At 41.3% G+C, this 72,089-nt stretch overlaps 3 protein-coding genes across 5 annotated transcripts in view; all 3 read right to left on the reverse strand.

Annotated features, from left to right (window-relative positions):
- Positions 1-423: 423 nt before the first annotated feature.
- nek2 (NIMA-related kinase 2) lies at positions 424-7,730 on the reverse strand. 3 transcript variants are annotated; one of them, XM_080882579.1, is made up of 10 exons: positions 7,407-7,730; positions 6,531-6,716; positions 4,028-4,245; positions 3,695-3,935; positions 3,456-3,538; positions 3,229-3,355; positions 2,234-2,468; positions 1,467-1,521; positions 1,266-1,342; positions 424-1,007 (listed from the first exon to the last, which is right to left on the reverse strand). In XM_080882579.1, exons 2-10 carry the CDS (start codon positions 6,678-6,680, stop codon positions 799-801), a joined length of 1,395 nt encoding a protein of 464 aa, XP_080738705.1. In that variant the 5' UTR covers positions 6,681-6,716; positions 7,407-7,730; the 3' UTR covers positions 424-798. The 3 variants fall into 3 exon arrangements, with proteins under 3 accessions (XP_080738705.1, XP_080738707.1, XP_080738706.1); XM_080882581.1 differs by lacking the exons at positions 6,531-6,716; positions 7,407-7,730 and adding an exon at positions 5,677-6,227 and having other exon boundaries at positions 426-1,007; XM_080882580.1 differs by lacking the exon at positions 6,531-6,716 and having other exon boundaries at positions 428-1,007.
- Positions 7,731-16,442: 8,712 nt separating this feature from the next.
- Positions 16,443-23,107, reverse strand: LOC308397085 (serine/threonine-protein kinase Nek2-like; the record flags this gene model as incomplete). Its single annotated transcript, XM_080882800.1, has 5 exons — positions 16,443-19,459; positions 19,560-19,642; positions 19,805-19,876; positions 22,544-22,948; positions 23,009-23,107. 5 exons carry the CDS (start codon positions 23,105-23,107, stop codon positions 19,222-19,224), a joined length of 897 nt encoding a protein of 298 aa, XP_080738926.1. The 3' UTR covers positions 16,443-19,221.
- A 14,245-nt stretch (positions 23,108-37,352) lies between these two features.
- The window catches only part of LOC308396542 (acyl-CoA:lysophosphatidylglycerol acyltransferase 1-like), a 75,823-nt gene continuing 41,086 nt past the window's right edge, over positions 37,353-72,089 (reverse strand). The window contains exons 6-8 of the mRNA XM_080881927.1: positions 67,921-68,047; positions 47,378-47,484; positions 37,353-42,246 (exon numbers count right to left, since the gene is read on the reverse strand). Of these exons, the coding sequence (XP_080738053.1) occupies positions 42,095-42,246; positions 47,378-47,484; positions 67,921-68,047 (386 nt within the window). The 3' untranslated portion in view covers positions 37,353-42,094. The remainder of the gene's footprint in view (positions 42,247-47,377; positions 47,485-67,920; positions 68,048-72,089) is intronic.

The raw sequence follows: 72,089 nt of genomic DNA on the forward strand, positions 1-72,089 counted from the left end.
CAAGTATACACATATTAGAGCAGGGGTGGGGAACTCCAGGCCTCAAGAGCTGGTGTCCTGCAGGTTTCTCACCCTGGGTCATCACACCTGAATCAAATGATTAATTCATTACCAGGCCTCTGGGGAACTTCGAGACATGTTAAGGAAGTAATTTGGCCACTTAAATCAGCTGTGTTGGATTAAGGACATATCTAACACCTACAGGACACCGGCCCTCGAGGCCTAGAGTTCAACACCTGTGATCTAGACCCTCTACACCACTTACTGTACAGGCAGCAGAACATCTTCTCTAACTGAAGGATTCAGCTCCACTGCCACCAGAACACCTCTCAGACCACATCCTCTTTCCTTCTATAATACAGCATATCTGTTTGGCAGATACTAAAATTATTACATCATTTCAACTGCTATATAAAAAAAAAACAAAAAAACCCCAAATGGTATAGAACAAGTATTTATCATCACATCATGCCTACTTTAATGTAGTAATGAATATAATCACTTTGTTTATTGACATCACAGGATCATGTCATTCCACATAGTCTCCCTTCTTCTAGAGATGTCTCTAAAGAAGGTCTACAGCCATAAATACAGCAAAAAACTATACACAGTACATTGATAATCGCATTAGCTGCCCAAGATAACACACTCACTCATCAGGCTACATAAAAATAAGACAGTAACACACACACACACACACACACACATTCACTGCACTTCCACAGCTACACATGAACATTTTCATCCAGTTGTTATGACTCCAGGCCTTCAGAAGCTTTCATGGTCACACCTGTGCGATCAGCGCAGGCCGAGGATTTGCCTGCTCTTGAGCTGGCACATCTTCTCCATTTCACTCAGAGCTTGGCTCCGCTGGGCCGCTGCCTGCAGCCTCTTCAGCAGCACCAGCTCCTGGGACGGCGCGCTCTGCAGAGCATCGGGCCGCTGGTTCTCTTTGCTCTCGCCAGCAAAGTGGACCTTCTTCTTACCCGGAGAGAGGTTCTCCGCATCTAGACCAAAACAGTCACGTAAACTTGTTAACAAATCACAATCTCAACAGCTGTGATTCTGAGGTGTGTCGTGTGAGCTTTTAGAACTGCAACTTTTTAAAAATAATTTCTTTATTGTTGTATAAAAAAAAAATAAAATACATTTGATCCAAAGTCATTCACATTGTCGACACATGCGTTAAAACACACGTTAAAAGTAAACTGCTCAGCTCTGGTCTTGGTTCAGTAAGTTCAGAAGTCTTTGCTGGATTCCCATACCTATGTCTTTGTCATAGATCGGTGTCGTGTCCCTGTGGTGCTGTAGGCGGCTGTAATTCTTCAGCAAACTCTCCGCTCTGAAGCGGTTGATTCAAAATAAAGGGAAAAAAATTAAAATCAGCTGGAAAGACTGCCAAAGAATGGTTAGAATGAAAAAAAATGAATTGCTTAAATCATTTCTATCTTAAAAGTTTTTTTTACCGCACGAGCTTCTCATTTGCAAGTCGTTCACGAACACACAGCTCCTGCTCTCTTCCTGTAATTAAAAGACAAAAATGGACAGTTTCAGTTTGGGAATTTATCCCTCACTTTTCAAGAAAGTACACCCTCTTTCAAGTCTAAACACCAGGACATCCCTCAGAGGGTCTTAAAAATCAGGTAATATTTAAAAGGTTTCATTATGTCTGCACATGTAAAATCTTAGAATGAAAAGAGGAGGCATTTTATTTTATCATAGCTGTGTGTGACTAACAATCTCTTATTTCCACATATTTCTGGACAGACACACACACACACACACACACACACACACACACACACACACACACACACACACACACACACAGAGCTAGGAGCTGTAGGTGTAGAAGTAGGTCATCGTTTGGTTGCGACACCCCAAGCAACATGAACAAACCTGTTCCATCCACACAGGTTTCTTCAACTACACTTCCACCCTCTTAGCAAGATGTACCTAGTACTTTCTATGGTATTACTCAACTTTACTTATTGCTGCCAATGTGAAAACAAGTCCATAAACATGAGATAATACTGATGAGTCCTCTTTGCAGAAGAGGGTGTTCCTGTTAGAAGTAGCCTCTTCAAACTGATGTAAATCAAATATTTCTCTACTAAAAATACAATACACAGTTTTTCTAATTTCTCCCAAAATCTAGGCCAGACTACAGCAACACTGACAGACATATGCTTGAGGTATGTGCGGCTCAAAGCAGGGCTTAAAAAGGTCTTACTCTCCAGCTGCTCCTCACGTTCTTTCAGTGCTTGTTCTCGGTCCCGCAGCGCCTGCTCCTTCAGTCTGATCTCCGTGGCCGAGGCGTGCGCCGTCTCTGCCGGTTTGTGGAGAGGAACATCAGAATCAGCTGATCTCCTTTGGAGTCGCGACTGTGCCTTCCTCTGCTCCTCAGCAACCGCCTCGCTCAGCAGGCTGCTCTGGAGAATAGATTCTACAGAAGGTCTCAAATAGTCCTGCCAAGAGAAGGGGCCCATAAATGAAACATAAATAGCCTTTTTTGTTCCTGCCAATGTGGTGCTAGTGTCGCTGCCACTGCCAGTGGTTTCATTTTGAGAACTAGTTCCCATTTCCACAAGTTTGAGGTCCAGTTATTATGTAATGCTGCTAGCAGAGGCTAGGGTAATATCTGTTGGCACTTTAAGGGTGGAAATGCCCCGAACCCATTCCAGATCAGACGCCAGCATCACGTCGGTGCAAAACCTTAGACCGCATAAAAGATGGATGTAGCCACCATGACATCCCAATCCACATGTCAAGTGTCCTTGGACAAGATACTGAACAACAAATTGGCCCAGTTCAGGATCTACCGAAGAGTGAGCAAGCGTGAGAAAGTTAGAAAAAGCACCTAAAGGCACCGTATGAATGTGTGTGAGAATGGGTGAATGTGGGTGGTGGTAAAAAGTGCTTAGAGTGCTCATTTAACTAGAATTTACAAAATTAACTTCACGTTTTATTCAGTGACCTAAAACTAGCACTTGAGTCCATAAAGTCATGGGAAAGTAGTTACTGAGGGCCAGTTTGCCATGGAAGGCACTAAAACTAGAGCAGTTGCCCCCTGCAGGCTGTTAGAAAGAATGCAAGGTTTGAAGTATTTCTGCACAGACTTCCCCTCTTCCAGATGTGGACACGTGGTCCATCTTTTATACCATCTAAAACAATCAGATAGCTCAGGCACCATATCATGTAAATTTTAAAAATAAATTCAATTCCAACCTTTAAGTTGAGCATTTTGCCGAGCAGAGTGTTCAGCTCCTCAGAGTACCGGTACGGGATCCTTCTGAATTTGCCCTCTCTGATCTTTTCTGCCAGCTCTTTTTGGTTGTAAGCAGTAAAAGGAGGCCTGGAGAGGAAAAAGAAAAATGCAGGAAAAACTGCAAGATCTGCTGCCTAACAGTTTGCAGTGGGGAAATCAGCTAAAGTGGAACAGCTGGAAAACTTACGATAAGGCACAGAGTTCGTAGAGCAGACATCCCAGAGACCAAATATCAGACTTCTCGTTGTATGACATCCGGTTTATTTGTTCCTGACAGAAAAAAAAAAGATTATATTTGTCCCCATTTTTTTTTAATCATGAAGTAAAACAAAGATTAACAAACAAGAATAAAATCAAAAGTTCAGGCAAGGAAAGTTGTAAGCTCAGATTAAACACTTCAAACTCCAGCAGCATGAAGCCACTCACTGGAGACATGTAGTACGGCGTCCCGACAAACGTCTTTGCAAAGCTGGTGTCATGGTTCAGGATCCTCGCCAGGCCAAAGTCGCCCAGTTTGACATTCTGCTTGATGTCGAGGAAGATGTTGGCTGGTTTCAGGTCCCGATGAAGGACTGTGGCCCTGCCGTCACTCCGCCTGTGACACTCCTTCAGGGCCAACGTGAGCTGGGCCATGACTCGCAGGATGAACTGCTCCTCCAAATAGCGCCTGTCAAGGTAAAAAAAACACATGCATACACCGATGAAGGGAAAGGATTCACCAGCATGCAACAGTCAGTATCATTTAGCATTCAACCCCACCTCTCCTTGATGCAGCGGCTGATGAGACTGGACAGGTCGCCGCCTTCGCAGTACTCCATGACAATGTACAGAGTGGTGTTTGTCCGGTCTATGATGCGGTCGTAGTACCTCACTATATTTGGGTGTTTGAGCTCCCTCAGCAGGTTCACCTCTGACACCAGCATCTGCTTCTCACCCTCTGCCATGGTGCCATAATCCAGCTCCTTCCACACCAGGATCTACGATACAAACCAGCTTTGAATTAACCAGAATTACAGAGATAAAAGTCAAAGAACCGTGGTTATCTGAATCAGAGATCAGAGAATGTCTTTCCATAAAGGCCAGTGTCGTAAGAAGACAAGTGGAAGCTATGGAAAAGTAAAGCTAACTCGGGCAACTTGTCTTTATTCTAGAACACGGGTGGGGGAACGCTAGGCCTCAAGGGCTGGTGTCCTGCAGGTTTTAGATGTGTCCTTGATCCAACACAGCTGATTCAAATGGCTAAATGACCTCATCAACATGTCTCCAAGTTCTCCAGAGGCCTGGTAATGAACTAATCATTTGATTCAGGTGTGTTGATCCAGGGTGATATCTAAAACCTGCAGAACACCAGCCCTTGAGGCTTGAGTTCCCAACTCCTGCCCTAGAAGAATAGAATAGAATTCAACTTTATTGTCATTGCACATGCACAGGGCAACGAAATGCAGTTTGCATCCATCCAGAAGTGCTTTAGTGATATAGATATATTACAATATATATTAGCAATAATATAGATGTGAGTATATTACAGAAATGGGTCTATTATGGTATGTTATAATGTACACGGTATGAAGTATGTTGTGAATATTGTATAACTATAAGTATGTACAGGCTGTAGTGAGTACAAGCTATGTACAGGCTATGAACAGGATATAAATATGAAAAACTATACAGAATATGAAATAAATAACTTTACAGAAATCTGAGATATACAGCTATACAGAAATGGGAACTATGCAAGTTGTAAACAGTTGTAGGATTAAAGATTATCGAATGTACAGAATGATTATTTACACAGAGCTATACAGTAGTGCAGTTAAGATAAGTGAGGGTGTAGATAGTTTCTAGAGAGGCTATATAAAGTGCTAGTGGTTGTGAGTGGTGGTTCAGTCCATGTTATTATTGTGTGTTTGAGGGTACAGTTGTCCATTGTGGGTAGGGATGGGTATCGTTTAGGTTTTATCCGATACCGGTGCCAAATCGGTACTTTTGAAACGGTGCCGGTGCTTAAACGGTGCTCGAACCGGTGCTTAAAGAATGGAGAACACAAACTTTGTCCAAAAACCTCTCATGTTCAGCTGTTTGTTTGTTTTTTGTAAAAAGATAGCAATGTTAGCCTTTTCTGCAGCTATGGGGCATATATGGTATCACTCTTGGCTGGAAGCAGTGCTTAAACAATGGAAAAAAAACACAAACTTTGTCCAAAAACCTCTCATGTTCAGCTGTTTCCCACTTTTTCTTTGGTCATTTTAGCCTTTTTGTCCAGGGTGAAGGGAGTATCTGCCATCAAACAAGAGGACAGCCGCATGTAGCTATGATGATGTTTGCTAGTTCACCTTACATGCATTAATGTAATAACGTGGTTAGCCTACTCAACGTAAATTACACTCGAACAACATTAAGCGACTCACGCAGAGAAGAACGGCTGCTGCTGCCATCATCATCCTCATCATTTCTGCTACACTGGCAGGGCTAGGGGCCAGGACTCTCCTCTTCGTGTTTTTGGGGGATGTTGCTCCGGGTCCGATAACTGGCAACCCACCCAACGTGCACAGTGTGAGGTCTTGCAGTAAGCTATCAAAATGCGGCGCATTTCTCGGCTTTTAAAAAAAACGCTATGCGTCGCCAGGTGTTTCATCGGATTCGAGGTGTTACCTCCTTTGACAGTATCACAGTATCAGCTTAAAGCACTTGTTGCTGCTGAGTTTGCATATTTTGCTGTGAAGTACAGCCAGACTTTTGACCGCTTCGCCTTGGGCATTTTTAATCTGTAGCTCTGCTCTAACTGAACGTACGTACCTGGCCCCGCCTACTATCCTGGGAAACGTAAAATGATTGGCTAGAAGTGTATCACAGCTCAGGAAAAAAAAGCACCGAAATAAAGCACCGAAATGTGCGCTGCTTTTCGGTCTGGTTACTACCGTTTATGTCAGAACCGGTGCCATCATGGCACCGGACACCGGTACCCATCCCTAATTGTGGGTGTGTGTATGTTCAGTCCATGAGTTTAATGTGGGTCAGATGTCAGGAGGCAGAGAAGGATAAACTGCATACAATGTCTTAATGTACAATCAAATGTATTATGTTATGAATTGAGTTATGAAATGCTCCTTAAAATAGGGACGGCATTTAAACACGTCACTGTTGCCAATGGCTATAAAACCAGAAAAACAGGCTTTACTGTCAGACACAAACGTAAATAATAACTGATTACAGCACAGCAGGAAGAGTATTAGGTAAATACAGGAATTTACACAATACAGACCTTAAAAAGGGCCTCTGGGGGGGTGACTATATAGCAAGGCCAATCACAATCAAGGATTTCGGCACCAGTATACTCTTGTGGGATATTGATCTGGGCCCTGTGCTCACTGTCTGAGAAGCCTTGGAGAACTTGTGCTGTCTGTAACATCATTCAGCATGACCAGTGTGGTGCTGGGTGAGTAAGGGTCTGTGGAGGTATATCCATGAAGGGACTGCCATTAGGTATTGGGATGAAATCCTGGGTTCCTCCTGCCATTCAAACTACTGGGTACATTTTGGCAAAATCTACACATTATTTTTTACTTTGAGTTTCAGGGTCTTTAAATTAAGCCCTCCAAAGGTAAATCATTTAATAATTTTCACTTTTGTCAAGGGATCTGGCATCATTTTATTGCTAATGCATTACCCAGTCTATATGAGTGTAAATATCCAACATGTTTATCTCCCCATTGAGAGCTGATGTATTTTCAAAGTAACCCTTGACCCAAAGAAAGGAATTTCCTTCATTGGAATAATTAAGTTACCAACAACAACAAACGTTTAAAAAAAAAAAAAAAAGATGAAGTCAGTAAAATAAAATAGTAAAACATAAATATCTAATATCAATATAAAAATTAACATAAAATATTAAGTCATTAATAACTGACCTTTTTAATCTAACGCTGCTCATTTTTAAGGTCCACATTATAAGCTAACAGCTTACATTTTCAAAATTTCTGTAACGCTACAGGCAGGTAGCTACTTGTTAGCGGTTTGAAATAAAGTTTATTGAGGTGGGGGGAGGAAAAAAAACATGACTGCGACAATATTGCCTCGCGGACTCACGGACAGCAGGTGAGTTTAACCCACAGGTATGCGGGAAGTGTGTTTTACTCACCTTTCTGTCAGCTTTTCTCTTTATTTTCTGGCACCTTCCATATGAACCGGAGCCTATAGTGTGCAGCACCTCGTAGTCCTCCACCCGGGACGGCATGCTGATTTGTAACCGATTCTAACGTTCAAAACTTACCGGACTGGCGTCACCGTCAGCTAACGGCAACGTAAATATAAACCGGAAGTAGTGTCCTTCAACACAGGCTCTCAGTTTAATCCTAAACCGCCTTTTATGTCTATGTATATGTTTAAATGGTCATTTCCTTATATTTCTTTCCTCTATCGTGTACTCGTGTGTTAACTACCAAAACAGGAAGTGATTACTCTCTGTTTAAATTGGTGCCGAAATCCTTGATTGTGATTGGCCTTGCTCGCGCAGCTGATTGGCAGCCGATTGGTCAGCGCAGAGACGCAACTTGTGAGGTTGCTAAGCGCCGGAGTACCGCGAGAGTTGAGCGGGTAGACGACGCACAGGAGTTGTGTTCCACGAGGTGGCGCCAGAATCGCATGGTCCGGGTGAGCGCAACTGCGGGTTTGGGAGCCGGCATCTGCGCAGCGTGAAGGTAAACGGGGTCAGGAAATTCATTTATTCAGGAAAATTGAATTTTACGATGGTTGTATTTTTTTTTTTATACAAAAGACGGAACTGGGATTTGCCATTGATTTTGAAATGTATTTCTCTCTGAAGTGGAAGGAGATAGTATGCACAGTTTTTTTTTGTGTATATTGAAAAGAAGAATGCGGTTTTAGTAACGTGTGGCCCGACATATGAATGACACCTCAGCAGCACTGCCGGTTTTGAGCTCCCAATAAGATTACATTTCTCTTTCACAACCCAGCTTTATTAGAATTCATATATATAATACAATTGTAATTATAGGGAGAAAGATAAAACCCTTTTATACTGTTTTGCAGAGATATAGGGGGATCTAAAAATTGTCTTTTTTTAAAAAAGACACATAATAACAAAATGTAGTATTTCTTTAACTTTTTCTGCAGAATATTTATTGAAAATCATTGGAGAATTAATATATTTACTGGCAGTTTTTAGTGTTTATGTAATTCTGTTAGGTTAGTATGACATTGATTCTTTTATTTTCTACATGTAAGGTATGCACAATTTAAAATATGTAAAGACAAAAAATTTTTACTTGCTTGACAAAAGCTTCTGTTTACCTCTTGGGCTTGTCTTTTGTACTGGGGGACTGGGATTTATGGTTTTACAAGGAACAGCAGGAGTAGCTCTCTAGAATATTAATCATGCAAAGAAGGGAACAGCTCGATAAGATATCCATAACAAAGGATCGAGTAACATTTTTTTTAAGGCTATGTGGAATCATTGGAAAACCTAAATGAGGTCTGAAGCAGTCTGAACGATCAAATTAAAAACATGCATCTGTGTAAATGTTTGCCATCTCTGAAGTTGGGGGAGAATCATCTTCGGGGACACAAAAAGGTCACCGACTGTTAGTGCCCGAGACTGCATATGTTAAAAGCTGGTAGTCGTCTTATTGTCACTGGTCATTTGATTTGACCAGCAGGACCTCCTGAAGAGTCGCCATCTGAGAGCGGCAACACGAGCGACCTCTCACTCTGCTCTCACTTGCATATGTCCTACAGACAGTCTGCTCTGACCGACTGGCACTGACGGAGAAGAGGGAGGGAAAAGAAAAAAAAAAGGTGGTAGTGGCAACTCAAATTGCCATCCACATGTTTTTGTTTGTTTGTTTTTTACACAAACAAATAATAATAATAATAATAATAATAATAATAATAATTGTGGTACTGCACGAGGAAGGAATTATATCATATATATATATATATATATATATATATATATATATATATATATATATATATATATATATATATATATATATATATATATATATATATATGTAAGGAAGGTCCTCATATCACATGTGTGAGGACAGGGAGACAGTGGTCAGGGTAAGAGTGACAGATGGGTTCAAGGTGGGGGTGGGATTACATCAGGGATCGGCTCTGAGCCCCTTCTTCTTGTTTGCTGTGGTGACAGACAGGTTGGCAGATGAGGTCGGGTAGCAGTGTCCGTGGACAATGATGTTTGCAGATGACATTGTGATCTATAGTAAAAGTAGGGAGCAGGTGGAGAAGATCCTGGAGAGGTGGAGGTATGCTTTGGAGAGAAGAGGAATAACGTAGTAGGTAGAAGTAGAAGCAAGACAGAATACATGTCTGTGAATGAGCGGGAGACAGGTGGAAAGGTGAAGCTACAAGAAGTAGAAACAGAAGAAGGTGGATGGTTTAAATATCTGGGCTTAGGTATGCAAAACCCAGGAGAGTCCTATTCTCGGTATAAAGAGCATTGTCTTTAATTAAAGCAGGAAAAAATAAGAGCGAATCATTAGCAGACAAAGACCAAATTTTGGACGTTTTTTCAAGCTGACGGAATCATAACTGGACAATGTTTTTTACTTCAGCATTAAAGCTGAGTGTCAAAAATCACTCCAAGGTTTCGAGAGAACTGCTTGACATCTTTGGTCACTGAGCTATCCTTTCTGTGGACAAGATTTGAATTTTAGAAACTTATGAGATACTCAGCATTTGATATCACTTATAGGCATTTTTTATTATTTGTTTTTTGGGAAATGTGTTTGTGGCGTGATGTGTTTTTTGTATTTATTTATTTATTTATTTATTTTTAGATATTTTAGTCTAATTCACTTTGTCAAACAGGTTGTATTTATGTGATTTCTTGATTCAACAGGTCTGCCAGTAATCAGGACTGGGTGTAGCGAGTGAAACTGAATTCAGGTTTCCAAAGAAAAAGTAGTTAATCACAGTTAATGATTTAACAAGAGGGGCAAAGACTTTTTCACATAGGGCCAAGTAGGTTTAGATAGCTTTATTTCCCCTTAATCGATGAGGGAAAAAAAGCATGTTTTATTTACTCAGGTTATCTTTATCTAATATTAAAATTTGTTTGATGATTTCAGTGTGACCAACATAAAAAAAGGAAGAAGAAAAAAAGGAAAACAAAGTGGGCTAAGGATGGAGCCTTGAGGAATGCAACAATTAAAATTGGCAACAGAGACGCCACAGAAAAGGTTTTGTTCAATGAGTAGGAGCCTACGAACTTTTTTTTTTTTTTTAGAGCAGATCCCTTAATCCCAATTCATGATTTACTAAGAAATTGATTCAAAAACTGCATAATTTAATTCATTCCTCAGATTTCTTACCGATGTGATCTTGTTATCAGCCTATATTCTCATTTTCATAATTTTGACATCCACTTTAGTGATGGGTCGTTCGCGAACGAAATGGCTCTTAGAGCCGGGTCTTTGACGTGAACGACGCGCTCTCTCTCTCTCGCACTTTTTTCCGCTTCACTCCGCATGCGAGCCAGCAGAGTGAAGCTGACCCCCCACCCACTTGAAACGTAAAGGCAAATAGGCAGAGCGGTTAGGGCTACGTTTGTGCAGATTTGTGCAGGTAAAATTAGCGTTTGTGCTGCTACGGTTTCCGAGATATTAAACTTTATTTTATAGGTCATTCAAAGGTCACCATCCCCCCAGACTGCTCCAAAACGGGCCAAAATGGTCTACTTTTTTAGTGCTACGTTTGTGCTGGTTTGTGCAGGTAAAATTAGCGTTTGTGCTGCTTCTGTTTTAAAGATATTAATGAAAATGTAAAGGTCAACCAGCCCCCCCACATTACCCAAATCCAACAAAAGTGGTATCAAACGTTTGTGCTACGTTTGTGCTGGTTTGTGCTGCAAAGATTTTCGTTTGTGCTGCTATCATTTTAAAGATATTAATAACAATTTCTAGAGGTCATCAGAGGTCAACCAGCCCCCCCACATTAATTAAATCAAACAAAATGGGTGTCAATCAACTGTGCTACGTTTGTGCTGGTTTGTGCTGCTAAAATTTTCGTTTGTGCTGCTTCTGTTTTAAAGATATTAATGAAAATGTAAAGGTCAAAAGGTCAACCAGCCCCCCCACATTACCCAAATCCAACAAAAGTGGTATCAAACGTTTGTGCTACGTTTGTGCTGGTTTGTGCTGCAGAAATTTTTGTTTGTGCCGTTATTATTTTAAAGATATTAACAAAAATTTCTAGAGGTCAACCAGCCCCCCCATATTAATGGAATCAAACAAAATGGATGTCAAACGTTTGTGCTGGTTTGTGCTGCAAAAATGTTTGTTTGTGCTGCTAACATTTTAAAATGTTTAATAAAATAACGTCTTGATGCGTGCTTAATCATCCAGGTAAGTAAATCCCAAAAGGTTGATTCTGTTCATCTGGACATTTTCAGTTGGAGAAACGTTTCGTCACTCATCCAAGTGACTTCTTCAGTCTCAGCTGACTGCAGGTTTCCCCAACCTTATAAACAGTACATTTGCATAGTGAAGGAAACTAGCGCCACTGAATGAACAATGTGCCGGGGGGTTAATTCCATGATTGTTAGTATGCAAATTCTTATGACCATTGATCAATGACAACTAATCAAAGCCTATTGATCAATGGCAGTGAGTACCATTCACAGAAAGTGGGGAATGGCTACAATCACAGCATTGTAGGATGGCGAAAGATGTACCCTTGGGCCCCCCTTCTCGATCCAGAGATGGTCAGCATCCTGACAGCCCGATGGACGAAGCTGTCTCTCAGTCTGCTGGTTCTGCCCCAGAGGCTCTTCAGTATCCTTCCTGATGGCAGCAAACTGAAGACGCTGTTGAAGGGATGAGTGGAGTCACCTGTAATGGAGACGACCTTCCAGATGAGGCAGGTGCAGTAGATCTCCTGGGGAGGGAGGCAAGAGAGGTCCCCACAATGCTCTCGGCTGCTCTCACTACCCGTTGTCATTTTTTCCTGCAGAACCCAATGCAGGAGTCATACCACACAGTGATGCAGCTGGTGAGGATACTCTCAACTGTGCCTCTGTAAAAGGTGCTCATAATGGGGGTTGAATCTCTTGTGCTTCTCAGTTTGCAGAGGAAGTAGAGTCACTGTTGGTCTTCTCCACATTCAGGGACAGGTTGTTGTTGCTGTACCACTCTGGCAGATGGTTAACTTCACCCCTGTAGTAGATCTCGTCGTGGGTCAGCAGAGTGAAGAGAAGGGAGCTCAACACACATCCTTGGGGAGCCCCCGTATTCCGTGTTCTTGGGCTGGAGGTGTTGCTGTTGACCCGTACTGTCTGCTGTCTTCCTGTCAAGAAATCTAGCAGCCCGTTATACAGCAAGGTGCTGATCCCCAGCAGATCCAGTTTGTGAATGAGTTGCTGGGGAATGATGGTGTTGAATGCTGAACTGAAGTCTATGAACAGCACTCTGACATATGAGTCTCTAGTGTTCAGATGTGTGAGGGCTGAGTGAGGGGCAGTTGAAATTCCATCATCGGTTGAGCGTTTTGACCGGTATGCGAACTGAAATGGATCCAGGTTGGGGGAAAGCAATAATTTGATTTGATGCATGACTAACCGTTCAAAGCACTTAACTTAATAATGATGGAGGTGAGTTTGACAGGACGGTAGTCCTTAAAGCAGGAGATAGATGACTTCTTGGGTTCAGTAATGATGGTGGAGGGATCTCCACACACTGTCTGGGGATTGTGTCACCACGGTCTGTAGAGTGGGCTTGTAGTCTGTGATGGTTTGTATTCCTTGCCACTGCCTCCAAGTATCTCTGCTGTCGCTGAAGCTTTGCTGTAGCTGATGCCACGTGACAGGTTTGCCCTTGCTGTTCTTAGACTCACCTAATTCCCGGCTCTGAAGGCTTGCATTTTTCAACTTTAGGAGCATTTAAACCTGACCTGTGAGCCATGGTTTCTGATTGGCCCAGACAGTGATAGTCCTGGTCTCTGTGACATCATCGATGCATTTTGGGATGTAGGCAGTGACAGTTTCTGTATATTCCTGAAAGTCTGTGGTGTTGTCGTGTGTGGCGGCCTGTGGTGGAAAAGCAGTGCCTCTGAGGACCCTTCTGGCCACACCTGTACCTGCTTACGAACTGGTTTGGTGACCTGCAGTCAGCTGAGACTGAAGAAGTCACTTGGATGAGTGACGAAACGTTTCTCCAACTGAAAATGTCCAGATGAACAGAATCAACCTTTTGGGATTTACTTACCTGGATGATTAAGCACGCATCAAGACGTTATTTTATTAAACATTTTAAAATGTTAGCAGCACAAACAAACATTTTTGCAGCACAAACCAGCACAAACGTTTGACATCCATTTTGTTTGATTCCATTAATATGGGGGGGCTGGTTGACCTCTAGAAATTTTTGTTAATATCTTTAAAATAATAACGGCACAAACAAAAATTTCTGCAGCACAAACCAGCACAAACGTAGCACAAACGTTTGATACCACTTTTGTTGGATTTGGGTAATGTGGGGGGGCTGGTTGACCTTTTGACCTTTACATTTTCATTAATATCTTTAAAACAGAAGCAGCACAAACGAAAATTTTAGCAGCACAAACCAGCACAAACGTAGCACAGTTGATTGACACCCATTTTGTTTGATTTAATTAATGTGGGGGGGCTGGTTGACCTCTGATGACCTCTAGAAATTGTTATTAATATCTTTAAAATGATAGCAGCACAAACGAAAATCTTTGCAGCACAAACCAGCACAAACGTAGCACAAACGTTTGATACCACTTTTGTTGGATTTGGGTAATGTGGGGGGGCTGGTTGACCTTTACATTTTCATTAATATCTTTAAAACAGAAGCAGCACAAACGCTAATTTTACCTGCACAAACCAGCACAAACGTAGCACTAAAAAAGTAGACCATTTTGGCCCGTTTTGGAGCAGTCTGGGGGGATGGTGACCTTTGAATGACCTATAAAATAAAGTTTAATATCTCGGAAACCGTAGCAGCACAAACGCTAATTTTACCTGCACAAATCAGCACAAACGTAGCACTAAAAAAGTAGACCATTTTGGCCTGTTTTGGAGCAGTCTGGGGGGATGGTGACCTTTGAATGACCTATAAAATAAAGTTTAATATCTCGGAAACCGTAGCAGCAAAAACGCTAATTTTACCTGCACAAATCTGCACAAACGTAGCACTAAAAAAGTAGACCATTTTGGCCTGTTTTGGAGCAGTCTGGGGGGATGGTGACCTTTGAATGACCTATAAAATAAAGTTTAATATCTCGGAAACCGTAGCAGCAAAAACGCTAATTTTACCTGCACAAATCTGCACAAACGTAGCACTAAAAAAGTAGACCATTTTGGTTTGTTTTGGAGCAGTCTGGGGGGATGGTGATGTCATCAGCAAAAAATATAACTTTTAATATCTCAGATACTGTAGCAGCACAAACGCTAATTTTACCTGCACAAATCAGCACAAACGTAGCACTAAAAAAGTAGACCATTTTGGCCCGTTTTGGAGCAGTCTGGGGGGATGGTGACCTTTGAATGACCTATAAAATAAAGTTTAATATCTCGGAAACCGTAGCAGCACAAACGCTAATTTTACCTGCACAAATCTGCACAAACGTAGCACTAACCGCTCCGCCTATTTGCCTTTACGTTTCAAGTGGGTGGGGGGTCAGCTTCACTCTGCTATGCGAGCCTTGTGCTTTACGCTGGGCAGAGGGGGGAGGGGCGGTAGTTACACTGAGTAGCACAGGAACAGAGCCGGAGGGAGAGAGAGAGAAAGAGAGCCAGGGACAACAACGTCACATTAGAAAGGTATAGTAATCATCCACAACTATTTTCGGTTGCAGATGATAAAGGATTCAGAAAGTTTATTCATGCAGGCCCATATGACAGAGAATATGCATCTTCTTTTTGTTTTCATATTTTAATTGATATTTAATTGTGTTGTGGTTTGCAGTGTTTTGTGTTGTTTCACTTTAAATTTGTAAAAGGAAAAAGCTGAAGATTTAAATAGTTAAAAGTTGAAATGTGAATAGTTGATTTTTGTATTATATGATTTATTTATTACATTTTATGTGGAGTGAATAAATAAAAGTATATTTACGGTGGCCCCTAGAGACAAAGCACATACAAACTTCAAATCACGTACAAACTCTGAAGCACGTACAAACCCTGAAGCACGTACAAACTCCAAAACACGTACAAACTCCAAAACACGTAAAAACACGTACAAACTCCGAAGCAAGTAAAAAGTCAGAAGCACATAAAAAGTCAGAAGCATATAGAAACTCAAAACACGTACAAAAGACAACAGAAGTGCTCCAGGATGCTGGGCGCAGTGTTGAGCTTTTGTTACCTAGTGGCTACACAAGCCAGCAAGTACCAACGACCGGATTTGGTGTGTGGTAGTAACAGGTAAATGAACTTTTTTTTTTTTTAATTATTTGAATATATATGAATGCTTGTGTATAAATACACAAACAACACACATATGCTTTCAATTGTGTAATTTAAGTGATCTAGTAGCTCTGCTTTGGAAGTTCAGTTCATGCTAGAAATGTGTTTTGGAGTTTGTACGTGTTTTGTCTCTAGGGGCCACCGCATATATTTATATATAAACATATATAAATAAAACCACTTTTTTTTTACGTTAGTAATTCCTTTTGTGCATAATTTTATATTATTGTTAATAATAAATTAATTAAAGCAACAAAACAACCTGAAGAGCCGGTTCAGAGCCAAAAGAGCCGGCTCTTTTTAGCGAGCCGAACCGAAAGAGCCCGATCTCTAAAAAGAGCCGGAAATCCCATCACTAATCCACTTCACTCAGAACATGGCTTGAATAAGATCTTCCTGTATTTTTATTTCAACTTTATTCATCACAAATAAATAAAAGTAACTGTCATAAATGTATTAAACAGAATTATATAGACTAAGATATGTAAGTGTGTTATAGAAACCAAAATTGTTTCAACACTGTAATAAAGTCAAATATATTTTTAAAAATAGAATAATGACAAAACAAGAATACCAAATATAGCTTAATAAGTAACAGTAAAAAAATAAAATGTGGAACATAATACAGTAAGTGGATATGTTTTTGAACATATTTTAATTTAAAAAGCTAAAGCAATAAAATATAATTATATTAAAGGCTCGGAGGTTCAGTATACAGAAACTGTACAATGTGGTGCTAAAACACATTATTAAAAGGGTTTAAACTACATAAAAGGGAGGAAAAACATGAAAGAGACTGTGCAAGAAGCTTTTCTAAATCTAACAAAAGTAAAAAGTCAATTCAAATGAAATAAATGATAAATAATTTCAGAAAGACAAGACGCATGAATTATAGAGGTTTGGTTTTCTCTTGGTCCCTTTAATTTCCCTGCGTTCGATAAAAGCTGATTTCGGAGTTTAGCAGTGATGCGTGATCTTATAGAAATTGGTTGTTATACCATCTGGTCCCGGTGAGCGATCAGATGCCATGCTCTTAATAGCAAAATCAAATTCTTCTATAGTTAGGTCTTTATCACAAATTTCTCTAAATTTATCATCAATTACTGGAATCCAATTACTGATTTTGTCAAAGAAGGAGGTGACATTTTGTTCTGAGTATGAAGACTTATAAAGGTTACTGTAAAAAGTAAATACTTCATTTGAAATGCGTTTAGGGTCTGTACATTCCTCTCCGTTGATTATTAGGTTACATATTGAATTATATTCTTGTCTACGTTTTTCTAGATTGCAAAAATAGGCAGTGTTCTTTTCACCCTCTTTTATCCACTTGGCTTTGGGTCGCAAATAAGCAGCCTTGGCTCTATAAAGGTATATTTCGTCCAATTTAGATTGTAAATTATTAATTTTTCCTTTTTCTTCCTCAGTCCAATTCAATTTGCCATAAAGATTCATAAGTTCTTTTACTACATTTGATTCCTCTTCTTTCCTTTGTCTGTTTAACTTTTTACCAAATGCAATTGAGGTTTTTCTGATTCTAAATTTAAGATATTCCCATTTGAGTATCGGTGTATTGATGGCTTCATCATTCTGGATATCTAAAATTAATTTTTTAATAGAATTACAATACTCCTCATTTCTCAGCATCTGACAATTAAATTTCCAATAATCCTTAAATGTGTTGTTTTGGTCTTTGCTTTGTAGACTTAGAATAATGGCGCAATGGTCACTTAAGGGACTGTTAGAGATGACTGTTTCCTTAACATATTGTAAAATTGAGTTGGATACCAACCAATAATCAATATGTGACCTGCTTTGACCATTAGGTTTGTGCCAGGTGAATTGTTTTACATCTTCGTTTAACAATCTCCATACATCTATTAATTTAGTATCATTAGCGAATTTTTCAAATATTGGGTTTTTATGTTCTCTTGAAAATTTTGAAGGCCATCTATCCAACCATTCATCAGGAGTCACATTGAAATCACCTCCAACTACTATATAATCAGTAGGGAATTTGGTATAAAGTTCCTTTATAAGTGTAGAAATTTGATGCAGAAGGTTCTTATTCTCTTGATCATTGTTGTATCCATAAACATTAACCAAAATAATCAGAGTATTATCAGTATTTAACACACAGGCAACCCAATATCCATCTTTGTCTGCCATGTTGCACAAAAACCTACCAGGACATCTGTTGAAACAAATAGCAACCCCAGCCGACCTGTTTGTACCATGACTAAAAAAAAAAATTTATCTCCCCATTGTTGTGACCAAAATTTCACATCAGATTTCTCAGAATGAGTTTCCTGGAGGAAAAAACAATTTGCCTGTTGCCCCTTGCAGAACAGAAAAACAGCTTTGCGCTTAATTGAGTCTTTAAGTCCCCTTGTGTTAAAGGGAAAAAAAAAAGAAATATTAGTTTTTAATTGGAACACATGAACAGCTTTAAAGAGGAAGTTTAGGAGATGGAGTAGGAAAATCTTGAGGTAAAAGTCCCATCATCCGAAATGTTCCACTGTATATTCCTTTCGTAGTCAGATGTCAGCCCATACCTGGAGTCTCTACCCTGATGCATTTGCCTTCTATGAAACCAAAAGGGCCCCTGAAGCCTGCAGCCTTGCCTTCCTTCCGAGCCTGGTCGATTTTTGGCCACAATGCTTGTCTGGATCTCCAGTCCTCTGGGGTCAGGTCTTCAGCAAAGCGGATGCCTTCTTCTTTGCACACGGGAGAAGCCTTTGTTCGCCTCCAGATGTCATCTCTCACAGCACGTCTCACAAACAGAATAATGATTTGTCGATGCTTATTCTCCACCGCTCTTCCCACTCTGTGGACAACATCAACTGCTTCTTCCATCTTCATCTTTGGGTCCGGAGTAATCCTTCCTAGAAGTTCCACCACTTCTTCTCTGATATTTTCATTTGTTTTCTCCTTTTTCCCTTTGATACGGAGACACCATCTTCTTTTGTATCTTTCCTGGCTCAATACACGATCTTTAATATCGTCATTATCTTTTTTTGATTGATTCAATCTCTTATTCCAGGTGTTTTATTTTCTTTTTGCATTCTTGCAGCTCCTCTATATTAAACTGCACCGATTTAGCAATGGAAGCCAGCATGGCGCTATGTTGTTGAATTTGTTTGCTAACTTCGTCCATGCGGTCATCAACACGTTTTCCAAGACTCTCAATAGCTTTCAGTATAGTGTCAGTGGATGTGTTGGAGTCATTATCATTAGCTGTACCTTTTGCTTTTTTCTCCATATGTGGTTTCTCAGGAGTATTATCAGGGGTTGTTAACAGTCTGTCCCTCTTGTTGCTGCTGGAATTAGCTGTTTCCATCGGAGCTGGGTAGTCATGCTCGCTGTTTCTCTGGGTTGTAAAAGGGAGGTTTTTCACTGCCGGAGGTTTCGTGTTGTTGTTTTTCTTCATGTTCGGGCTGAAACGTCGTCAATATAGCTCAAAGGAGTGGATTTTATAACTTCAAGATTAAAACATCGGGACTTTAGTGAGGAGTTCAGACGGATGCGACTGCTCAGTCCGCCATGTTGCCCGGGCTCCCCAACAGGAAGTGATTGCTCTCTGAGCAAAATGCTCAACCTTTAAGTTGAGCATTTTGCCGAGCAGAGTGTTCAGCTCCTCAGAGTACCGGTACGGGATCCTTCTGAATTTGCCCTCTCTGATCTTTTCTGCCAGCTCTTTTTGGTTGTAAGCAGTAAAAGGAGGCCTGGAGAGGAAAAAGAAAAATGCAGGAAAAACTGCAAGATCTGCTGCCTAACAGTTTGCAGTGGGGAAATCAGCTAAAGTGGAACAGCTGGAAAACTTACGATAAGGCACAGAGTTCGTAGAGCAGACATCCCAGAGACCAAATATCGGACTTCTCGTTGTATGACATCCGGTTTATTTGTTCCTGACAGAAAAAAAAAAAGAGATTATTATATTTGTCCCCATTCTTTTTTTATCATGAAGTAAAACAAAGATTAACAAACAAGAATAAAATCAAAAGTTCAGGCAAGGAAAGTTGTAAGCTCAGATTAAACGCTTCAAACTCCAGCAGCATGAAGCCACTCACTGGAGACATGTAGTACGGCGTCCCGACAAACGTCTTTGCAAAGCTGGTGTCATGGTTCAGGATCCTCGCCAGTCACTCCGCCTGTGTGTCCAGTGTAGAACTGGATCAGCAGCTCCTGTGGAAGACAGTACTTCCCCAGTTGTCTCAGGAAGTACATCCTCTGCTGGGTCTTTTTGAGGATGGAGTTGATGTTGGTCTCCCACTTCAGGTCCTGGGAGATGGTTGTACCCAGGAACTTGAAGGTCTTCACAGTTGACACAGGGCTGTCTGATATGGTGAGGGGGAGCAGAGTTGAGGGATGTCTCCTGAAGTCCACTGTCATCTCTATAGTCTTAAGAGTGTTCAGCTCCAGATTGTGCTGACTGCACCAGAGTACCAGCCGCTCAACTTCCTGCCGGTATGCAGACTCATCACCATCTTGAATGAGGCCAATGACAGTGGTGTCATTTGCAAACTTTAGGAGTTTGACAGCCGAGTTCTTGGAGGTGCAGTCGTTAGTGTAGAGGGAGAACAGTAGTGGTGAGAGGACACATCCTTGAGGGGCACCAATACTGAGGGACCGGGTTTCAGAGGTGATCTCCCCCAGCCTCACTTGTTGCTTTCTGTCTGTCAGGAAGCTGGTGATCCACTGACAGGTAGCTGGTGACACGCTGAGCTGGGAGAGTTTGGAGGAAAGAAGTTCAGGCACAATGGTGTTAAAAGCCGAACTAAAGTCCACAAACAGGACCCTGGCATAAGTTCCCGGGCGGTCAAGGTGTTGCAGGATGTAATGCAGCCCCATGTTCACTGCATCATCAACTGACCTGTTTGCCCGGTAGGCAAACTGCAGAGGGTCCAGCTGGTGGCCTGTAATGTCTTTCAGATGGGCTAACACCAGTCGTTCGAAGGATTTCATGACCACAGACGTCAAGGCGACAGGTCTGTAGTCATTCAGTCCTGCGATGGTGGGTTTCTTGGGAACAGGGATGATGGTGGAGCGTTTGAAGCAGGAGGGAACTTCACACAGCTCCAGGGATCTGTTGAAGATGCGAGTAAAGATGGGAGTCAGCTGTTCAGCACAGGTTTTGAGGCAGGAGGGTGAGACGCCATCTGGTCCGGGGGCTTTCCTGGGCTTCTGTTTCTGGAATAGTCGGCTCACATCCTGAGTGTGTATTCTTAGTTTCAGAGAGGAGGAAAGGGGGGTGAGAGGTGTGGTGGAGGTCATTGAGTCTGGATTGGAGAGGGTGGTGGTGGTCGTTGAGTCTGGATTGGGGAGGGTGGGGGTGGTCGTTGAGTCTTGATTGGGGAGGGGCAGGGTGAAGGGGGGAGAGGTGGAAGGTGTGTTGGGGGTCAATGTCTGAAGCAATGTCCCTGGGGAGGGGAGGGTGGGGCGTGGGAGTCTGTCCGTCTCAAACCTGCAATAGAAAGTGTTTAACTCGTTGGCCAGGTCTTTGTTTGCTTCAATAGTGGGTGGGGGGCGTCTGTAGCTGGTGATTTCCTGCAGGCCCCTCCACACTGACGCAGGGTAATAATCTGGTCAGCCAGCTCGCACAGTGCGTTGTTCACGTTGGCCTGTGGAGGGATGTAAACTCCGACCAGCATGAAGGAAGAAAACTCCCGCGGTGAATAAAAAGGTTTACAGTTGATGAAAAAACTTTCCAAGTGTGGGCTGCAGTGTTTCTGTAACACTGTGACATCAGTACACCAACCTTCATTAATGTAGAAGCAGACTCCACCACCCTTTGTTTTCCCTGAGAGCTCTGTTTCGCGGTCCGCCCGGTGAAGTTGGAAGCCCGGCAGATTTAAGACAGCGTCTGGGACTCGCTCACTGAGCCAGGTTTCAGTGAAGCAGAGGGCAGCAGAGCGTGCAAAGTCCTTGTTAGTCCGGTTTAAGAGCAGTAATTCGTCGACTTTGTTTGGAAGAGAGCGGAGATTCGCGAGGTGAATGGAGGGGAGTGCCGTGCGGAATCCTCGCCAACGTAGTTTCACCAGCGCACCGGCGCGACTCCCCCGTCTACGTCTTCTCCAGGAGCCACAGAGAGCTGCTGCGCCTCCAACTAAAATCTCCAAAAAACTTTCCGGGTTTGTGAAAAATGGATAAGAACTATAGTGAGACGACTGCCTGATGTTAAGCAGTTGATCTCTGGAGAAAGTGATGTGGTCTGAGTGACCAAAAGCGCAGAAAATAAACAAAAACTGTCACAGTCTGGCGAGGGCAGACTGTATGAATTGACAAAGGACCCAAAATGCAGACTCCAAGGAACAGGGAACAAAACTTGAATGTTAACAAAAAGCGAGCCGTTTAATATGGCTGGAAAAAAAGGTACAAACAAAGGGCAAGGCAAACTGAAGCAAAATTAACACAAACCTAAACTGGGAAATCTAAACAAACAATAAGAAAAACCTAGACAAGAAACTTGGAAGCATGGCATAGGAAACATGGCGTGGACAACAGACGACCTGACAATCACATACTGAAAACAGAGGACTTAAATACACAGGAGGTGATTAGGGGAAGTGGAGACACATGAGGAAACAGCTGGCACACATGAACATAATGACGTCACAGTGGGAGAGTAAAACTGAACATGATGAACACAGAACACCAGACCTCTTCACAATAAAACAGGAAACATAATGAGACATAGACATGACAACCCGAACTTGACAACGTAAGACACAGACATGAAACGCATGAAGAGCAGGGGAGATTTAACATGGTTGGAAACACGAGGGGAAAATAATAACTAGAAACACTTAGGCATAATAATACAAACTTGATAACATAAGACACGCAGCATGAAACACGAAGGGTGAGGGGAAGCTTAAATACAGGGGAAGAAAACACAAGGAGTCTAATAACCAAATGAACTTAGATAACCTAATGAACAAAATAAACTCAAACTTAAAACGCTGGGTCAAAAGACCCAGGACCATGACAAAAACAAGAAAAGTGATGCAGCGGCTGATGAGACTGGACAGGTCGCTGCCTTCGCGGTACTCCATGACAATGTACAGAGTGGTGTTTGTCCAGTCTATGATGCGGTCGTAGTACCTCACTATGTTTGGGTGCTTGAGCTCCCTCAGCAGGTTCACCTCTGACACCAGCATCTGCTTCTCACTCTCTGCCATGGTGCCATAATCCAGCTCCTTCCACACCAGGATCTACGATACAAACCGGCTTTCTGGTTTCTGGTTGGGTCGTGAGATGATGGTCTTGGAGACAGTGACGTCATCGGTGCACTTGTTGATGTAGCTGGACACTGATGACGTGTACTCCTCCAAGTCAGTGAAGTCGCCATAAGGTGCAGCCTCCCTAAACATGTTCCAGTCAGTGCTCTCGAAACAGTCCTGAAGAGCAGAGATTGCTCCTGCTGGCCAGGTTTTCACCTGCTTCAGAACCGGTTTTGATCGCCTGACGAGTTGTCTGTATGCTGGAATTAGCATAACAGAGATGTGGTCTGAGTAGCCGAGGTGGGGGCGGGGCTCTGCCCGATATGCGCCGGGGATGTTTGTGTAAACAAGATCCAGCGTGTTTTCCCCTCTCGTTGCAAAGTCCACATACTGATGGAATCTAGGAAGCACTGACTTGAGATTTGCATGGTTGAAATCTCCAGCAACAATAAACAGTCCATCCAGGTGTGTATTTTGCAGTTCACAGATCTTTGTATACAGTTCCCATAGCGCTTCCTTAGCATTAGCGCTAGGTGGAATGTACACTCCGATAATGAAAACAGTGGTGAATTCCCGTGGTAAATAAAAGGGTCTGCATCTAACAGTCACAAACTCCACCAGCGATGAGCAATAACTAGAAACTAGCGCAGAGTTCTTGCACCATTTCGCGTTGATGTAAACACACAAGCCGCCACCGCGAGTCTTACCGCACAGAGCTGCATTTCTGTCGGCGCAAAACGAGGCCAGCCCGTTTAGCTGAATAGCGGCGTCCGGTACTCTGTCGCTGAGCCATGTCTCCGTGAAAACAAAGACACAGCAGTCTCTAACCTCACGCTGTGTAGCCTGCTGGAGTCGGATGTAATCCAGTTTATTATCCAGGGAGCAGACGTTGGATAAGATGATGGACGGTAGAGCCGGCCGGCTAGGGTTTGTTTTTAGCCTAGTCAAACCGGCTTTGAATTAACCAGAATTACAGAGATAAAAGTCAAAGAATCGTGGTTATCTGAATCAGAGATCAGAGAATGTCCTTCCCTAAAGACCTAAAGGATCTGGCATCATTTTATTGCTAATGCATTACCCAGTCTATATGAGTGTAGATATCCAACATGTTTATCTCTTCATTGAGAGCTGATGTATTTTCAAAGTAACCCTTGACCCAAAGAAAGGAATTTCCTTCATTGGAATAGGTGAAGTCAGTAAAATAAAATAGTAAAACATAAATATCTAATATCAATATAAAAATTAACATAAAATATTAAGTCATTAATAACTGACCTTTTTAATCTAACGCTGCTCATTTTTAAGGTCCACATTATAAGCTAACAGCTTACATTTTCAAAATTTCTGTAACGCTACAGGCAGGTAGCTACTTGTTAGCGGTTTGAAATAAAGTTTATTGAGGTGGGGGGAGGAAAAAAAAACATGACTGCGACAATATTGCCTCGCGGACTCACGGACAGCAGGTGAGTTTAACCCACAGGTATGCGGGAAGTGTGTTTTACTCACCTTTCCGTCAGCTTTTTTCTTTATTTTGTGGCATCTTCCAAAAGAACCGGAGCCTATCCGGTTGTTCAGTGATGACGCGACGAATCCTACTTCCGGGTCTAAAGTAGTCTGCGTTTAATATGGCTTTTGTGTTGTTAACATGTTTAATGTTATGTATTTTCTTCTATTTGATCTCAAAAAGCTCCTAAAACAGTCAGTGATCCCTGTTGACCTTTTATTACCACTAATCATTTATTTAAGCTCAGTTTTTAAAACCTTACGATGTAACTACAGCCCAGCCCATGCAGCAGTATATGAATGACTAACCTCGTATTGTGGATGGATTATCTCAGTTGTTCTCCTGGCTGAAGTTTGGTCCTTTTACAGCATCCTGCCATGCGATTACATTTGTTCCTGACCACCGAGAACACTCACGTTAACTTTTATCGAGTGGAAAAAAAGTTAGCTTGTTTATATTATGCTAACATAGCTGTGTGTCGCTAGCGGTCACGTAGCACATCATTATATACCAGCTAGCCCAACTTCAGTAACCCTACAAACGTCACTGCTGTTTAGTTTTCTGTCTTCATTTATGCTGGAAGTGATAGCAGAGCTGTACGTTTTAATTTGTTTCCAAAACCCCGCAGTCAGGACATGCTATATTGTATTTAGATAGAAGCTAGCGAGCTAACTCCCTGCTAACTTCTAACTCCGTTAAATGTCATAAATTCCGTTTTCATGGATGCCTGGATGTTAAACTCAATTGTTACACCTGGTAGAGCAGAATGCTGATCATTTTATTAAAGATGAAAGACTTTAGACAGTTTTTCAACTCTCAGTAATGCCATAGGGATCGTTTGATATATGGACCTGCAGCGGAGTTTAGACCCAGACACGGCTAGTGACGTCAGACTGAACAACCGGATAGCTTGAAGAACCGCGTAGTCCTCCACCCGGGATGGCATGTTGATTTGTACCCGATTCTACTGGCGTCCGAAATCCTTGATTGTGATTAGGGCTGGGTGATATGACCCAAAATTCATATCTCGATATTTTTTAGCTGGATGGCGATATAAGATATATATCTCGATATATTTTTTTAAAGCCATAAAGTAAGAACAAAAAGAGAGTTCTTAGTCAAAGCTGTGTCCCAGATGTCACACAGGCACTTTTATTAACATAGAGCAGATGTACATAATATTTACTCAAAAATAAATTATGAGCATTTATTAAATAATAATGCTCCATAAATAAAAGAAAACAATGTTGTTTTTGTGCATAACAAAAAGCTCACAATTGTGCAGTCAAAATGTAAACTAAAAGACGCTGAGCACAATAACAAAGACAGATTTCACAGCTGCTCTGTTCCCAACTTGTACTGCGTGACTGACAGCCTGGAGTTTGAAATCCGCTTCGCAACCACGTCTCTTAACAGGTGCCATTTATGGTCCTTATACACAGTAGGGTAATATTACGTTGAAGCACAGTACGTATCACTCCGCGAGGCTCAGCCGTAATGCTCTGACAATCCATCAAGCGGTGCAGCTCCGTAGCTTACTAAAGTCGTACTAAAACATTTTCTGACAGATTGCTGAGCGCCGTGTTCCACATAAAATCGGTTCGCGGCCATCAAGCACAACCAGAATTCATACATAAGGCGCGCTGTCAACTTTTGAGAAAATGAAAGGATTTTAGTCCGTGCAGCACCTCTGGGCTGCATGGCGTTAGCGTGGTTAGCGTGGTTAGCTAGCTAACACGTTGACGCCGTCCAGCCCCACGCACGGGGCGATGCGCAGTAACTCGTTAACGGAGATTTGCCGTGTCCATCTTGTCGCTTCCTGCAGGTGAAGCGATGGGGGAGGAGGGGGAGTTGTGTTCAGTGAAGGAGGGGCGAGGCTGAGTAACGTTGCGTAAAGACAAAAGTGGACGAAAGAGAGGCAAACTTGCGGCTATATAGTTATAATGTAACATAGACTATATCGATATAAAAGATATTGTCACATCTTATATCTCGTATAAAAATATATCGATATTTTTTAAAAACTCGATATATTGCCCAGCTCTAATTGTGATTGGCCTTGCTCGCTAGTGATGGGTCGTTTGCGAACGAAATGGCTCTTAGAGCCGGGTCTTTGACGTGAACGACGCGCTCTCTCCCGCAATTTTTTCCGCTTCACTCCGCATGCGAGCCTTGTGCTTTACGCTGGGCAGAGGGGGGAGGGGCGGTAGTTACACTGAGTAGCACAGGAACAGAGCCGGAGGGAGAGAGAGAGAAAGAGAGCCAGGGACAACAACGTCACATTAGAAAGGTATAGTAATCATCCACAACTATTTTCGGTTGCAGATGATAAAGGATTCAGAAAGTTTATTCATGCAGGCCCATATGACAGAGAATATGCATCTTCTTTTTGTTTTCATATTTTAATTGATATTTAATTGTGTTGTGGTTTGCAGTGTTTTGTGTTGTTTCACTTTAAATTTGTAAAAGGAAAAAGCTGAAGATTTAAATAGTTAAAAGTTGAAATGTGAATAGTTGATTTTTGTATTATATGATTTATTTATTACATTTTATGTGGAGTGAATAAATAAAAGTATATTTACGGTGGCCCCTAGAGACAAAGCACATACAAACTTCAAATAACGTACAAACTCTGAAGCACGTACAAACCCTGAAGCACGTACAAACTCCAAAACACGTACAAACTCCAAAACACGTACAAACTCCAAAACACGTACAAACTCCAAAACACGTACAAACACGTACAAACTCCGAAGCAAGTAAAAAGTCAGAAGCACATAAAAAGTCAGAAGCATATAGAAACTCAAAACACGTACAAAAGACAACAGAAGTGCTCCAGGATGCTGGGCGCAGTGTTGAGCTTTTGTTACCTAGTGGCTACACAAGCCAGCAAGTACCAACGACCGGATTTGGTGTGTGGTAGTAACAGGTAAATGAACTTTTTTTTTTTTTAATTATTTGAATATATATGAATGCTTGTGTATAAATACACAAACAACACACATATGCTTTCAATTGTGTAATTTAAGTGATCTAGTAGCTCTGCTTTGGAAGTTCAGTTCATGCTAGAAATGTGTTTTGGAGTTTGTACGTGTTTTGTCTCTAGGGGCCACCGCATATATTTATATATAAACATATATAAATAAAACCACTTTTTTTTTACGTTAGTAATTCCTTTTGTGCATAATTTTATATTATTGTTAATAATAAATTAATTAAAGCAACAAAACAACCTGAAGAGCCGGTTCAGAGCCAAAAGAGCCGGCTCTTTTTAGCGAGCCGAACCGAAAGAGCCCGATCTCTAAAAAGAGCCGGAAATCCCATCACTAATCCACTTCACTCAGAACATGGCTTGAATAAGATCTTCCTGTATTTTTATTTCAACTTTATTCATCACAAATAAATAAAAGTAACTGTCATAAATGTATTAAACAGAATTATATAGACTAAGATATGTAAGTGTGTTATAGAAACCAAAATTGTTTCAACACTGTAATAAAATCAAATATATTTTTAAAAATAGAATAATGACAAAACAAGAATACCAAATATAGCTTAATAAGTAACAGTAAAAAAATAAAATGTGGAATATAATACAGTAAGTGGATATGTTTTTGAACATATTTTAATTTAAAAAGCTAAAGCAATAAAATATAATTATATTAAAGGCTCGGAGGTTCAGTATACAGAAACTGTACAATGTGGTGCTAAAACACATTATTAAAAGGGTTTAAACTACATAAAAGGGAGGAAAAACATGAAAGAGACTGTGCAAGAAGCTTTTCTAAATCTAACAAAAGTAAAAAGTCAATTCAAATGAAATAAATGATAAATAATTTCAGAAAGACAAGACGCATGAATTATAGAGGTTTGGTTTTCTCTTGGTCCCTTTCATTTCCCTGCGTTCGATAAAAGCTGATTTCGGAGTTTAGCAGTGATGCGTGATCTCAACCCGAGATAAACGCAGTCTCTGGGATCTCCGTCAGTAAACGGTCCTCTCAGCGGGGCAGCCACAGTCACAGCTCAGATTATCCTTTCAGCCCCTTCTCCGCTGCCAGCGCCACACACTGACACCACTCACACCACCGAGAGAGTGAGCGCCCGGGCCGGTCTGTCAGTCTGCCTCTGCAAAGGTCACTCCTACAAAGCGCTGGAGGAGTTTGGATATCAGCCAGAAACAGTTGCGGTGGGAGGAGGGTGCGAGCGGAAAACTGACAGCTAAAAACAACAGAGACAGTCGGGTGCCCGAGGCCGCTCTGACGTCAGCTGGCCCTGTTAAAGGCCAGGAGATGGGAGGGAGTGACAGGGAGGACAGAAGAGATCCATCCCATACTATCCTCCTCCCTTCTGCCGGGGTGTTGGTGGGCTGTAATGGGGGTTACTGAAAGCTTATGGGTCTTCTGTCACCTCTGATTCCCTTTTATTGGGTGCAGCTCCAGTCAAAGCCTTTTCCAAACACATAAACGTGGCACACATTTTATAGCACTATCGCTCATTCAGGTGGGTTATTTTTCTTTGGCGGACAGTGTAAAGGACAAAGGAGGCAAACACATGCTTGCAATGCATGCAGCTGCCAAGAATGAGTGCTGCCGCCACCGTGTCGGCGTTTTGAGACCGGATGTAATGGACCGAAGGGTGGATATTACTGTGAAATCTTGATCCTGGATAATCTTCCCGACTCTTAGAATGACCACAATCTACAAAATAACTTCATTTTTTATCCAGTAAGGCTTAAAACTTGAGACTGAGCCTATAAGGTCGGGAGGAAGTGTTTGCGGAGATCACAGAGCGAGGGCGCCGAGAGCAGCTTTCCCCATAGGCTTCTATTTAAACAGAAGTATTTTTGCAACTACAGAAGTCGCCCCCTGCTGGCTGCTAAAACTATTGCCGCTTTAACCATCAAGGTTTTCATGAGTTTGAGTTCAGGACTGCAGGCTGGCCATTCCAGCCTCTCCACTCCCAAATTCTGAAGGTAGTCTCTGCAGACAAGATTTGGATTTGTTTTTGTGGGGCTATGCAGTAATTTTACTTGCCTAACTAATCTGAGATGAAATTAGTGTGTACTTGTTTACCTAAATATTAAGCTAAAATGGGTGCCATTTATGAATTCAATCAAGGATGTGAACTTACCTGAAGAGGACGGCGACAATTAAATGTACAAAAGAAGGAGAAAAAACAGTCTATAAACAGAGTCGTTTTTTAAATGAAAGCAGTTTTTGTGATTAGTGACTGTCACAGCACCAGTTCAGATAGTTTAGCTTGGATTGTTTTCAGCTTGCAAGTCTGTCTGGAAAATCATGAAGATGGACACAGCAGCATCTAATAAAGGTGCTTTAGAATAATTTGGCAGGATATTTCCAGCATTACAGCACTACTACCGTCCAAGCTGCAGACACAAAACATTACAGCTGTTAAATTTAGGTTAAAACAGAAGCTGAACTTGAGCATGACTATGATCTGACTCATGAAGAAATCCTAAATAAGTAGAGATCATCTAGCTGTAATACCAGTGAGTGTTCGTCTGCACCCAGCTGTGTGGGTAACACACTTATTTGGTTAATCCGCTGAAACCAAGATATGTCGACATATTGCACTTTCTTGTCACCTATTGCATTCTAGTAATACATTACTATTAATGTATCAGCATATAAGCATTACATTGACTGGCCATTGTGATAGTTACATCTTGGTGGCTCATTCCTCAAAATTGTGTGTGCATACTGACATGAAAGCATCGTTTTGTGGGGTTCTTCATGATGGACACTTGTGTTTTTCCCCACATCCTGAAGGGGTTCTGTTGGACTAAGATCTGGTGACTATAGAGGCCATCCGAGCGCCGTGACATTCAGGAAACTTGCACGAGCTTTGCAGCATGGTGCATTAACCTACTGACAGTAGCAGCTAGAAGATGTGGACACTATATTTACACCTTTGAAGTGTGGAATAGAAATAATCTGCAATCAAAGCATATTTTGACTGATTGTTACAAAATGAAGAGTATATGTTTTGTGTTCCTTTTTTTTTAATAACAGAAAAATCAGCACTACCTCCTATCAAAGAAAAATACATAAAAATACTGCCTGATAGTATTTTGTCATTTAGCTTTTACTTTTCATTTGCAGTCGTTTATTATGTGACTTGGTTCCTGATTTTGTTTATTTATTAGGATCCCCATTATCAGAAACACAAAGCACAGGGTTCAAGTTAAAAACACCACGTAATAGTTCAAAACAACATTAAAGCACCAAAAATGCTAAAAGCAGAACAAAAACAAAAGGTACAAAAACAGTAGTGTGTCAGTCACATCTAAATGAAATCTCACAGGTACTACCTTCTTGAATTGACCTGTTTATAAATTAGTTTTTATCAGTTAATCCACTCAGTGTCAGCCAGTTCTTTCTTTTTGTCACAGTGAAATGTTTCAGATCATCAAACGATATCAAATATTAGGCAAAGATAACCCAGTAGTAATGATTTCATTTATTAAAGGGACCATTATGTGAAAAAGTAATTGCTCTGCCTTGTTAAACAAATTAAGCATACAGTGGCTTGCAAAAGTATTCGGCCCCCCTGAACTTTTCCACATTGTGTCACATTACAGCCACAAACATGAATCAATTTTATTGGAATTCCACGTGAATACAAAGTGGTGTACACGTGAGAAATGGAACGAAAATCATACATGATTCCAAACATTTTTTACAAATAAATAACTGAAAAGTGGGGTGTGCGTAATTATTCAGCGCCCTTTGGTCTGAGTGCAGTCAGTTGCCCATAGACATTGCCTGATGAGTGCTAATGACTAAATAGAGTGCACCTGTGTGTAATCTAATGTCAGTACAAATACAGCTGCTCTGTGACGGCCTCAGAGGTTGTCTAAGAGAATATTGGAAGCAACAACACCATGAAGTCCAAAGAACACACCAGACAGGTCAGGGATAAAGTTATTGAGAAATTTAAAGCAGGCTTAGGCTACAAAAAGATTTCCCAAGCATTGAACATCCCACGGAGCACTGTTCAAGCAATCATTCAGAAATGGAAGGAGTATGGCACAAGTATAAACCTACCAAGACAAGGCCGTCCACCTAAACTCACAGGCCGAACAAGGAGAGCGCTGATCAGAAATGCAGCCAAGAGGCCCATGGTGACTCTGGACGAGCTGCAGAGATCTACAGCTCAGATGGGGGAATTTGACCATAGGACAACTATTAGTCGCGCACTGCACAAAGTTGGCCTTTATGGAAGAGTGGCAAGAAGAAAGCAGTTAACAGAAAACCATAAGAAGTCCCGTTTGCAGTTTGCCACAAGCCATGCGGGGGACCCAGCAAACATGTGGAAGAAGGTGCTCTGGTCAGATGAGACCAAAATGGAACTTTTTGGCCAAAATGCAAAACGCTATGTGTGGCGGGAAACTAACACTGCACATCACTCTGAACACACCATCCCCACTGTCAAATATGGTGGTGGCAGCATCATGCTCTGGGGGTGCTTCTCTTCAGCAGGGACAGGGAAGCTGGTCAGAGTTGATGGGAAGATGGATTGAGCCAAATACAGGGCAATCTTGGAAGAAAACCTCTTGGAGTCTGCAAAAGACTTGAGTACGGTGTACATTTTAGGACATCGTCAGGTGTCAAGAAAAAAGTTGTCAGGTATCAGACAAAAAATTGTCAGGTCTCAGTTCTCAAAAAAAAAGTTGTCAGGTATCAGACAAAAAATTGTCAGGTCTCAGTTCTCAAGAAAAAAGTTGTCAGGTATCAGACAAAAAATTGTCAGGTCTCAGTTCTCAAGAAAAAAGTTGTCAGGTATCAGACAAAAAATTGTCAGGTCTCAGTTCTCAAAAAAAAAAAGCTGTCAGGTATCAGAAAAAAAATTGTCAGGTCTCAGTTCTCAAGAAAAAAGTTGTCAGATATCAGACAAAAAATTGTCAGGTCTCAGTTCTCAAGAAAAAAGTTGTCAGGTATCAGACAAAAAAATGTCAGGTCTCAGTTCTCAAGAAAAAAGTTGTCAGGTATCAGACAAAAAAATGTCAGGTCTCAGTTCTCAAAAAAAAATTGTCAGGTATCAGACAAAAAATTGTCAGGTCTCAGTTCTCAAGAAAAAAATTGTCAGGTATCAGAACACAAGGTACCATACAGAGAGAAAATCTTCCTGCAGGTGGCGGTGTTGTCATGTCCCACCCAATGACTGTATAAAAGATGGACGACACGACAGCTCCCCAAAAATGAAGCCAAAACGTCTCTATCGCCCCCTGGTGTCTGGCTGCAGTATATACGTCATAAACCCCGCCTCCTCCACGTTAGCGGATGGGACTGGGGTCAGACTAAAATAAAGTTATTCTCCTCAGATAATTTTTTTCCAAAGATTCTTTCTTTTGTTATCAATAGTTCTCATCACACTGATTGATGTTCAAGGGGTCTCCTCTCCCATAAGTTTGATTCTAATTCCTACCGCGGTGATGTTAAATTGGGGTGAAACGTCATCATAACAGCTTTGACTGGCAGCTGCAGTTACGGAGAAACTTGCGTATCTCTGTTCGGGAATAGCAAATAGAACGTAGGCTCTGAGAGGAGGGCCAGCGTTTACGCTATGAAAACACGACCGAGTGTTTTAACCTGACAGCCTGAGGTGTTCTTCAGTAAACTGGACTACCCGACAGAAGGACCCGAGGCCCTGCTGCACTTTTTCGGTAAGTTAAACGTGTTTGTCAGCTAATCCGTAACTACCGTCCTTAGCTCGGTCCTGAGACCTAGCTAGCTAAGATGAGGACTCGGCTGTCAGGGTTCGTTTAGCTAATCTGTGCAGGTGAATGAATTTACACCGACTAAAGAAATCAAGAGAAACGCTCCGGGCTACTCAGTCACTAATTACTGTTACTGTACTTTTATTACAAGTATTATACTGTAAAATCAACAGGCTGCATCCTGCTTCAGCTCCTGTGCAGAGCTGATTATTAAATATGTGCAAACAGCAGCATGTTTTCAGTCTCTTGCCACATCTGTAAAGACAATAACTTTAAAAAAAAAAAAAAAGAAGCTTGTACCTTGTAGCTCTTCATTAATCAGGAACTATGGATTAAAGTACTGTAGTGTACTGTAATACTGAAAAAAATGTAAGAGAACAACTTCAGATCCTGAGTGTGTGAGGACAGAAGAATCAGCTTTATTTCAATTTTGAGGGATAAAATTTATATTTGAGTTGGATGGTTCTGTTCTCTTTGTGATTACAGGAGCTGCCCTCAGATTCAGACCTCAGCACCACCCCGTGACAGCAGACAGATCATCTCACATGTTAACTGCAAAATGAACTGATGAAAACAATACAAAGGTTAAAGTACCACATGTGCTGTAGTGAAAGCTGCAGCTGTTTTATTGATAAAGTTAAAGACAAAAAAACAAAAGGATTAATCACCCATGTAACTGTGTCACTATATATCAGCATTAACAGGACCTCAGTTTTTATCTCAGACCTGCACAGCTTCCGTTTTAAACACTTGATGTACTCAGCTGTATAAAGAGCACGTTTGAGTTTCTCTAGCACAATTAAATAAAACCTGATGAAGGTCAAAGGTCACAGTTTTCTGCAGATAGTGTGTTATTTACCATAAAGTGATTCAGAGTTATTCATACCAGAGTAACCAGAGAGGATCATATCTTTTTAAATATATAACTTTCTACAGGACTGAATATAATATCTTTATGTAAAAGTCCGGAGCCTCTGGGGAGTATCCGAGTATTTATAACATTACACAAACCAAAGGTCTCCATCACAGTGTTCATGAAATGCTGGGTTTATCCATCTTCTGGGGCGGGCCTACGGAGGAGTGCTGAAGATTTCCCTGTGAGGGAGCTGCTGGTGAAGATCACGAGTCCTGCTTGATCAATGCGATGAGCTTCAGTGTTCCTGGTGTTTCTTAAATGATGCCTCTTTCAGTGGGTCAACAGAACTTCTGGCACAGGACAGCTGTGATGAAAGAAAGGGAAGAAGTTTCTCCAAACCTCTGGACCCAGGAAACCCAGCTTGGTCCTGATGGTCTCCCTCACTAGTTTCTCTCCAGGGTGAAGAGATTTAAACAGTTTTAGATCCATTACACTCACAGTCTTAAATGTTAAAATCTCAAAGGACAGCATTATATTTTTGATATTAACAGTAACTCTGGGCTTCTGTGGAGTGTGTAGCCGATCTCATCGCTGTCTAAAAATGGATTAAAAAAAAAAAACATAAGAAGTGCTGAATCCTTCAACAACACAGACTATTAGAGTAGCAGCTGTCTGTGTGAAGCACTTGCTGCAGGGTTGCGCCATGAATGTATTCAGCTGCCAACAAAAAGCAGGACTCAGTGCGGGCAACTGCCATGAGTCTGACGATGTTGGGGTGAGACAGTCTCCTAATAAAACAGAAACATCTCCGAATAAAAAACAAACAAAAAAAATCACGTTTCAACACTGTCGCTAGCTAGAATGAATTAGCCATACAAAAATAGTACTGATTTGATTTCGTACAAAACTAGCTTTCCTTCTGATATGTAACTTTCACAACATAACCGCAACTTAATATAATACAACTGTGGCAAAAATATGAACAAAAGTTAAACTTACCTTGTGTCGTTAGGAGCCTGCACCGCGGTAAAACTCCAGTGAGGTCAATGACCTTACGCTCTCCCACTGTCACACGTTGATGACGTATTTGGAAATCAATTCGGGTGGGACATGACAACACCGCCACCTGCAGGAAGATTTTCTCTCTGTATGGTACCTTGTGTTCTGATACCTGACAATTTTTTTCTTGAGAACTGAGACCTGACAATTTTTTGTCTGATACCTGACAACTTTTTTCTTTGAGAACTGAGACCTGACAATTTTTTGTCTGATACCTGACAACTTTTTTCTTGAGACCTGACAATGTCCTAAAATGTACACCGTACTTGAGACTGGGGCGGAGGCTCACCTTCCAGCAGGACAACGACCCTAAACATAAAGTCAGGGCAACGATGGAATGGTTTAAAACAAAACATATCCATGTGTTAGAATGGCCCAGTCAAAGTCCAGATCTAAATACAATCGAGAATCTGTGGGGAGATCTGAAAACTGCTGTTCACAAACGCTGTCCATCTAATCTGACTGAGCTGGAGCTGTTTTGCAAAGAAGAATGGGCAAGGATTTCAGTCTGTATTTGTGCAAAGCTGGTAGAGACATACCCTAAAAGACTGGCAGCCATAATTGCAGCAAAAGGTGGTTCTACAAAGTATTGACTCAGGGGGCTGAATAATTACGCACACCACAGGAACAGTGGTGAAGCTTCCCAGGAGTATCAGCCCGACCAAAGTTACTCCAAGAGTAAAGACCTGCAGGTCTCACTAGACTCAGTTAAGGTCAGAGGTCACACAGCTCCAGGTAGGTTGGCATAACTTTTAGACCTTAATAAATGAAGCTATTTAAAAATTGCATTTTGTCCATCATTACAGACAAATGAAAATAATAATAAATGAAATGGGTAATTGCTTTTTCACAGTACTGTTTCAGTACAACGGTGTGCATGAATAGCAGAAGACTAAGTGACTTATGTATGTATGTATATATATGTATATATTGTACTATTCTTAGTTAGCGTATTGTCTGTCTTGTCTTAATGTTGGTTTAAAATGGAGCACTGTAACAAAAAATAATTTCCCCCAGGGATCAATAAAGTATTCTGATTCTGATTTCTCTACACTTAATCATCCACAGGTAGCCAGGATAATCACTTCTGCATCACCTACACCTGGCTGCTTTATTCTGCAAGTTTATTACTTTTAATTATTATTATTTTAAGATGCTATGACCAAACAACAACAATCACACCAGCAGTGCGAGGTTTTATTTTTCTAATTAATTTCATTTTTCTGACTGCTGATGAGTTCCAGCAGGATCTGTTGACAAGTATTTGCACATGAGATATGAGCACAGAGGGTTCAACCAGCATGACAGGGAGGAAAAGAGAGGGTGAGGACTCTGATGCCCATGGCTGTTGCAATGACATTCAAGCCTTCTCTCCACAGCTGGATGTTTTAGTGCTTGCTGACTCAAGGGACACCGCCATCACCCGAGCATTCACGAGGGAGCAGCCATCAAGGCGTGACATTGAGGACCTTGGGGAGCAGTGCCCGTGAAATAGCTCATTGCAGGTGTCCGAGGAGGAATGCCGGTGCTTCTGCAGAGGACAGTAAAGTTCCTCTAGAGACTAATGTTTCTGTGTAATGCGGCAGACCTTGGGAAGAGTTCTGCTGAGGAGCAGGAGAGTGATGATGCTCCTCCCTCCATCTGATCACCACAGTGAGCAACAGCCACCGTCGCTCCTCACTCTTAGCCCTTTGGTATGTTGGTGAAGCTCGGTGCATGCGTAATCCCATTTTCCAGCTCACTTCCTGCCTTTTTCCCATTGGCGTGTGGCATCCCGGAGCTGTGACCCGTCAAATTTCACTCCAGCTGCTGCAGAAATGTCACGCTGGCCTTAGTTTCTGTTTAGTCTGCAAAGCCAATAATTTTAGGGCAAATTGGCAAAACAGGAAAGGTGGCATTTGGATTTCTGTCAGTGCATCTGATTTGGGAATATAACAGTGTTTGTTGATCAAGTGGTTTAAAGTACCAAGTGCACTGCCTGGCCACCACTGGGATTTAACTAAGCAAATAGGTAGCAGGTTTCCACTGGATAATCAGTGCAGCTGGCAACAAGTTATTTAACCCTAGCCGATGCGGTCAGAAGTTGCTGAGTCATTCCTGCTATTCAGTGCCATTTCAAGGTGGCATTATTGTGTCAAATAATTCAACTTTCTATTATTTTGTTTGTTAAACTGTTAGAAAAATATACAAGTCCACATTCTCCATACAGAACACAGGTCAAAGGTTCCCCCTTGTACAATTTTATTTTTAGCCACTTTTGCTCATGTGATGAACAACAGGCTCATGAGGACAAGACTTTTAGCAACCACATGTTCAAAATGACAAATGACAGGTTACACTGTAAATGACACATCAGCGAACCACTAAAACATGATGAAAAGAAGTTGATGAAAGCGTGACGATTACCCTGATCTTGCGTTATCTTCCTGGTTTAAATAAAAGATTTGCATTGCAGGCATTTTATTTTTCAGTATGAAATGGGGCTGCATTTATAGATCATTTTTCTTACCTCAGTTTGCATCGACACTTTGGTCAATTCAGAATCACCAGTTAACCTAACATGCAAACGGACTATGGTAGGAAGCTTGAGAAGACCCATACAGGCACAGGGAGCATATGCAAACACTCCATAGAAAGGTGACAGAGCCAAATAACCAATTATAAAAACCTCAAACAGGCAAGGCTTCTGGGGCATGAAGGTCAGACTGAGAGAGCAAACATAAACTTAGACACCCTGTTAGAGTTGGACCAGCCTTATAGATGATGATAAACACGCACTGATGGGGAAACGCAGTATGCTTCAGAACTGCGTGATGTTACGTCTTGACGTGTCGGGTCTCATGATATTTTTATACCAATGTTAATCTGTGATTGATGCATCTGTGGCCCTCTCACCAACGTAAGATCATCTCCGTCTGCTGCCGAGAGGCCTCGTAGTGTCTGAAATCAGAGCTCTGTAACAGAACCCAGTTACTTTCAACAGCCAGACATCGATGCCACGGTTAAACAAAGGGTACAATACTGAGCAAATACAGGCCTTCGGTTACCCCAGGACCTCTGATAGTTTGTTACCTCACTGAAAACAAGACGGGAACATTTGCTGGCAGAAGAGAGGAACCCTTCCTAGACGACCAGAATTAAAAATCAGCAGGAACTGACGATTTTCACAGCACGATTTAGGAGATTAATTCTGCACATTCATCTCCACTCGGATCTTTTTTTAGACTCCTTTGGGTACATTAGTTTGTCATTTCCAGTGCATGTGTGAATGACAAACTTCCAACTGAAAAGAAAATGGCTCGATCTGCGTTTCTAACATTCAGTTAAAACATGCACCCCACCCCAAGTTTTGAATTTAGATAAATTTTTTGAATTTATCTAATTTTAGCCGTTGGTAGCTTTACTTTTTTTTCTCCTTTAAATCGATCTATTGATCTACTAGGATTTTCCTACATAACCATCTTTAAGGTTTATAGAGAATGGTTTGAGCCCAATTGCTTTAAGCTGATAGGAAGAAAACAGAAAACAAATAACCCCTCCTTACAACCAAGGTATGCAGAAGAGCATCTCTGAAGGCACAGTGTTTGAAATAGGGCTATGCGATATGACCAAAGTCTCATATCCCGATATAAGAATTCTATCGTCTTGATAACGATATAAATCACAAAAATGTAAGATTTTCTGTAAATTCTGTGAATCTCGGGCAGCTCGACTTGCGGGAAGTGTTTCCAGCTGCACGTCATGTAGCTTGAGTCGAGTGTTTTAACCGATGTATGAAACTATATATTTCTAGACATAAGTTGTAACGGCCGTTTTTATTTTTTAGCACCTGGCGGCTTTTTTACTTCTCATCCGTAAATAATCTGCTCTTTCACGTAATTCAGTTTATTTTGAAAAGTCTCAACAGGATCTTGAGCTTTATTGTGAAAAGTTTGTGGAAAATAACCAAGCGGACACGCGATGGTGTTACCGTCGTTGTTGCTAACCATAAAGCATAAAAGAGGCGCTTGTCCGACCGTAGTGTGGTTAGATTAAATATAAGAGAAAGAAAGAACTTTGAGAAATTAATATAGCCACTACAGTGACCATCAAAACGATGAAAAAAATATTGCCGTAAACAGTTTATTTTGCGACACCACGAAACAAACGATAGCGTAAAATGAAACTAGACGTTTTTATATCGTCATCCGATATACATTGTTATATCGAACAGCCCTAGTTTGAAACCTTGAAGCAGAAGACCACACTGGGTGCCACATATGATAAATCTCCAAAAACCATGTCATGCACCTTGTTGAAGCCATGAATAAAAGCAAAAAGGGCTCTAACCCAATACGACTTGTTTTTTTTTTTTTTTTTTTTTTAAGAGTGCAAGAATACATTGACGAGAAGCACACCGTTAGGATCTTTATGTTTTATTCCAGCACAAGTTTGTTTGTGTTGTAAAATGGCTGTGTAGCTAGGAATTAAAGGAGAAGTACAAAATGGAAAATTACAGACAGTTCTAGTATAATTTGTTTAAATCCCTATTGTGTTTATGTCCTAAAACCACATCTAGGAAAACATGATTTCCCTGCCTTCTTTGGAAACATGGTCAACAAATTGAAAAAAGAGGGGGGAAAAAAGATTTTAAAAAATGCTTCAGTTTAAGTCACGCTCACAATGGAGGGGAATCTGAAAGGGTCAAAGGATGAAACACCATTACAGCCTGATTTTACATGTTTTCACCTACCTAACTAGCCAGGTAGCCCTTTTTTTTTTTGCATTTCACACATTTTTTTATTTTTATTTTTTATTTAAATCAACAGTGGCACAGAGGGAGGGCAGCAGCTACTAGAAATGCACCTTTTGGGCATTTTTTTTACAACAATAATAACCACTGCTCCTCAATCATTTTCATATTAAAGCAGGCTAAGCAAAACCACAACATGAGTACATTCGAGAGAGAACATCTGCATCTTCGCAGGGGCCCTGGTGGAGTTTCCCCCTCAGAGATTTCTCCCTCACTGGACCAGTTTTACCTGGACACCCCAAAATCTTTCCTCACAGCAACGTTTGTCGAGCGTTTAAAGCGAGGGAACAGCATTATTCAGAGGACTGTGGTCAACCAGAACATCTGGTAAGGCGTTAATAGTTTTTCCCGCAAAACTGGGACCGTGTGTCGCTTTTCACATGGACCTACAGCAGCTATAACCTCACAGAAACGGATCACACGTCAACTTCCTGGTCAAAACAATACGGGATAACACTGATAAGTGAAGAGGGGGAGGGGATAAAATCCTTGCTTTCTTCCTATTTTTTTAAAAAACATTCATATCTTGAAATAAATTGTTTTGAAATGTTCACGAACCAAAAAGAAACAAAGAAAAGAGACAGGCTTCAGTCATTTCACACATTTCCTCAGCTTTGTTATATACAAGATTTAAACATACTGGGACATAAGGACAGAGCAGTTCAAGTAATTTAAAAAGAAACTAAAAATTTGAAACCGCAGCCACACTCTGACAACACAGAGCAATACAACTTGAATCATATATCAACAATGGTTGGATGGGGGTGTGGGGGGGAAATAAAGACGACCACACACTCACTTAGGCAGGTTATGCTGTAAATTTACAGTAATGATGACACCTATAGTTCTGTAAGCCAAAATTTCTATTGTAGAATGCATTAGGGTATCTTTCTATAAAAATCATGTTTATTTTCCGTGTCTTTTTCCCCACCTCGACAACAATAAGCATATGGCTTAAATATTTGTAAAACTACGTAGTCCGATGGGGGAACAGTGTCTCTGCCTTCTCAGTCTTGCTGAAGCGATCCTCTGCTGTATCGGTATTTATTTTGGAAAGCAGAGAAAGTAGGGTTACTTTTTTCAAATCCAAAATCTTGCCAGTACTTTTCTTTTTGTTTCATTTGAAATAAGTGTTACATCAAATCTCACCAAGGGAGGAAAAAAAGAAAAAGAAAATCCAATCCCTTAATCAAGCGCCACATTATAGCCATCGTCCCTTTTAGCGTTTTCAGTCAAGCCACCAGTGTAAACATGATCCCCCCGTTTCTCAGCAAACTCACGGACACGGAAAAAAAGAGTCCAGACAAGAGAGAAAAAACAAAGAACACTTTAGAAAAAGAAAAGAAAAGAAAAAAGAAAAAAAAGACATCAACAACAAATACAGTGGCCGTTGTTGTGAAGATATGCGGGCTAAGGGAGGAGAAAAAAAAGAAGAAAACACCGACAGCTACCGTTCAGGAGGTTTTCCTGGAGCAGGGAGCAGTTAGGGCAGTATGGATCCTTAGTGCAATGACAGTCAGAGGAGCGGCCGGCTGCTCGGCCTCAGCGTTCGTACGGCCGCTCGCTCTGCAAAATGTAGCCAGCTGACTCATCAGCGGACCGAAAGATGTCCGGTGGGCTTCGTCGACTCTCGCCAGAAGGAAGAATAAGGGCAGACATGATGCTTCTGGTCACACATATTCCTGCACACGCATTCGCATCCATTCACACTTTACTCTGTAAAACTACTGCGGCGAAAGCCTGGGAGGGGGGAGAGGGGGGAAGAGTCCAGTCCAGAGCATCTTCTGGAGGAGTCCTGAGCCTCATATCGTTACCTTTGAAACAAAAGTCATGTACGTGTGAGTGTCTACATGTATGAGGACGTGTAAACATCAAAATGTGGGTCGTGACAAGTGAGATTATTCTGCTAGGCCGCCTCTCTCGTGTGTGTGTGTGGGGTGTTAGGGTTGTGTTAAAGTTAGTTAACTATGCCTGTAACCAGTTTCATATCGTATGGGGTTTGTGTGTAATCTGCGTGTTTTTGTACTTTGTCTTCATATGTTTTCCTGTCAAGTCTCGCCTCTGAAAATTGTACATTCATCCATCGTATGGGGGGAGGGGGGTTATGTATGACACTTGGGCCACACACCATCCAATCCTGAGGCTCTCCCAGTGGTCCAATAAAGACTCCCGTCTCATCAGCGCACTCAGAATAAACAGCAGTAGATGTACTGGAGGACGCTGTACCACATGTAGCCTGAGGCGAAAGCAAACGACTGGATCAGGCACAGCCACACGGGGTCGAGGGTCATCTGCCGGGAAACCGCCTCCTTCTGTCCTTCTGGAGGAGGGAATGATCCTGTTGGGGGACGAATAAATGCAGACTCATCACCAGGATGCTCTTATGTGCTTTCTCTTGGGTTTTGTGCTTATTTGGTTATGATAACTTGTAACTACCAACAGAGGTTCAGGCAAAGCACCCCCTATTTTGGTCATAAGTCTGGGTGCTCCTGGTAACTTATTTACTTACTTGTTGTTCCTAGGCTATTGAAAAGTAGAATGGGGGGCTGCAGAAGGCTGCAGGGAGTTTTTCCTTCCCACAGTTGCCAAGTGCTAGCTAATAGTTTTACTAGTCAACTAATTAGCATAAAAGTAGGGGAAAAAACTGAGTAATAAACTGTAGGCAAAAGTCAGTGAAGCAACTTTCATGTACGAAACACTAGGAAGGCAAACTTTGTGTTTATATTTAAGAGAATTTGAAAGAGTCAATAACATGCTTCACTAATGAAACTGTATTTTAAATGTTACCTAGTGCATTGTGAATAACATTGCTAGTTAGTTTTTGCCACCAAGTTGGAAAATACATGTTGTCCCTAGCGACAGATGGGTGCCAGGCGGTCGCTGACTGGTCTATAGACCTGTGTGCTTATTCACTTGCCCCAACATCTAGTGTCTAGCTGACTAGTGACAAACATCCCCAATACATTAAGATTTATTTTGAAATTTCAACCAGTAAGCAGCTCATCAGCCTCATTACTTTATAGATGAATCTGGTAACAGGTTTGCATTTTCCATCAGTGTGGCAATGTCAGGTAATATTTCCATTGACAGATGAAGGTACCTTATATTGATTCTTACTGCACCTGTTGTGTAAGGTTGCACAGTTAAGAGATTTTCACATAAACATTGGACAATTTCGGAGGGGATTAGGATGGAATATTTTTTTAAGGGAATTGCTTGTACACTGCTGGAAAAGTCGGTGCTTTTGGTGAGGAAGTAGGATGGATAAATTGTGCAGAAGAAGATGCCCACCAAATGCACCAGGTACCTCGCCTACACTGCTGGAGTCCAACATTATAGAGATTTTGTATGCGAGAGCATGTCTCGGTTTTTCTACAAAATATAGAAATGCTGCTGTAGTACATGATCAACAACAGCTGGTGTGATTATGCGAACGTGCACCCGGTCAAATCCTTCTGCTCACCGGACCTGGAGTACCTGATGATTAAGTGCCGGCCATTCTGGCTACCGAGGGAATTTACAGCAGTGATTATTACGGCTGTTTACATTCCCCCACAAGCCGACACTGACCGTGCACTCAGGGAACTGTACAGCGCGATCAGCAGCGAGGAAACCGCACACTCAGAGGCAGCGTTTATCACAGCCGGAGACTTTAATAAGGGAAACCTGAAGAAAGTCTCACCAAAACTCCATCAACACATCCTTTTCAACACACGTGGAAACCGGCTACTCGACCACTGTTACACCTCTTTCCGGGATGCGTACAAAGCCCTCCCCCGCGCCCCATTCGGCCAATCAGATCACTGCTCCATCCTGCTCCTGCCCGCCTACAGGCAGAAGCTGAAACAGGAAGCTCCAACCCGGAGGGCGGTGCACTGTTGGACGGACCAATCGGAGTCTGCGCTGCGGGACTGTTTTGATCACGCGGACTGGGAAATGTTTCACGTGGCCGCCAGAGACATTGATGAATACACAGACTCAGTCTGCGGATTTATCAGGAAATGCGTGGAAGATGTCGTCCCATCCAGAACAGTCAAATCCTTCCCAAATCAAAAACCCTGGATTAACGGAGATGTTCGCGCGGCACGGAACACCGCCTTTGCCTCCGCGAACACATCGGACTACAAACACGCACATTACCAACTCCGGAAGACGATCAAAGCAGCCAAACGTGAGTACAGGGACAGGGTGGAGCAACAGTTTGACAACCCTCGGAGTATGTGGCAGGGACTCAACACGATCACAGACTTTAGAGGGAAAACCAGCACACCGCAGACCACGGCCTCTCTGTGTGAGGATCTAAACGTATTCTACGCTAGATTCGACACAGCGAACACCATGAGACCGGACAGTGTGCGCACCGCGGATGACGTCAGTGCGCACACTGTGTCTGAGGAGGATGTGCGGAAGTGCTTCAGGAAGGTGAACGCACGCAAAGCTACTGGTCCGGACGGGATTCCCGGCCGCGTCCTCAGGTCATGCGCGGCTCAGCTGGCTGGAGTGTTCACGCACATCTTCAACCTTTCCCTCTCTCTGTCTGTAGTCCCAGCCTGCTTCAAAATGGCCACCATCGTCCCTGTACCCAAATCCTCCACCATCTCCTCATTGAACGACTGGCGACCTGTAGCCCTGACCCCCATCGTAAGCAAATGCTTCGAGAAGCTGGTCAGGGACTTCATCCGCTCTGCACTACCCGACTCACTGGACCCTCTACAGTTTGCATACCGCCACAACAGGTCCACTGATGATGCCATAGCCCTGACACTACACACTGCCCTGTCACACCTGGAGAAGAGAGACACGTATGTGAGGATGCTGTTTGTAGATTACAGCTCAGCATTCAATACCATCGTTCCCTCGAAGCTGGACAGGAAACTGCAGGATCTAGGACTGAGCAGCTCCCTCTGCAGCTGGATCCTTAGCTTCCTGTCTGACAGACGCCAAGTGGTCAGACTGGGCAGCATCACCTCATCCCCCATCACACTGAACACTGGTGCTCCACAGGGGTGTGTACTGAGCCCTCTCCTGTACTCACTCTACACCTACGACTGCACAGCCACTAACAGCTCCAACATCATTGTGAAGTTTGCGGACGACACTACAGTGGTGGGTCTTATCACCAACGGTGATGAGACGGCTTACAGGGAGGAGGTCAGCGCCCTGACCCACTGGTGTCAAGACAACCATCTCACCCTCAACGTCGCAAAGACAAAGGAGTTGATAGTGGACTTCCGGAGGTGCAGAGAAGTACACACCCCCATCACCATCAACGGCGCTGCTGTGGAGAGAGTGAGCAGCTTCCGGTTCCTTGGAGTACATCTGGCTGAGGATCTTACGTGGTCAGTACACACAAACAAAACAGTGAAGAAGGCGCAGCAGCGCCTCTTCTTTCTCAGGAGACTGAAAAGATTCGGCATGAGCCCCCGCATCCTCAGGACCTTCTATCACTGTGCCATTGAGAGCATCCTCACTGGATGCATCACCACCTGGTATGGCAACAGCACCGCCTACAACTGCAAAGCTCTCCAGCGAGTAGTGCGGTGCTCTGAACGGATAATTGGAGGTGAGCTTCCCTCCCTCCAAGACATCTACAGGAAGCGGTGCCTGAGGAAAGCGGGGAGGATCATCAAGGACTCCAGTCACCCCAGCCATAAACTGTTCAGACTGCTTCCATCAGGAAGGAGGTTCTGCAGCATCCGGTCCCGTACCAGCAGACTGAGAGACAGCTTTTTCCATCAGGCCATCAGACTGCTGAACACGTCATAGACACCTCAGCTTCACTACTGGAACTTCAACATTATGCACTCCACACTGTATATAAATGCCACTTGTTTTGCACATATTCAACTCTGTATATTTTATTATTATTATTATTATTATTTATTTATTTTTTTTACTATTTAATTTGTAAAAATGTGTACACACACACACACACACACACACACACACACACACACACACACACACACACACACACACACACACACACAGGAAAATATTTAGTATACACATCCAGAAATGCATACACTATTATATATTGTACATATATTTATTAGTTTCAGGTTGGCCATTCTTGTATTTTGCTCGTTTGTGTTGTTGTGTTTGCACATCTCTGTTGCTTGTGGGGCTCGCACACAAGAATTTCACTCGCATGTGCTGTGCCAGTGTGCCTGCACATGTGATGTGACAATAAAAAGTGATTTGATTTGATTTTGATTTGATTTGACAAATGTGTCAGCACGATTGTTTGGGCTTAAATTTAAAGAAATAAAAGTGCAAAATTGCAGAAAAGGTTCTAGCAGCTTATTGGCCAGACTGCTCTGTAGTTATGAAACAAAAGGTTTTGTTAATTTAAATAAATAAATAATTTAAAAAAAAAAAATCAGCATTTTCTGTGAATTAACGGATTCATTTATTACCGTGAACCCATAATAAAAATGAACATTTCTATAGAAGTTAGTAAAAAACACATTAAGTTTTATGTAATGTATATGTTTATAATGTCCAAACTTTATGCCCTCCTTCACATTTTCCAAAGTGAAGACATTGCTAGGTCGATTTTGGCCCGTGGTCCTCATGTTTGACACCATCGGTATAAAAGATGGACAGCTACAGTGACATCACACACAGACCTCTGAAATCCCTTTCTGACATCTTGCAATAATCTTTTTTGGCTTTGTCACTTTGGTATCCTCAAACTGCATTTGATGCAAGCGGGCGGATCGGACTGTGAAAGTGCACCCTCATTGATTACCAACTCATCAATTTTAGATATATGCTGGATAATCATCTCTTCTAACTTTAAGAACGACCAAATTTTACAAAATGGACTCGATATTTTATCCAGCATGACCCAATAAGGGTGACTGACACTGAAATTCATTAGTAAAATATATATAGTGGTTCACTATCCCATATATTTTAGTAGGACAAGAAGTCTTTTTGCAACCACACACATCGCCAACTGGTGGCTTTTAAAATGAATGCAGGTTCAATGCAAATGAACATTGGCTTCACTTTTCAGAGCCTGAAACTAGCTCCAACTTTTTGCCTGTTTTAACTGTGTTAAGCTAGGCTGCTGCACACTATTCACTGTTAGACTGAGTATAGTTAACTCAAACTGTGCTCTTGTTATTAGGAGCACTTTTGTCATCTATTTCTGGCTTGTGCACGCTCAGGGAACAAATGTGAAGTGCTCAGGCAGGTGTATTTAACATTCAACTGCACAGGTTCTCCATTCTTGATCAATACTATCAGCATCATCCACTTTACACCCTGACATTTAGAGCAGGGTAAAGGAGAAAGCAGCATAGCCTCAAACCACAGCAAAGCGCAGTAAAGACAGAATATTTAGCTGAAATGAGACCACTGCCAATAAATTGAAGTCAAAGCAGTGGTATTGGATAAAGCTGAACCAGTTCATCCCTAGTACCATAGTTCTTCAGTTTGATTTTACCACAGTAACATACCTGTGTCGTAGAAATGGGCCAGTAGATCTTCTTTCTCCACAAACCTCTGATATAGCCAGTCAGTCAGGGCCTCAGCCTCCACAGGAACCTCTTTTATCGGGTACATCCTGAGGAGAGAAAGAAAAAAAAAAAAAAAAAAAGAGCCGGGCAGTCAGGTATGGAACGCCAGGACTGCCATAATGAATTAATTAAATACACCATTAAATAATTAATTAAATGTGGCAATAATTAATTAAAATTGGAATTAATTAATTAAATAAATAGTTATGACACATGTAATTAATTAATTATTGACACATTTAATTAATTATTTATGTATTTCACATTTTAATTAATTATTGACACATTTAATTAATTAATTATTGACACATTTAATTAATTATTTATGTATTTCACATTTTAATTAATTATTGACACATTTCATTAATTATTGACACATTTAATTAATTATTTAATGATATATTTATTTATTTCATTTTGGCAGTCCTGACGCCTGGCTCTCATCATGAAATAATTTTATCTGTCAGCCTCACCCATCAAACTCAGGGGGCGGGGTTAACGCTGATCGAGTCAAAACCATTGCTTTGGCCTGGTGGCCATTGTTTCTAGCACACAACAACCGGCATGTGGAAGCTAACAGAACTGAGCTTTGAAAAACCCTGTTTGTGTGTTACCAAATACCGTTTTAATATTTTTTTAGCCGAGAATGTAGTGGTTTAATCTTCATGTGTCTGGTCGGTTTGTCAAGATACAGCCTCTTTGCAAAAGTGTTTCGATGATTTCGGAGATGTCTGCCCAGTCTCACGGCAAAGCGTGGGATAGACCCGCTCGCCTCGCAAGCAATCCCACCGACAAAGCGCAGGCCCCGGTACACAGCTGTAGTAACCCCCGCTGACTTCTTTTACTGAGGTTATATTTATCGATGTTTTATTTCCTGATGTTCTTATGTGTCCTACGTGTTTCAGTCGCCAATTCTGAATTATAACTAACATTAAAAACATGTTTAAGGAGGAGAGAGAGCAAATAAATCTGTTTAACATCTGATCTTTGGGTTTTTGTTCAGTAATCAGCGTGACCTGTGTATAAACACATAAAAGAGATAACGTTGGTGTTTCCGTCATGTAGTAACTGCTGGCTTTAACTGTACAAAGGTTGTTCGACACTATGAAACACATACAGACTTCATGATGTTCGGCTAATATTTTTATTGTGAATATTAATCATGCTGACCTCGCTCTGTACACCACGCAGCGAGGTCAGCATATCCACGATATCCTCAGCTCCATGAGTTAACACAAAGTTTCCCAGCTGACTATCTAACTGCCAACTATTCCAGAGACGTGAAAATATACAGCATAAAGAAAAGTGTAAGAGACTCAGCAGATTAGAATAACAGTTATACATTTAATAAATCACCAAATGAATCCAAGAAACGAGCAAACCTGTTCCGACAATTTGAATTTGTATTCCCTCAGCTGCAGACTCGCTGCTGTTTAAATGTTTGAAAAGGAAGATTAGATATAAAAAAAACGTCAAACATAGACTCAGTCTGCCTTCACATTTGATATGAGGCCAGCACGTATAGTGGCCTCAGCAGGCTATTACTGAAATACACGTGCTATATCATAAACTATGATATAAACAGGGAGGTCCTATTAACATGTTTAGTTTTAAAGGACACCTTCCTGCCTTTAGTCTCATTCATGAGCAGTATTAGTTTTCTTCTAACATCCAGAAGTCTGCACAATGTGTTTCATAGTTTGTAACAAGCCTTTGACAGGTAAACATAACATGACCGAAAAAGCAAAAAAAAAAGAAAAAAAAAGAGAGAGAGTGTTGACATAAGAAGAGAAAATTCTCTCAATTATGGAGACAGACAAATGGTTCATTTATGTTTGATGTGTGTTTATTCCTCCCTAAATATCGTCGGTGAAGTTCGCCATGCATGTCAGATTTTCCTGCTCATTTTTATACCTCTGCCAACAGAGAGAGAAAAAAAATCACATTCTAACAGACAGCTGGTGCTTAGAATACAGTTGAATAACTATTAAAAAAACAGATGATATTTAGATGATAGTTCAGTCTAACACATGTGCCAGTGAACCATTAAACGTCTGTGAAACTATGCAGTTATGAAACGTAACTTTAACCTCAGCCAAACCGATTTGCTCAGTTGTAAATAAAACAGCGAAGTAAAGGTGACCCGACAGACAGAACCTGAGTGAATGAAGTCCAGCGTTTAACCACTGAGAGCTAAAACTCAGCTGAGGTTTGAAAGCTGTGTGCTGGTGATTGGACATCAGCCGCTGATAAAGCTGTTCGCCTATAAAGTGCTCTGTAAGGAAACGAGCTCCAGCAGCTCTGCGCTCGGGGAAAACACTATATTTACTTATCTTGTGCAGAAAAATGCGCTGACATTGCGTTATATCGAGCACCGGCTGCCCAGTTAAACTGTGACTATCACCAGGTAACTAGGCGTGTTTCTTGAATTAGCAGCAGGTGTTAAACAGCTGACAGATGAGGAGGAGGATGCATGCAGGTAAACTGAGGGTCTGTTGAGCTGATCGCTGGTTTCGTGAGAAAAATGTCAGCTCGTTCTTTATGTTACAGAAGCACAGAGACACAAGACCAGGCGGAAAGAGACGATCGTTCGGTGAAAATGAGAATCTGCGAATGCAACATGTGGAACACGGAGAGTGGAATATGTAAACAAACCGGTTAACGTAACCCCCTCGGTGCACTCTGCATGCTAACTGTTAGCAGAGCTAGTGAAATCTCTGAAAACATCTGAGCACTTTTGCAAACATGTTCTATGTTGACAACCTGACCAGACATACGTCGCGACATTCGCGGCTAAAACACTGTTAAAAGTGTAGCTGGTGACAGAAAAACGGGGTATTTTAAAACTACACCACCACCATTGCTGCTTGTGATTTGATCTGCATTCTGGGATAACTGGCTGCCCCAAGTCTACACAAGCAATCGATTTTCTAGGATCGACCTGTTTTGACTTACTTTGCACGGCAACCAATCAAATGTTAGAGAAGCTGCATGGGCAGCGTTAACCCCGCCCCCTGAGTTTGATGGGTGAGGCTGACAGATAAAATTATTTCATGACGAGAGCCAGGCGTCAGGACTGCCAAAATGAAATAAATAAATATATCATTAAATAATTAATTAAATGTGTCAATAATTAATTAAATGTGTCAATAATTAATTAAAATGTGAAATACATAAATAATTAATTAAATGTGTCAATAATTAATTAATTACATGTGTCAATAATTAATTAAAATGTGAAATACATAAATAATTAATTAAATGTGTCAATAATTAATTAATTACATGTGTCATAACTATTTATTTAATTAATTAATTCCAATTTTAATTAATTATTGCCACATTTAATTAATTATTTAATGGTGTATTTAATTAATTCATTATGGCAGTCCTGGCGTTCCATAGTCAGGGAGAGACAAAGATGAAACACAGCAAAGGGTTTCTGGAGTCTCACTCAGCAAAAATTGTCTGGATTGATCTGTCGTGCAAGCTGCAGTCCAAAATCCCAGGGAGTCAGCTGTGGACCCTGTGCACAGCAGTCCATTTCAACCTGGCGTCTATTACAGCAGCCTGTGTTTGCTGTAGCTTCAGCTTGTTTGGGGGACTCATTAGCTGGCCAGCTCATCAGAGTGTCACAGAGAGACAGAAGTGCTGAGGGAGCCCCCGACAGCCGACAGACCACTCACTGAGCTCGCTCAAATGTGAGTGGGAGGAGAAAGTCAGATTTTCTCTCTGTCCCTTTTTTCCCCTCAAACTGACAAAGTTAGATCAGTGCAGCTCTCAACAAACATAGAAGCTACATTTGTAAGTCACAGAGAAGCCACACTATTAAATCCTGGAAATTCAGCTTCCAACTCATCTATAGCCATACAGAGGAACTAGTAAAGCTGCAAACTGCAGTTACTTTTTAATCATCTGGTAGTTTCTTCATTTATAACTTTGCATATAGATGCTAGGGACTTATAGTTACGGTGCCAGCATTTGTTACCCGCCAGGCCTCGGCCTGAGGTCCTTAGGTATTGACAAAAAGGTGATCGAGCATTTATTTATTTTAGACTACTGAGCGTTACACGGTTATATTCCTCATGTACTTGCACTTGAGTCTTGTACAGCTAATTTCAAAATTCACATTCTAATGCTTTATTATGTTTAAATGTGTCTGCATGACGCACTTTATGCTTCTTTTGATAAATGCTTTTAATTTTATGATCATGTAAAACAAAGAAAACAGCCATTTCTCACATTAGGAGAGCAGAGTCTGGTAGAGATTTGATACATTTTTGCCTTGAAATGACTCAAATCACTGTGAATCACTTGTGCTTTATGAGATGTTTTCAGTGGTCATGAATATTTATATTCAAGCATTCCCTTCGTAAAACTTCGCGTAGTGGTTCTCAGACTTTCACTGGCACCCTCCCCCTCACTCGCTCACTCACAATAAAGAAGGATCCAAGTTGAATGTTAGCAAAACAAAAAGTTCATCTTGTAAGATCAGCAAAGCCTTCGATATATTGCTTACACATCATTTTGAATTCAAACTGAAAGTAACTGTTTCTGTACCTCAAAAACTGACTTGATGAAGGTATGATAGGAAAAGTGTCTGAAGAATAAAGATGTACTAAAGAAGACCTGAATGGATCTGGACTAAAACTAATTAAAACCTCCCTGTAAGTGTTTAAGCAGCTCTTAAACACTCTAAAAACGTGACAACCTAGAAGACGAAGAAAACTAGAAAATATTCCCATTTAAGAAGACATCACAAAAAAAAAAAATAAAATAAATAAATTGTATTTTTCGTTAATAAATTCATCACTTCTAGATGGCTCAAACTCAATTTTGGATGAGAAATCTGTGTCTGAACAAACTGAATGACTGATTTGGTGGCTGACGTTGCACAAACTGTAGGTGGCTGATAAAAACGGTCACTGTTAAACAGCATAAAAAGTGCCGATGAAATCTCGTCTCTAGCCAGAAGGGGTCTCCAACAGGCTGCACTCCCACACAGCCTGCCTCTGGTCACCTTCAAATAGAGGTTACAGTCTCCTCCCTTAGACAAAGCATTTCCTCTGCGCTCAATATTCCTGACCGGATAATGTTTGCAGTAAAAGTACATCCGCGCCATTGAGAAAAGCATCTTACGAAAGGAATAGCAAGTAACGAGTATGATGCTAAAACGATCATTTAAAATGTGACCTGTGGGTTCATCGTTTAAATGTAACTGAAGAGAAGAGGCACGTTTCTAAAAGGCCTGCTGCAGACATGATTGCCATGACGATTACCTGTGCAACTAAATGAATCAGTATTCACATGAGGCTCTGAATACAATTATAAATATTAAAGAAACAATGAAAAATGACGAGTAATAGCCTGGATAATATTTAATCTATTAGTTATCAAGCCAAAAGGAATCAATTAGTTGCCCCCAGTTGGATGAATTTATTAAAATCAACCAAGCAAAACAAGAAATAAGGGATTGAATTGATAAAATAATCTTTACTTGCAGACTTACTCAACAAAATGAATAAGAAGATACTCTAAATGAAATTATGACTTTTTAATAACCAGAGCAAACAGTCACATGAAACCTTCCATTTCCAAGTTTAAAATGTTGAAATTTTTTTTAATTTGAAACAAATGCTTATCACAGAGCATTTTTTGTCTCTTTTTTAATGTAATGGGTTAAAAAGGCTCAGTGTAAAGGGACTGATGCAAAGATGGAGAGTCGCTGCAGTAAAGACTTGATCTTTGAACTGAAACCGTCAGTATGACCAAATGAGGGAAAGGCTCGGCCTGCTTGCCCCACAAACGAGGAGGACAGGAGCTGGTGATTGTGCACAAGCTCCCTCGTCTGGTTTATATACTTCAAGCGCATGTCTATAGACACTCCTGCTCATTATCCAGCAGTTCACGGTGTGGGTGTTGCTCTGAACAAGATCCTGTCTAAGCAGACCAACTTTTATGTCCCTGCCAGCAAGAAACGCCTGTTAAAATTCAAGTTAAAGCTGACTCAAGTCAACCACTTTCATCCGTTAAAGGCTCTAACAGAGCTGAACTTTTGAAGATAAAACAGCTTTTGACCAACAGCTACATTGGGCCCCCTGAACGGCTCAGCCTGCCCAGAACTGCTGTGGAAACCTGATCGGGTGATTAGAGGCCAAAGCAAGACGTTCCTCGAAGCTTCTTCTCCTGTGTTTGCAGGTATCAGGTCTCCTCCTTGTTACTGATGTGTCATAGGAGCCAACAGCACTGAGGCTTTGTCTGAGCACTAAGAAAAGAGAAACTAAGAGACTGAACGCAATAGGAACATTATTATCTTTTAATAACAGTACAGAAATCAAGCGAGTTACCACCATAACAACAAAAGCCACTAAGTGCTTCTAGTTTAGTTTATGGTTGGCCATTTTTGACTTTGGGTGCATAAATAGCGTCTATTAAAAGCACAAATCTTCAGATAATTGACTGCCTTTTTGCAGTAATGATCATCAATGTGGCATCATTAAATAAAAGCGAATGAATTAATTAATTTATGATTTGCAAAGCCATGCAAGGCTTGAGAGTCTTTCACACCTGCTCCACTATAGGATGCCTTTGAAGGGCTCTCATGCTCCAAAATGTAAACCAATAGTGCTGTAACTGTGGCAGAGGGAAACAAAAACCGACTCGGGCCACTTATCAAGAGGGTTGGAACGTTTAGGGCGTTGGGTAGCAGGTGGCTGCCACAGTGGTTTCCTGCAGCTGAAATATTCATGCACAAATCAGGATCTTGTTGGTGTTCAGAGCAGCTGCAGGAGCTGAGGTTGAAGGCGGTGATGCTGGTTCGGGCCCACAAACAAAACCCCCACCAAAAAACCAAAAAAAACCCCAAAAAACAAAACCCAACACGCATAGATAGAACACACTCGCCCGTATCAGCTGCTTTCTCTGCTTTATCAGCCTGGTTTGTTTGGCGAACAATGGCCATAACCACATCTGCAGAAGTGGCTCCAGATAAACCACTGACAAACCAAATCACTCAGTTTATGGGATGTTCACTGGTTTCATTTCCTGCTCAGAAACCAACTGACGCTTCATTTGCATCTCACACCAGCTACAAGAATATTTTCTAATTACAGCTCTAAGTAACCATCATGATCATTTATCTTTCAGGTTAAGCGGCTTTTTCTTTCTCCAACAGTACAGTGGCACAGTGGGTAGCACCATCACCTCAGACCAAGAAGGTCTTTGGCTCCCACACAAACGCAAAGCAGGAGATGAAGCATCGCCAAATATGTTTCCAAACCAACTTCATTCTAAGCCAAAGACTAAAAAATATGGTGAAGCAAATATTCCCTTTGGCTTCACCTGCACAAGTGCATAATTGGTTTTCCCTGCGTCAGGAGCAGGCGCTGGGCTCTCCAAATCACGGACAAACAGAATTCCACATTCTTGATTTTTAGTTCACAAACACTTCTTATAACGACTCCTTGTAAAGCAAAGGGGGGTCTAGCAAAAAAAGTTTGGGAACCACTGGCCTAACCTGAGGCTTCAAAGCAGGACTTCAGAAAACAGGGGATTTGCTACTAGTAACCTGATCTGACAACATTATTCTCCCTGACAGATACAAAACTAATAATAATAATAATAATAATAATAAAAAAATATTTTTTAAAAAGGTGAAATGAGGTCAAAATAGACCTGGGTACCCCGCCCACTTAAAGTTGTGGGGAAATACTAGAAACAACTTTATACGTCTTTCAGAAAATGTCCTCTAAAAGTGAACATTTAAAAACCTCTAAACTATCCATGCACAGTATGCAGCATTTGTCTATACTCTAAATCCATCTTTACAGAGTATTTAAGAAAAATATGAAGGATTATATGTCCTATTGCATCTGCACAAGTTACTATGACATAATTATTGGCTGCCTTCACTTTAAATCTCTTAAAATTTCTTTCTGGTGTCACTACACACAAACAAAGCTCTGCTGGATGTATGTATAAGGATATCACTCCAAACACTTTTTTTTTCTTTCATTTTTAATAGCTGGTAAATTAGCAAGAATCCAAGAGCATGTGACACTGAAAAATATAAATCTCTAAAAGTTAAGGATTTAAATTTTAGGTAAGAAGAAATTTTTAGGTTAGCGATGAGGGCCACGACTCTGCTGGCTGCTGATGTTTTAAAGTTGTGAACATCATCATGGTCTCACTCACAGGAAACAAATAGACCGGTCAATCAGTGCATCGCTGCACCTACGGGTCGCATCATTACAGTGGCTGCTGGAGGACGAGCCGAGCGCTCTCTAACAATGCTCCGCTGCGTTTGCAGTGGTGTGAAAAATGAAACGCTGCTCTGCTGTGCCAATGTTGTGCTGAGAGAGAAACAGAGTATGGTGGTGTTTGTATCTGCTGTGTGCATAGTTTCAGCACCACGTGTTACAGCGTACAACAACGGTGGCGGCGGAAGCTAAGAACCGGCGGTGATGTGTTGGCGCGGGGCCACGGCTGCGCTCTCATTTCCACCCTAACCCACTTGGCACCGACTCGCTTGTTAACCTGAAACTCTGGCGAACGGACAGACAGCTGGGGGAGAGCAGCAGTTTCTCCTGTCAATAACCTTCAACGTCAGGCTTTTACAGTGTGCTGACCTGCGCTACGGGCAGCAGAGGACATAGATCCTCACTGACATGTGATGTACAAACTACTGCAGTCATTTTCAGGACTTCGGTGAATAAATGACCAATTTTAATAGCATAATTTTCTTGGATTGATGTGCACGTGTTTATTCACCAGGAAAACAAATCAGGGTAATAAACAGAGTAAATAATAAGCTTTAAGGCCTTCATATTTACAGTCTTGATTGAGTCATTTAGCTTCTGTACAGCTCTTATTCTTGAGATACTGTTTCCACTCTGAACCGGCGTAGGAAGCTAATTAAATTTGGACAGTGGCTGTAAAAGCCTGTCCACTCGACAAGACTCTTTGGAGCGAAGCCAGTCATTGTTTGGGGACTCTATAAGGTCCTAAATCTCCGGCTGTGAAATCTCGGGAAATAAAGACTATGTCTGGGAGATCTGCACTTGGACACAATGGTGCAGAAGGTGAATATTAAGATTACTGGCCAGCGTAGCTCAGGGACAAAAAGAGAAAAAAAGCCTCCTGTTCCTCTTCCTGTATCTTTCTCATATAGATAAATGTTTTCAACAGCATGCAAAAAACCTGCCGCCTCTGATTTCAAACTATCAGTCTTCCTGAAGAGTGAAGGTACACTGCACAAGATGAAACAACAACAAGTGTTTTATTTCTACTATGCTACAACAACACACCACAACAGCGGTCATGTGATTTCCTCGAGGTCAGTGCCAATCCCAAAGCAAACCACACGCATGCTCTCTGAGAATCCTAAGGGTCGCTGCTTGTGAAACACCAAGAAGCCCTTATCTGCAATCAGAGAGAAGTTGAGGGATGGTAGGAGTGTGCTCGTTAATTGCTCCATTTAGTCTTTAATCTGCTTCCTCTCCGTCTCAAGACTGTCTGTACTGGAGGAAATGGTTTGATGCTGGCATCAAGAGGCACGACCAAAACAGATATAAAAAGACCACAGGCAGAGGGAGGAATGGTACTTTTCCCTTCACATATAAAACTAGGGCTGCTCAATTAATCGAATTTTAATCACGATTACGATCTGGGCTTTCAACGATCATTAAAAATGACTGAGCCGATTATTAGCCCCTCCCTCATTTATCCGCGACACCTTAAAGGTCGGTCCGTGAAAATATTGTCGGGCATAAACCGGTCTGTGGCGCAAAAAAGGTTGGAGACCGCTGATTAAGAGGACCCGAGGGAAGCTCGGAAAGCTAAGCAGAAGTTATTTGGAGAGGAAAGTGACTGCCGTTGGTTGAAAAGAGAGGTAAAAAAAACTTCAGTGGTGTTGCACACTATTTTATATTATTTTTTAAAGTCATTATTCAATACGTTGTTATTGTTAACCCTTTAAAGCTGGTCAGAGCTGCACGCTCCGTTTTGTGTAACTATTTTTAAATCCCTGTAGAACCTGAACCGGGTAAGCTAGCGCAATATTTTTTTTTTTGCATGTGAAACCAGAGGAGTTGTACTTACATCTTATGCCATCAGCTTGTCCTCGGTCACGGTTTCCTTCCACATATAGCTTTGCAAAAACTGCATAAAAAGCGCTTGCAGGAACAAAAACATAATATTCCAGAAACACGCTTTGCCGATCCGATCAGCTGTTCCTAACACTTCCCACAGTGAAACCGACATCAACGCGAACTATCGCATGTCCGCCATTTCCTGCCCGAAACCGGAAGTGATGTCATTTTCGTGGAAAATGTAGTTTTTTACTTGTAGGCCTTAAAAGCCTATACTGGTGTTTTTATAAGTCATGTTTGACTTTTCTGAATAGTTTCTGTGATGCTTAGAACTCGAATTGCACTGCTGGAAATAGTTTATTTTGATGCACCTGCTGTTTTCTTTGCAAATTTGCATCATAGGATTGTTTTTTCGTTTTTCCTGCAGTATATAAAAATTGTGTATCTCCAAAATAAAACTATGAAGACACTCAAAATAAATTTCCTGTTGTTGTAAACTATTTTTTGCAACTTTTTTGTATTTAAAGTTTTGAGGGATAAACCTCTTAAATTTCTCCAAGTAGAAATATATGTAAAAAACAAAACAAAAACGATTTTCAATTTTTTTGTAGTTTATTGCACTTTTTTGCAATTAATGTAGTTACTATGGACTTAATGTATACATATTATTAAAATATGGGCTATAACAGTTGTATAGCAACTTGAAATGCTCCCAAAAATGGCACTACAACATGTAAAAAAAATGGCGGACTTGGTTCTATAGTAGGTCGTAAGGGTTAAATAAATATCGTCAAATAATCGAGATCTCAATTTCAGTGAAAATAATCGTGATTATCATTTTTGCCATAATCGAGCAGCCCTATATAAAACTAATTCACAATACTTTTAACTCAGTTCAATTCAGTTGAGCTTTATTCATATAGCACCAAATCATAACGACAGTCGCCTCGAGGCACTTTAAACTGTACAGTAAAGACCCTACAATAATACAACAATCAGACGACCTATGAACAAACACTTGGTCACAGTAGGATGGAAAAACTCTCTTTTAACAGGAAGAGACCTCTGGCAGAGCCAGGCTCAGAGAGGGGCAGCAATGTGCCACGACTGACCACTTATTTTGTAAAGTTGTTTTCCGATTCAGTACACAAAGACGCACCACGTCTTCAGTATCAAGCCTCAGTAGCAGCATGATTTCCCCATAGCAGCTGAAACTGTATGAACAGAAACATCAACTTGAGGCCCAAATTTTTATTTCCTTAACCCAAGCATGTTAAACAGTTACCAACAAACACTCATGTTTTTGTCTCAACTTTGATCTTTTGCATCCACGTGGCAAGATCAAAGTTTCACCTTGTTAAAGTGACCACACACACCCCCCCTCGACAGACTACTGCTCTTGTCTTGCAGAGATTAAGGGCCATCAGGGGAGCATCGACCTGTTATCACTGCAGAGGTTAAGAGTAAGGGCATTAAAACCACTGTCAAACGTAGACGTGGCACCAGTCCTGAACTAACTTAACGGTCACAACACAGATGTCAGAGCATCCTGTTATTTACGCGGATTCATAAAGGTCATTTTAACTAGGTCACACACACACACACACACACACACACACACACACACACACACACACAGTAAAATAAAGCACTTAAGTTCCTTTAAGGTTTCCCAATATGAACTACTTCTGTAGTTCATATTATATACTGCATGACGTAGATATTCAGGTATCTGAGGTAAATGTAGGCCTTTTTAATCCACTACATTATTCACACATCAAAATATTCCCACCAACTGACAGAGCGACATGAAACACAAAAACTCTTATTTATAAAAAAAACATATAAAAAATAAAATAAAAATCTAAATGTGGCAATGCTCCAAGCTGCATATTTGCATCAGACACCTCAACTCTGTCTGTCAATAATGAGTGCTGATAAAATCCCAGTGTTTCCCTTTTCTAATTTTAAATTTACAATACTTAAAACTCACTGGATTTAATTTCATTTAAAGCTTCAAAAAAAGGCCGGGAAGTGAAGAAGGGTTAATAGAAACTGGCTGGAAAGAGGGGGGAAAAAATAAAAACAAAAAACCCCTCGCCACCTCTCTAATCTCAGAGGTACATTCTTCTTCATGAGATGAAAGCAGCTAGTCCAGTGCAGCCTGAAGCACAATTATCAATGTTCATACAGCAGTGGTGACGTCTCAATTTTGCACAATGACCAACCAGTCAAGTAATATTGCGTGTCTAATCACTGGTAACAGAACAACTTTCAGCCAAAAACATGAGAAGCACTGGTGAGAAGCTGATACGCATGAAGAAGAAGAGAAGCTTTAGATGTTAACAAATGCAGGACTTTTCCATTGAGGCACTGCTAATTCTACCGAAATATCTGACTACTCTGCTAATGAGCCTCTGGACGAGGGTTCACTATCGAGTGGAGCAAACACGGGTGGGGGATGCTTCCTTTAATGGGTTTCTATAGCAACACCAGCCCTTTGAAGACCCTAAGCTTTAGGAAATAAAACTATGCCTTCTACTCCTGTTTTTTTTTTTTTTTATTGCAACATGCAATCTATAATCACAAAAACACTCATACTGTTACAGGTAAGACACATGAGACGTACTGATCCTGAGCGTAATGTTGGGACATTGATTAGCACACAGCATGTATGTAGGGCTGGACGATATGACCCAAAATCCATATCTCGATATTTTTTAGCTGGATGGCGATATAAGATATATATCTCGATTTTTTTTTTTTAAGCCATAAAGTAAGAACAAAAAGAGAGTTCTTAGTCAAAGCTGTGTCCCAGATGTCACACAGGCACTTTTATTAACATACAGATGTACATGAAAAATTACTCAAAATTAAATTATGAGCATTCATTAAATAATAATGCTCCATAAATAAAAGAAAACAAGGTTGTTTTTGTGCTAAACAAAGAGCTCACAATTTTGCAGTCAAAATGTAAACTAAAAGACGCTGAACACAATAACAAAGACAGATTTCACAGCTGCTCTGTTCCCAAGTTTTACTGCGTGACTGACAGCCTGGAGTTTGAAATCCGCTTCATAACCACGTCTCTTACAGGTGCCATTTATGGTCCTTATACACATACAATACGGTAATATTACGTTGAAGCACAGTACGTATCACTCCGCGAAGCTCTTCGGTAGCCGTAATGCGCTGACAATCCATCAAGCGGTGCAGCTCCGTAGCTTACCAAAGTCGTACTCAAACATTTTTGACAGATTGCTGAACGCCGTGTTCCACATAAAATCGGTTCGCAGCCATCAAGCACAACCAGAATTCATACATAAGGCGGGCTATCAACTTTTGAGAAAATGAAAGGATTTTAGGGTTAGCGCGGTTAGCTCGTTAGCATGTTTAGCTCGTTAACACGTTGACGCCGTCCAGCCCCACGCATGGGGCGATGCGCAGTAACTCGTTAACGGAGATTTGCCGTGTCCATCTTGTCGCTGCCTGCACGTGAAGCGATGGGGGAGGAGGGGGAGTTGTCTTCAGTGAAGGCGAGGCGGAGTAACGTTGCGTAGAGACAAAAGTGGACAAAAGAGAGGCAAACTTGCGGCTCCACAACTATAATTATAATGTAACATAGACTATATCGATATAAAGGATATTGTCACATCTTATATCTCGTATAAAAATATATCGATATGTTTTAAAAACTCGATATATCGCCCAGCTCTACATGTATGTACTATGTAAGGGCTCAGAGGGGGGAATGTGTTATATATTTTAACAAAGCTATATGTGCAGTTTGCAAGCTCAACACTTCTATGTGAGTCTGGAAAGCCAGGTGTGTGGCTCAAAAGCACCCATGTGATGACCAGGCAGACTCCAGAATCCGTAAATCATGTCACCTTTCAGATATTTTCTAAACAGCAGCTTTCAGAAATGTACACAGCAGCAAAAAAAAAAAAAGAGGACAAGGTACATTTAGAAAGAAGGATTTCACCATATTTAACACCCACCACTGCCCTCGTTCGGCCTCTGTACACCCACCTAGCTCTCCCATCTGCCATTCACAGAGAGCTTATGATGCCGCAATCTGGGAGGCTGAGATTATACGGAGAGAGGGCAGGAGACACAGCGAGGGAGGGTGGAGTTGAGGGATGAGGACTGGAATAGTGAAGCAGAGGTGTTCAACATGGATCCATCTACATCATTACCCAAAATTCAGCTGCCCGTTGTGTAGCTGAAGCTCAGAGGGTAGCCAGCACCTTTGGAGCCCCCTTAAAGCGATAACACGGGAGGAAGACAGCAGCTTATAATGAAGCTCAGTTAACACAGAAACAGTCAGGCTGAAGCAGTTAACTGCAGGATCCCCGACGCATCAACACGACCTGCCTTCTGTAACCGCTGGACCTGAATGCACCCAAACTACAGCAAACATCTAGCTGACATACATATCTCGCGCTTAGAAAGCTGGAAATAACTAGAGGAAAACTAAAAATACCCAGCATCTCAAAAAGAGAGACAAACAACAAACCATTTTTATGCTGCTGTGGTATTGAGTTAATGGGTTTTTTGCTTGTGGGATGGGGGTGTATGCAAAAAAAACATAACACGACCCGCTAAATGGGTGAAATCACTCTTTTACTAAGCTGAGTGGACAGTCAGAAATCTCTCTCTCAAACAGTCTCCCTGCTGAATCATGATAATCCTACAGATGACTTTCAACTTGGTGTCACAGCCGCTTACTCTGTATGTGATGTCTATGGATCATCTTTTGGGATAAAATGAGCAATTCACAAGGCAGCCTAATAGCACAGCAACGGTGGGCAACTAATTTTCCCAAAGGGGGCCACATTAGAAACTGTGGAAGGCCGCACCATACAACGAACTCAAGTCTGTTCAGTATTAATGTTATAAACTACTACTGGTAAGAGTAGATGGTACAATTATAAACATGATGCGGCTTTGCTAGCAGAGGTTCAGATGCCCCTTCCGGCTCTGCATCAGTCAAGCTCTTGTAATGATGATTCAAATTATAAGCCTTAAACTCAGCAATCAGCTATCCACAAACAAAACACACAGCTTCACCACTGACTTCTGCATTACTGTTTGTTTTCTTAATTTAAATGGTAAATGGTAAATGGCCTGTATTTATATAGCGCTTTACTAGTCCCTAAGGACCCCAAAGCGCTTTACATATCCAGTCATCCACCCATTCACGCACACATTCACACACTGGTGATGGCAAGCTACAATGTAGCCACAGCCACCCTGGGGCGCACTGACAGAGGCGAGGCTGCCGGACACTGGCGCCACCGGGCCCTCTGACCACCACCAGTAGGCAACGGGTGAAGTGTCTTGCCCAAGGACACAACGACCAAGACTGTCCAAGCCGGGGCTCGAACCGGCAACCTTCCGAGGCGAACTCCCAACTCTTGAGCCACGATCGCTCAAGAGTTGGGAGTTGACATCTTTCAGGGCTAGCAAACATCTTATGAATGTTGTTTCCAAGGCATTTACAGTGAAGGTGCATTCACTTGCACGCATCTACATACGTACATTTAAAAAACACCAGTTGCCTTGGAAATAAACATTGCTAAAGTTGTATTGTTATTTCATACAAAACTTATCATCACCCCAGGTGTTAACTAGGTGTGCAACGATACACAAAATTCACGGTTCGGTTCGATACTTTGGTGTCACGGTTCGATGTTTTTTCGATACAAAAAAAGGAACCCCATTGTGTTAACTACTAGCTCCATTGAGTAAGCATTAAGTAAACTACATTTCTTCATTTATTTTAGTTCAACTGTACTACTAGCTTTGATTTTGACTATCCTTGTTAAAATATGACTCAAGGTGTTTAGTGTTATGGAGGGAAAATACTCATCAGTCCATGTAATCCCTCTAGAATCATGCATCCTGAGTATCAAGTGGAGATGGGCTTATTTCCAGCACCATATTTTGTTTTTGTACTCTGAATCATGCAAAGCTACCATCAAAGTTTAAAAATAATCCTTTTATATCTTATACTTGGACTTGGCGCAGCTCCTCTGAGTTTTGTGCCCAAGATGACCATTTTAGGGATATCTGCTCTCAGTGGAATATTCCAGAGCCAAGAATTACAAAAAATAAAAACTGCCTGAAAAACGGCAATCTTTCACGGCATTCCTTATTCTGAATTATTTGTAGCCATGACAGTGATTAAATGCTACTCTCACAATAAAAATTCCCCTTAACTGACCCAGCAGAAACACCGCTGTAGGGTGGCACTTGTCCACCCGCGTCTCCTATTCGCATCACCAAAGTGCATCGCATTGCTCACTCCCCTACAGTGCTCCCTTGATCAGCAAGGAGATTAATCCTCTTGTTGACTCTGCACCTGTACCAGCATGGGTCTAAGTTGTCTATGATCAGCACTGTCTGCACGGCATGGAACTGAGTGCGCACGCTTGTAACAACTGTAGTCGGGTGGCTTCTTGTCCATCCCCTGGCTGCAGAGATGCTGACAGAACAGGGGAAGCTGATTGTATCGATGGCTGATTAGAGAGTCTCGGAGGTGGGGAAGAGAATCCAGCATCCCCTCTAATTACAGAGCTGATGAATTCTTAGTCGCAGACAAAGTGGGCAGAGGGGCCTCTCTAGAGAGGGGGCAATGGGCCAGGGTTCATAAATCAACCTCTATCACACAGAGGTGTAGACACACACCTGAGCTGTTTGAGGAAGTTGTTCAAGGCAACATTTAGGCTCACTGTGACTTCTACCCGATGATTACTGCTTTGATGCCTGGATACATCTTTTCTGATCTACCCTAGGGGATTATATTCATCTTGAACACAGTCTACAGAAAATCTAATCCTGGCCCACCTTCACTTTATCCTCAAGTGGATAGAAAAGCAATAGAGAGGAGAATCTGAAGGGCAAAGAGAGCAGGACAACGTGGAGTGACACCTGCATTTGCTTTTCATACGAAGAGGAATATTCTTAAGATGGCAGCCATATACTGTAGCTTATTTCTACATTTTGTTTTTCCAGATGTATTTTTTTAAACACCCGGACATCGGATCCTGATTTTCTCAATATTTCACATATACTAAAGCCTATCATAGACAGGTACTGGCACATCTTTACTCCAAAGGGGGCAGTCGTTAAAGAGCAAACATATAAAGTCTGATCTGTTTTTTGTTTGTTTTTATGCTGCTAGATAAGGTTCAGCCAGAAGCCAAATCAGACAGGTATGAAGGGTGAAAACTGAAGGCATCTTTTAATTCTTTAATGTCAGAATTTTACAGCAGTGGTTGAACCTGCCTCGCAAGGGAAAACTACTTCCACTAATCCCAAGAATATTTAAAATTCATGAGACACATCCACAGTAGTATTAAACCCAATGTCCACACTAGTGGGGGTTTTAGGAACCCTAAAACAGACTTTTTAAAAAATGCTGCTGACCCAGTTTCAGCTATAATTTGAATTATAATTTAGTCTCAAAAGGGCAGAACTGGGGACTTTTGGAAACTATGAAGCACACACCCACATTCATTTCCTGATTAGATCTTATCAGTCACACAAATTAAGCCAAAACATTATTATATCAAGGCTCACATACCATCTGTGAATTCATCCCACTTGTGTGTGCTGCTTTCCCATAATGATCCCATAATGCTGCTCATACTGCACTAATGTGTCACCATATTTGCTTTGCAATGATTCCCAACGTTAACAGGTTTCCTGCCAACATGACTGCCTTTGCATATAGGCTCCACTTAAGGTCCAAGCAAAGTAATCACTAGTCTTGTACTCATTGCTCTTCTTCCTGTTTTGTCTAAGCAACCAACCTCCTGCTTCCTGTTTACATTGGCAGAGCATGTCCAGTGAATACTAATGCTCAGTGTCCTATGTCTACAGGTGTGTATTAGGATGGCCAGACTATTCCTGACACTTTGCTAAAATATTATCTCACTAATATTACAATATTAACATTTGCTAAAGGCATCACTATTAGCATACTGTGAGGTAAAAACGGAAAGGCAAAGTTGGGTTGGTGCAGCTGCAGCTGCTTTGTTGCTGCTGAAGAAAAGAGTAAATCGAAGTTTATAGTCACCACATTGGTGGTTGCGTGTGCCACCTTGTGATTTCGCCACAGCCCTGTAACCATTTATCCTGTCGCTTGAGGTGCAGCAGACTCCCTGCAGTCTTCTCCTGATTGATGAGTGCCACCTCTCAGAAAAAACGCTTACGCATCAGCAGCGGCACAGAAGCAGATAAAGTCTAAACAGAAACCAAAGAGACTGCTTTTGTCTCTCTCACATCTTTTTCCAGAACCTCTCACCTTTACTGCAGTATTCCCCCCTCCCTGTAATTTGACAATCTCTGAGCTTCTGTACTAAAATGACATTTAAGTGGCAATAAAGACCAACTCGATCGCACACTCGTGCCTCCAACTAAGACATGTTTTCCAATTTACAACCAGAACGACGTAGTACTTCATCCAGCTCACCATTCATCACATTTCACAGGTTATTGCACATTAAATGACAAATTTAACCTCAAGCACAATTTGGGCGAAGATCCATCAGGTGGCAATTGTGTGCAAGTTTCATTTGTGCATTGTGGACAGGTCGACTCCTTGATGTGGTTTAAGCTGAGCCATCTTTCATCAGGATGAGCTCAAAATTGAAATGTGAACAACCAGTCGAAAAGACGCACAAGTGGTATGTGTACCAGTAGCTGTGATGTCACTTTTGGTGCATACTGCACTTCTTTAAAGTGAGAACAGTGAGCATAATTCGGTGTAAAAAGACACCAAAGAGTTGATTTCCTATCTTTAGTAGGAAAAGAAATCAGCACAAGCCATCTGCCAATCCAAACAGAGTTGAACATACATATGCAACCAGCTTAAGTTCATTATTATCTGTACGATGGCTGGACCCTCCCTCAAAAAAAAAAAAAAAAAAAAAAAAAAAGGAAAAAAGAGAAAGAAATAAACCTCTCAAAACACTTGCTTGACATAAATTTATGTGGGAGTCGGGACTAAAATAAGAGCACCAGCTACAACACAAAGAATGATGAGAAGTAAAGAACGAAGGGTCAAGAATGTGACAGTAAAGAGCAAAACATGCTCAGCTGCCAATGCTACATCAAAGCTATGCAAGCACCTGCAAAGACCATGCTAGCAGCGAGGCCTCAGGTTCAGAGTGATGATAAAGGGCAGCATCTGACCCAAACCAGACAGGATGGCTGACTTCCATCAGGCAGCAAATGCAAACATGAACAGGTGTACATTAGCACCTGTACTTGTTTCTACAGTGGAAACACTGACAACAGTTTTCTTTACTAAATTGGGGATTTGCATGATGTGTGTGCATATAAAAAGTTAATGTACACGATTGCAACTGTTAATTCTGAAGGTGCTAATACAGAATAATACAAAAGTAATACAAAGGTGGTGCAACAAACTACTTTCTACAGGGAGTAAATACGTAATACTCTTTACCCAAAGTGAAGAGTAAAGAGTATTACAAAATACACAACTTACAATACACACAAAAAAACAACGTGAAATTCAGTGCTCTCAAATTTACAATCACAAGTGGATGGATAACAGCTGAACAGGTACAACTGGATCTGAATGCTAACATTCTTCTGGCTGTTAGTTTTAAGGTTTTATTTTTTAAAGTTTCCTAACCCTTTCACACTTTAAAAACAAAACAACACAAAAAAAACCTCAAACAGAAATGTGAACAGCAGCCTGATGAGATAAATCAGCAAATTTAATAGCTTTAGGGAAATAAATAAAAATCCCTGAACATCTTAAGATAGACATTAAATGTCTGATACCAGTGCATTTATAGCTTAAGTGACTTGATTTCAAGCTTATTTTTATTTTGTTAAAAAAGAAAAAACAACAACTTTTGTTTGCTGGGAAGACATAAGGAGGCGGCCTATGTGAACTGAATGACAGAACTGACCTTAAATAATGACCTGAAAACACAACAAGCACAGTAACACTGTGGCTGATCAACTCTCTCTGCCGACACAGACGTAACTTTGTATTTATTTTAGTGTTAATATGCGTATTAGGATTTTTATAACTGCACTGGCAGAAGGGAGACTGACAAAATAGTGTAACAACTGTGCGGTGTGCATATGACAACAGCACTTCAATTAACAACTAACATGTTCAAGATTCAGCAACATGGGCCTCTCCCTACATTGCGCTGTCTGATTTTGTGATGTAATGTGATTTTCATGCGACAAAGTCTTTGCTGCACGCGTGCTGCAAAGTACATTTGCATTGTGGTTCTGTTTTCCCTCCTGTGAATGTGACAGATTAGTTTACTGTTCCCTGCATCTCATGTGAAAATGCTAAAGGTAAATGGAGAGTTTAACGATCCAACATTTAATTCTTACCTGTAATGTACATGTGTGACTGTAGGAGGCCTGTAGCCAAAGATCCAGGTCTGGATGTCCATCGGTCTTGCTTTGGGGTACGCTATGGTCATGTCTATAACCCACTGCAAGCCTTTACGTTTATTAGCTGCCAGGGAAGAAACACAAACGCAGAAAGTGAGAAGAACTGGATAAAATCAGTCATCCAAAAACGTTCACTGACACTTCAATAGCTGAGATCATCCTGATTTTTCCGCTTTAAGACCGTATCTGTAATCAGAAGGTTTCCTAAATAAAATACCAAAGCATGCAAATTAGGGCTGGTTACCTGCCAAAAAGACTGGTGGAGTACCAGCTGAAGTCCCTGTTTGACAGAACTTGGCTGGCAGTTATGTTTGTGAGTCATAGCAAAGGAAACATTTTCACCTCTACAGCTAATCTTTCATAACATGTTTTTCTATCAGCGAACTCTTACTGTTGTTGTTACTTTTAGTTCTAATGGAAAAGGCAAGAGGGAAAAAAATAGACGGGAAAGCGGGGGACGACAGATGGGGGAGGGAATGCCAGACATGCGATTAAATCTGGGAGTCAGCTGCAGGGTGCATGTGGGTGAGTATTTAGTTGCATTAAGCAGGGTCAAGTCTGTGCTCACCTGCTCATAATCACAAAGACAATAAAATAAATTAAGTGATGTGTGTAAGGCCAATTTGTCGAACCTACACTCAACTTCCTGCTTCTTGTTATTACAGGTTTGGATATGACTCTAACATTACAGCGATGTGAAGCCTTCCAACCTGTGTTCCTTCTAGGGAAAAAAAAAAAAAAAAAAAAGCAGAGAGAGCAAAACACAAGCCAGTCTCAACATGTCCTCAACCTGCTTCTTCCATCACTACACAACGAAGAAGTTGAAAACAACAACTGACACTGGGAATCAAATTAAGTTAACGGGACTGCAAAACATAAGATGATGGTGTGAAAAAGTGCTTTCCCTTAAGCTAATACTCGGAACAGGCTTGTCAAATGTAAAACAGAGGAGACCAGCAGTCTGAGCTGTAAAGCAAAGCTGACGTGGAGCAGTGCAGCATATTTGACTGCTAAGGTCGCAGTCCTGTCTGCTGTTACTGTGCAGCAAGCACTTCCCCCTCAGAACACACTGGCGTCTTTATGGGAAGTAAATATGCCGTGTCACAAACTGGAGCTAAATTTTACAGATGACTGACTACAGCAGTTAGAAAAAAGGGAAATAATGCAAACTAGTTATAAATGATGGGAACAAAATGCAGAGAAAAGCAGGGAAAGGGAGTTAAAAAGTGCAGCAGAGACGTTATCAAGTGGAGTACAGACAGTTACACTTCACGTGTTGCTCTTGTTTAGGTGACCTGTCAGGTCAGTACAAATCAATAAGGTTATGTTGACAGGAACAGGTTATGTTGACCCGTTACTCTAGATATGTTGGCAAATTCTACAAACTAAATTGCCAAAAGGTAGGCATTTAAAATTTAAACATCTATGTTTAATTTTCCTTGTGAACTGCAAAAAGTTTAATTATCACACAGCAAAAGTTTAGCTGCCCCCAGAGACAATCAAGCCAGTGTTTCTTCTAGGGTGTACTCCTGTTTGACTGCAGAATACTACCAGAAAGATTGTACCATTTTACAACGCTACGCCATCGGCACAAATCAGCGTCACAGAAGAGGCATTCCCACCTCGAAACAAGACTGAAGTGGAAAAATATCTATTTTTTGCAGTGACTATGAGGAAACAAATATTCAGAAAAGAAGAATTTTATGAAGAGAATAGCCCTCCTCAACTGTTAAATATAGGGGTGCATTAGTTTGGGCTTGTGTTGCAGGCAAAGGCTCGGGAAGCATTTCACTGCTAAAAGGGAAAAAAAATGGATTTAATAAAATGCCAGCAAAAATCTGACATGATGAAAAAACAAAACAAAAACATCACAGTGTCCAAAAGTTTAACTGCTCCTGTTGTTCGGGTGTGAGAAGTATGAATGATCAGCACAAAGTGGTAAAACACTAACAGGATTGAATGGGTTACCCAGATAAAAGGCATCCAGATATGCTTCAGTTTCAGTAACAGTCATTCAAATGATGTGTACCATGTAAACTGTAAAAGGAAATAAAGGTCTTAAAAAAAAAATAAAAAAAAAAAAAAAATAATAATAATAATAATAATAATAATAATAATAATAATAATAATAATAAATGCAATTTTACAATGGTATTTCTACTGCCACTGAGGCTTGGCAGAGTAAAGACCATTATAAACACTGCAGAGCTGAAGAAATAACCTGTGTCAAAGTTGATGTTTGAGTTTTTGGCATTTTGAATGTTGAGCTTTTAATTGTCTGCATTCTGGTGAACTTTATTAATAATAATAATAATAATAATAATAATAATAATAATAATAATAAATTTTCTTTTAAAGCGCCTTTCAAAGCACTCAAGGAAACTGTACACAGCAGAATAATAAAAGCGACATAAAAGAAAGCCGTTTACACAATCATAAAAGCATAAGACATAAAACAAATGCTCCCCATGGTGGCAAGATGGGGAGAGGGGACAGAGAGAGAAAGAGAAGAAGATCTCAGACACCGAGATGGGATGGAGGTATGGAGGGGAGAGATGATGAATAGTCTTAAATGTGAACAACAGTATTTTGAAATTGATGTGATATTTGACCAGGAGCCAATGAAGCTGCTGCAGGACAGGCGTGATGTGATGGATAGAAGGGGTCCTGGTGATAATACGAGCAGCAGAGTTCTGGACGCGTTGGAGCTTGTGGATGGATTTTTGAGTAAGACCAAAAAGAAGAGAGTTGCAGTAGTCGATCCGGGAAGTAACAAGGCTGTGAACAGGCAGTGGCATGTGGGGTGAGAAAAGGACGAAGATGATGCACCGCATTATGGTGTAAAGTCACTATTAATGTAAAGTGAGATGTGATGAAGCAAGGCTTGGGTACTGCTTTCTAATATTTATTGAAACAACTGTCTAATTATATACATGTCATCCACACGGAGTCGAGAAACATTCTGTTGTGTTTGTTAAGTAACCTTTTTTTAAATGTGAAGGTGTCACCTATTCATGTTGGTAATTAATTTAATTTATCAACCCCTAATCTGCAGACATAATCAGTGACCTGCAGGGAACCTGTAAACTGTGGAGGATATATATGCGGGCCCGTCGGTGGGGGTTACTGGATTTCTTCTGGGCAGCTGGGACAATATAACTGATTACAAAGGTTGTCTACACTTCTATGAATCTAGATAAGAGACGAGTGCGTAGAAAGCTTGACCTTTAAGAGTACACACCTCTGTTTCTATAGTTTCAACACCAGACAGAAGACAGAAAGAAGCAGCTGAGGAGCAAGTCGACTGATTCATACCAATATTAGTGACTTGACAGGCATCCTTGGTATTAATGGAAATAGCTAACGTCAGTTATCCCTGTGTGGGTAACTGGATCCCTTCTCTATCAGTCTCCCGTGAATGGCTGGTCAAAGAATGGGGCCCTGAGCCAAAGTATTGTTGGCACCCTATATGCTGTGGCACACAATAGTGTAACAGCACCGGCCACGGTAATTTAAAATGACAACAGATAGGCCCCATCCTTTGGTAAACAATTTGAGGAAGGAAACACTGTCTCTCTTTGAGGCCACTCCTCAGGCCAAATTGCTGCACTTTAAGCCTACAACTGTCTGTCTATCCTACTGACTGAAAAGTGGATTTAACCACTTTTGGTGTTATCGAACATGTTGACTTTTGGGTGATTAGGAGCTCCCTAATGACCCACCCTAAATGACTCACAATGGCGAACTTTGTTTCCTGGCAACTGTAAATACAGTTTTATGACACACACCTTACTGGTCCAAGGGACAGCCCTTTCCACAGAGCTGTGCTAATCTTTGTGTTTGCACCGAGTGGCATTTTCAGCCCGGGTGACATTGCATGGCTGCATCAAATCCCATTTTCTCCAAGTGGCCCGGTTGTTTCCGAGTGAGTCAGCGAGCTCTGGGTACCTCTGCAGAGCATCAGTGAGGGTCAGAGGGAGACAGAACTGTGTCTTTCATCAGACAGCCACACACACATACACAAATGAAGAGCACAGGGTAGTGAGGGACACAACGCTCCTTTGGGCACGTGTATTTTCTTGCCCTATGTTTTAATGCCATTAGCT

The sequence above is a fragment of the Rhamphochromis sp. 'chilingali' genome, assembly GCF_963969265.1.
Source record: "Rhamphochromis sp. 'chilingali' genome assembly, chromosome: 5".
NCBI lineage: Eukaryota > Metazoa > Chordata > Actinopteri > Cichliformes > Cichlidae > Rhamphochromis > Rhamphochromis sp. 'chilingali'.

What these genes read in the sequence shown, in the direction of transcription:
- nek2 (XM_080882579.1), bottom strand. Translation starts at nt 6,680, where the DNA reads ATGATGTTACAGACAGCACAAGTTCTCCAAGGCTTCTCAGACAGTGAG. An exon ending in CCCCAGAGGCCCTTTTTAAG is followed by an intron (nt 4,246 to 6,530) that starts GTCTGTATTGTG and finishes TTTGTATCGTAG; the next exon opens with ATCCTGGTGTGGAAGGAGCT. An exon ending in TACGAACTCTGTGCCTTATC is followed by an intron (nt 3,356 to 3,455) that starts GTAAGTTTTCCA and finishes TTTCCTCTCCAG; the next exon opens with GCCTCCTTTTACTGCTTACA.